The sequence below is a fragment of the Triticum urartu genome, chromosome 3A (assembly GCF_056163025.1).
Source record: "Triticum urartu cultivar PI428250 chromosome 3A, HENAU_Tu73, whole genome shotgun sequence".
In the NCBI taxonomy this organism is placed as follows: Eukaryota; Viridiplantae; Streptophyta; class Magnoliopsida; order Poales; family Poaceae; genus Triticum; species Triticum urartu.
In genome coordinates, this window is record NC_141875.1 from 48542139 (window position 1) to 48614227 (window position 72089).

General features: G+C 44.6%; 3 protein-coding genes and 1 long non-coding RNA gene across 6 annotated transcripts; 2 read left to right on the top strand and 2 right to left on the bottom strand.

The window, feature by feature from the left end:
* Positions 1 to 21641: 21641 nt before the first annotated feature.
* On the bottom strand, positions 21642 to 22528 carry LOC125547877 (uncharacterized). The gene has a single exon (XM_048711620.2). The coding sequence runs from the start codon at positions 22490 to 22492 to the stop codon at positions 22094 to 22096; it is 399 nt and encodes a 132-aa protein (XP_048567577.1). The 5' UTR covers positions 22493 to 22528; the 3' UTR covers positions 21642 to 22093.
* A 2269-nt stretch (positions 22529 to 24797) lies between these two features.
* Positions 24798 to 29441, top strand: LOC125542674 (putative pentatricopeptide repeat-containing protein At3g15200). 3 transcript variants are annotated; one of them, XR_015618085.1, is made up of 5 exons: positions 24798 to 24946; positions 25159 to 26912; positions 27223 to 27326; positions 27998 to 28692; positions 28829 to 29440. XR_015618085.1 is itself a non-coding variant. In XM_048705808.2 (2 exons), exons 1-2 carry the CDS (start codon positions 24883 to 24885, stop codon positions 26709 to 26711), a joined length of 1617 nt encoding a protein of 538 aa, XP_048561765.1. In that variant the 5' UTR covers positions 24798 to 24882; the 3' UTR covers positions 26712 to 26984. The 3 variants fall into 3 exon arrangements, 1 of the variants encoding a protein (XP_048561765.1); XR_015618084.1 differs by having other exon boundaries at positions 27998 to 29441; XM_048705808.2 differs by lacking the exons at positions 27223 to 27326; positions 27998 to 28692; positions 28829 to 29440 and having other exon boundaries at positions 25159 to 26984.
* A 1199-nt stretch (positions 29442 to 30640) lies between these two features.
* On the top strand, positions 30641 to 32035 carry LOC147978408 (uncharacterized). Its single transcript, XR_015618086.1, has 4 exons — positions 30641 to 30937; positions 31180 to 31272; positions 31524 to 31647; positions 31733 to 32035. It is a non-coding gene; the product is annotated as an uncharacterized LOC147978408 (long non-coding RNA).
* LOC147978409 (uncharacterized) lies at positions 31580 to 35666 on the bottom strand. The gene is made up of 7 exons (XM_087546251.1): positions 35226 to 35666; positions 34105 to 34687; positions 33190 to 33378; positions 32861 to 32926; positions 32186 to 32251; positions 32025 to 32087; positions 31580 to 31856 (listed from the first exon to the last, which is right to left on the bottom strand). The coding sequence occupies exons 1-7, from the start codon at positions 35387 to 35389 to the stop codon at positions 31713 to 31715; spliced, it is 1275 nt and encodes a 424-aa protein (XP_087402377.1). The 5' UTR covers positions 35390 to 35666; the 3' UTR covers positions 31580 to 31712.
* Positions 35667 to 72089: the final 36423 nt, after the last annotated feature.

Below are 72089 nucleotides of genomic sequence, written 5' to 3' on the forward strand. Positions count from 1 at the left end.
GTAGTCTGTTTTTATTTATTTATTCCTTTTGAATTCACTTCTCCGAGTTCTGTTTATCTGGCTTCTACTAAATGGATCTAGGTTGCTCTGAGTATTGATCTAAAAAAGAACTAACTTCATGTCAGGATGCAGTTCCTACGAGGAGGGGAGTATGGTCAACCTCGAGATCATGTTTCCAAAATGAGGCTGGATTACACACAAGGTGCCAGTTCCCTAATGATGCTGGATTAGACACAAGGTGCAAATTCCCAGATGATGTTGGATTACACACAAGCCAGGTGGAGTCGTCAACTGTTCATGTCCTTGTGGCATTAGTAAAGGCTGAAAGAAAGCGTGCAGCAGCCCTTGAGAATGTAGCTGAGTTCCTGAAGAAGCGAAAAGAGCAATCAGATGATCTCTTCACCCAAGCCAAAGAAGAGATGGAAGAAGCCAGAAATAAGCTAGCAGAGGCAGAGCAGGCTAGGCATCTCCTGCTATCTAAAACTGTTGTCAATACAAAATTTCCTTCATAATAGCTAGGTTCAAATGTTTATCCAGTCAGCATGCCTGTTGTGATGTCCGTGCATCTACTAATGTGGCACAAAATGTTTTTTGGGTCATGTAATAATAGCAATTACTTTCCAAACAATAACAGACGAAGCATTGGACATGGTATAGTTCACGCGCAAGCCCGACATTCCAAGTTCAACTTCCACATCAAACTCATGTTCATAGATATCTGCACATTCATACATAATGTCCACAACCATGATTCACTTCAAAGCCAAAAAAATGTGAGGAGAGTTATAAATAAAGAAAATCCTCTACTAGTTCTTGCTACCAGTGCGAGCACAACAAGTCAAGACCATGCGTAAATTCATTATATTGTAGTCTTTTTTGTGTTCTAAAATGTCTGTCGGCTCGCGGAAGGACGTGTTGCTGGCACACGTGCGGATTCAATGAAGGCAGGGGGGCAGTCTTAAGCTGGTTGCACGCGGCGAGGAGGCGTGCTCAGCCGGGCCTGCAGCGAGTGCGACCCTCTTGGCCGGCGCGCCGGTTCAATGCCTGCGCTATGAGAGGTCGCGTCCATGTCAGAGCAATCACTCCCTCCAATCCTTTTTTGTTTGGGTATAACAAAATCTCGTTTCCCATTCACATTTTAGTGGTAGGAGTTGTGCGTGTGTGTCTGTGTGAGAGAGAGAGGAGACGATAGTCGGGGTTGTCTGATCGGTAAACAAATGAATAATGTCAGTCTGGGATGGAGAAGAAAAGGATACCGCAACAAATGTTGTGTCTACAGGAGAGATAGAGAGAGTAATTTTAGTGGTATGAGTCATATGTAGAGACATATAGGGTGTGTGAGAGAATCCCATAGAGAGAAAGACAAAGTGAAAGACGAGTGGAGACTGTGTGTTTGGCGGTGAAAAAGAAAGCTTAGGTACCGAGTGATACCAGAGAACAGTAGAGACGTGAGAGATAATGAAAACCGTGTAATTTATAATGATAGGGAGAGTGTGACCCTTCTCAAGGGAGACGTCGAGAGACCATGTTTGCGAGGATAGGAGCAACATGAAGTGAGCGTGCGGGTGAGCTGGAGAAAAGAGAGTGATAGCTACCTGAAGGAGCATGCATGCGAGAGAGATGGGCGTGAAAGGAGTGAACAAAAAAGGGATTCAAATATTTGAATTCGAGATGATGATACATGTAATCCATACTCGAACCAAAATTGATCTATCAAACATGCATACTCATATGAATTCACGCACATCTATGTTATTTAATATGTAGATATTACTGATCCATACATTTTAGTAGAACATAATTTGGTTAAAAAATTCGAATTCAACCTTAAAATTTCGAGATTGTTGTATTTTTAGATCATATTATACATATAAAGGAGCAGAATTCTTTGTTGTGCTTTTGGAAGTATATATATAAAAAATGATGTATATAGAATGTAATTCCAATTGAAAATGGATCCCGCCCGAAAAAATAGAATACAAATGGGATTCAAATTGAGTTGGCACGGTAAACGTGCACTCTGCAAAATTTGAATGAAGCGGGGAAAGTCACAGTAACCACCCAAAACCAAAATCTACGAGATGGAAATCACTACTGCCTATCCCTGCCACGCAAAGCCTATATGCTGGATTTCTATAGGTTTCCATAGGGGTAGGTTTGTAATTTCACCCAAACGTGACGTAACCGCCTCTCACCCGGATTCATACACGGTGGGGGCCAAAACACAGTGTGTCCTCGGCCGAAATCGACTCCCTCCCCGATTCATATTCATACACGGTGGGCGCCAAAAACAAACTCTCGCCGGCAAATATTCGGTGTATGCGAGATTACCGTCCTATCCCCGGCAGACTAGTGTTGTTGTGATGTAGTAGAAATTTGAAACGGGGGCTAAGTTTGTAAATTTCCTCGCATTTGAGACAAGCGCGCCCTGAATACATGGTTCCCCCCTTCCTCTCTATCTCCCTTTTCCCCATCCGTACTTCGTGGGCGCCAAAACACCCTCTCCACCCACCCTCCTCCGTCCGCCGCCGTCCGCCACCCCATCCACCGCCGTCCTCCTCCACCATGCCGGAGCTGATACCCCGACGCCGCCGTCCATTACAAGAGATCGACCTCTCTCATCCACGGCTTCGGACTGGGATCCTTGCATCCTGTCCTCTCGCTTCATCCCTGCCGTCGTCCACCTTGCCGGCGCCACTCCTACGACCGTCTCGTCCACCGCGCCCTGCCGCCATCGTCTACCCTCCTAGATCGGCTTCCACGCTGCCGACAACCATCGCTATTGCAGCACCGTCAAATTCTCAGCAGATGCCTACACGGCGCCGCACCAGAGGCGGTACTCTTTCGTATCTGCTCAACTTATTTATCGCAGCAAGAAAATAGATCGCCACTTCTTTACTTTGATTTCTTGTCTTGGTTGCGAAGTTGCCTTTGTCCGGTTTGCACCTTCAGATCCGCCATGGCACGCTCAACACCATACTTGCAATGCTTATGGTTTTCCCCTTTTATATTCCACACTAGTTAAATTACAGTAGACTAAATTTCAAAATTGGGTCAGTCGATTTTTCAGAGCTCGCCGGAGTTCGCCGGTGCGATCGAAGAGGCTCGGGTGGTTGTGGGGCCTCGCTGAACGAAGAAAACTCGACGCGGGTGGGGGTTGGGGTGGGGTGGGGGTGGCGGAGGAACACAGGCGGTGGGGGCCGGTGGTCCGGTCGGCGACCCGTGTGGTGTTCTGTATGGGAAGAATCAGAGACGAGGAAGAAGAAGGGTTAGGAGACGTAGGATCTTCATCCAACCGCCTGAAATGGTCGAGAGACAGCTAGGAGTTGCATTCTTAATGCTCTCTGGTTCATCATGTGTGGGCACTATGCAACCAACATTTTATTATCCAAAATCTGCTTGCTCTTCTTTACCATGTTCCTCTTCCATTCTTCTTTAATAGGTAATCTCTCCATTCCTAAATACAAGTCTTTGTATAGATTCCACCATGGACTACATATGGGGAAAAATAAGTGAATCTACACTCTAAAATGTACCTGGATACATCTGTATGTGATCCATAGTGGAAATCTCTACCAAGACTTATATTTTGGTACGCAGGGAGTATGATAGTAGTACAGTATGTTCCTTGTACTGAAGATGAGCAGGGACATTTGCAGTGTAGAGGTCTATACGGTCGGTTGTGATGGAAACTTTGAGCCTCTTTGATTCGTAGGATCTTGTAAACATAGGAATAGGATTTGTAGTGGCCTGCCCACTTGAATCCTATAAGAATAGCAAGGAAATGCGGGGAGCTGTGTCGCCTTTGAGAGTTACATTGATATTAACAATACCGCACCTTCACTTGAAGAGAGCTGGTATCTGAAGCCTTTCTAGCCGTACCGGCAATACTAGCACATATATTCTAGCAAGTTCCACTTTGCTGATTTTACTCTAATGCTTAAGGTTTTCCCGTTATATCTACACTATGATCTGTATAGCTGCTTTGTGTCGCACTAGCAGTAGTCCACTCTTGAAGCTAAACACTGCAATGACTTACAAAATTGGCACCAAGGCATTGAGTGCCATTCCGGATGCAATGAAACTCATACGCTCCCCACCTGTTGGTTCTTGTTCAGAATATCATCCTAATGACTATTGTAACCTCGAGGAGTCAAAGGCAGATGGCATGTCCTGTTCACCCATCAAGGTACATGTTCTAATTTGGCAATGTTTTATTGATTGCGGGTATCTTGCATATGTTGTCTTGCATTTCTTCTACTTTGTTGCACCGCCATCTGCTTAGTTTACTCATCATATATGTCGAGATGCCATGCCCATCCATTATCAATACATATTCCATCAGTCATCATACCATGTTTTTCCACTCAAATGCTGTTCTTGTGCATCAAACATCAAAAAGGAAGAGGGTGATTGCCGAACCTGAAGGAGCACCAGCAAAGTCCTTAAAAAACGTGGTGGTGCCAGAGAAATCAGATAGCACCCCACTTATATTGGCTGTACAACCAGTGACACAAAACGTAGGACCGACTCCAGCAGACTGTACCCATACTTCACTGGCCACACCACTAGCCCCACCACACAGGACCTGCACTCCAGCAAAAGGTATACCGATTTCATTTGCCATAGCACCAGCTGTACCATAGAAAAATCCCACTCCAGCAAAAAGTACAGCAAGTCCACCGGCCGAAGACCTATCCCAACTACAGAGACGGCCAATTCCTGCAGATTGTAACCCCATTCCATTTATTCCCAGTTTAAAAGACAATGCTTTCAATATTTTTAGGGACTACGTGCATATATTCCCATCATGGGAAGATTATTGTGAAGACAAACACCATTTTCACATCTTCTTGTCCAACTTACGTGTAAGTGTTATTATTCATGGCTATTATTTTCATGTTTTCTACTGATTGAACACATCAATGATTTACATTACATTGTTGTAACTAGGCGAGAGTCAATCTGGATAGTCATGACGAGCAAAGCTTGCTTGTGCTTTTCAAGGAAGCATTGCAGCAGTATCGGTTTTACCTGAGGAAATCACACTTTCATGGCAAGTCTATAAACGAATTCCTGGTGAAGTCTCATGTGCTAAATTTAGAAGACATTGAATGGAAAAACCTTGTTATGCACTGGTCTCGTTTCCAGGATGAGGTACTGTCTATGAAATCACATGACAATTTGAACTTCTACTTTTCCGCATGTGCCTTACGGATCTTTTTTGCAGGAAAACTGCTCGAAGAAGAATTCCGGTTTGACAAGAACGACAGGATATCTCAAATATGCTGCCCGCTGCTTTGCTCTTGTTAGTACCTGTTGTCCTGTATCACTGTACTTGCATACATACCTGGTTCATTATGTGACAGCAGTATGCATGATAGCTTTCTTATCAATTGTTCGCTCCAAATTATCTGATCTGTATGAATGGTTACATTAGTGTAGAATATATCCAATGCCAATGTTTTTTTAGCTCTGCATTGTTCTTGTAAGTACATGCTGTCCTTTATCAGTGTACTTATAATGACAGGTAGTTTTTCATGTACCATCACTCTACAACTTATTTTTCTTTGCCCTCCATTTTCTACACATCAGGTCTATATTTACTCTTACCATAAGGTTGGTACTGGAGAAGTATAGCTGTGCATTGCTCTTGGCTGTACCTTTTGCCTGTATCGCTGCACTTACATTTATAGCTACTTGGTTATGTAGTATCACTCTTCATCTTATCTTAATATTCTCCATTTTTCGTATATTATCACATCTATATTTACTCTTAACAAAATGTAGAATAAAGGCAATGATTTTGAAGAAGATTCTGTGGTAAACTTCTTGAATTGCCCCCCCCCATCAGTATGGACAAAGCCTTTATAGAGCCTGTCTTCACCAATAATGTAAGTTTGTCCATCTCAAGCCTTCAAACTTTGTTGTATATATTTGGTTAGGCATGACTGCAACAGCTGTTTATTTTTGGTGTTTGCATCAAATTGCTTGTTTAAAGTTTATTATATGTAGTTCATAAACAAAAGTTCGTCCTTTCTCAATTTAAGTTTTCAGTTGTACAACCAAGTTCCTTCTTCATACCATATAAATTAAACTATACAGAGCAAGTGATCTTCTTTTGCACTGCATGTATGCTTCTGTTCTTCATCTGTAATCCAGTGGTGTGGCAAACCTACCCACTACAGCACAATGTCATATTCTGCAATGTCTTAACTATGAAAAATGCCATATCATTCTACTATTATTTAAACCATCTCTTTATTTGCCAATCTGAAATGGTATAAATTGACAGGACACTAACCATTGATACTTATGAGTTCTTGATCTGTAATCCAGTGGTGTCGTGAAGCTGCCAACTCCTTCACAATGTCATTTCCTGCCATGTCTTGACCTGAACAATACCATATTGTGTTAATGCAAATTTAAACTGTGTCACTTTATTCGTCATTAAGAAATGTGATGAATTGTCAGCACTGATACTTTTATGTGCAAAACCTGTCATCTGTCTGCTTGTTTATCTTTCAAAGTGAGGAAGATATAAGTGTTGAACAAGCGTAGTCTCATCATCTTGCTTAGCTGCTTGCGCTGCAGCTCCCCAGCAGGGCTAACCTTTCTTGAACTCTATTGAAGTGCTGTCGGTTTTGTATATTTTTTTGTCAGCGTGTTTATTTGCACTGGTGGCGATCTTTGATGCCTAGTGTATGTAATCTGTTGTCTGCTTGTGCTTTATTATCGTAGTGGCGAACTTTGATGCCTAGTGGATGTAATATGCCGTAATTTCTTTATTGTATAGTATAGGTTTTTTCTTATTCACGATACTGCAGTTATTTTACTGTATATATATCATGTCTTCGCAGTAAACCGGCCAAACCGTAAAATTACGGTACATAATCGGGTCGTCATGCAATCACGATGTAGGTTGGGCCTGAAACGTGCCAATCAGCTCACGGGCCGGCAGCAGCCCAAAATGAACCCCGGCCCATGATTGTGCGAATCAAATCACAGGCTTTTAACAGGACAAAAAATTGTCTCGGTCCTTGTTTGGCCCAATCAGATATCGGCTGCAAGCAGGCCGGATGCAAACCGGGCCATAGTTAGGCCCAACTATAAGACGGGCTTTTAATAGGCTAAAATTAATATAGGGCCGAAATGTTAAACGGGCCCTTAACAGGCCAAAACTAATATCAGGTCGAATTACTAAGTGGGCCTTTAGCAAGTGGGCCCAAAAGTATAGTGTCCAGTTGACGGGCCGAATCTGATATGGGCCATAATTAGGCCCAAAACCTCTTAAAGGGTCGGACCTGATCTGGGCCATAATTTGGCCTAGAACGTGGTAGGCTTTTAATGGGCCGGATCTCATATGGGCCACTATTAGGCCTGGAGCGTGGCAGGCCATTAATAGACCGTATCAAATATGGGTCGACATTTGGCCCAAAACATGGCAGCTAGTTAACGGGCCGACCTACTAGGGTCCTCAAAATCTTGTGGGCCTACAGATGGGCCGGCCCATTAATGTCGGCGAAATCTCGTGGGCCTTTAGCTGGGCCGGCCCATTATGATCCGCAAGAATTTTGTGGGCCTTTACCTGGGCCAGCCTATTATGGCACACAAAAATCTTGTGGGCCTATACCTGGGCCGGCCCATTATGGCCCGCGAAATCTTGTGGGCCTTTAGTTGGGCCAGCCCATTATGGTCCGCAAAATCTCGTGGGCCTTTAGCTGGGCCGGCCCATTATGGTCCGCAAAATCTTGTGGGCCTTTAGTTCGGTCGGCCCATTTAAACTTGTTGGGCCGTGCCACGTGTCGACGTATCATAGGCGCCTTCTGTCCAGTGAGTGGATGACATCTGTCACGATGAGCCGACACGTGTTTCCTCTAGCCAATGATGATTTTACACGTGGAAAATCCCCATTGGTCGGGGCTGTTAACGGGTTATCGGATCCAAAACCCGACCCGATAGCTTAACGGCATTCCGTTACGTTGGATGCCACATGTCGGTCACCCTTGACAAAAGCACTTCTGTGACGCGTGATTTATCGTCATGGAAGTGGACACTTCCGTGATGATAATTTTGGTAATGTCATGGAACACTTCTACGACAGCACAGGTATGACTATCTTGATTCTGTCATAAATTTGTCATGGATGTACATGCATGACAAAAAAAGCGACCTACTGTGACAAACACGTATCATCACGGAAGTGTATTTTTTTGTAGTGCGTGCATGTGGCCATCGTGCCATACCTTTAATGTCCTACTTATGTTTCATGTCTTGCACTACTTATGTTCATGAACTTTCGCCAGTGATGATCTTTAGGTGATGAACTTGAGTATGTTTAAATGATGATGATGAACTTGAGTATGTTTAGATGATGAACTGCCATATTTCTGCATAATTCCATATTTTCTGCTTTGAAATGCTGTCAAATGAATTGAAAAAGAGAAAACAGGGAAAAAAACTATGCCCACGGAAAAGCCGTCGGCATAGATGGCCCAGGACTTCCCAGTGTGTGCCACGTGGCAGGGCTATGCCTACGGCAAAGTCGTCGGCATAGATGAAAATCTATGCCGACGGCTTTGCCGTAGGCATAGCCCTGCCGCCAGGAGGCACCAGGGGGCGACATGTGGCACGACTATGACGGCAAAGCCATCGGCATAGATTTTGTCTATGCCAACGGCTTTGCCGTAGGCATAGCCCTGCCACCACGAGGCACCACAGAAAGCCACGTGGCAGAGGTATGTCGACGGCTTTGTCGTCGGCATATCCCTGCCACATGGCTTCCCGTGATTCGTCAGCGCTTTTCACGGCGTCGTCCGTTGCCTTCAGGTGAAAAACACTACCAATGGCCGAGCGTCAGCCGTCGGCATAGGTGATGTCTACTACACAACCTTCTTCTTGTAGACGTTGTTGGGCCTCCAAGTGTAGAGGTTTGTAGGACAGTAGAAAATTTCCCTCAAGTGGATGACCTAAGGTTTATCAATCCGTAGGAGGCGTAGGATGAAGATGGTCTCTCTCAAGCAACCCTGCAACCAAATAACAAAGAGTCTCTTGTGTCCCCAACACACCCAATACAATGGTAAATTGTATAGGTGCACTAGTTCGGCGAAGAGATGATGATACAAGTGGTATATGGATGGTAGATAATAGTATTTGTAATTTGAAATAATAGAAACATCAAGGTAGCAAGTGATAAAAGTGAGCGTAAACGGTATTGCAATGATGGTAAACAAGGCCTAGGGTTCATACTTTCACTAGTGTAAGTTCCCTCAACAATACTAACATAATTGGATCACATAACTATCCCTCCACATGCAACAAAGAGTCACTCCAAAGTCACTAATAGCGGAGAACGAACAAAGAGATTATGGTAGGGTACGAAACCACCTCAAAGTTATTCTTTCCAATCAATCCGTTGGGCTATTCCTATAAGTGTCACAAACAGCCCTAGAGTTCGTACTAGAATAACACCTTAAGACACAAATCAACCAAAACCCTAATGTCACCTAGATACTCCAATGTCACCTCAAGTATCCGTGGGTATGATTATACGATATGCATCACACAATCTCAGATTCATCTATTCAACCAACACAAAGGACCTCAAAGAGTGCGCCAAAGTTCCTACCGGAGAATCACAACGAAAATGTGTGCCAACCCCTATGCATAGGTTCATGAACCCGCAAGTTGGTCACCTTAACATACATCAAGTGGCACGCGGTATCCCATTGTCACCACATATATCCACGGCAAGACATACATCAAGTGTTCTCAAGTCTTTAAAGACTCAATCCGATAAGATTACTTCAAGAGGAAAACTCAATTCATTACAAGAGAGAAGAGGGGGAGGAGAAACATAAGATCCAACTATAATAGCAAAGCTCGCGATACATCAAGATCGTGCCAAATCAAGAACACTAGAGAGAGAGAGATCAAACACATAGCTACTGGTACATACCCTCAGCCCCGAGGGAGAACTACTCCCTCCTCGTCATGGAGAGCATCGGGATGATGAAGATGGCCACCGGAGAGGGATTGCCCCCTCTGGCAGGGTGCCGGAACGGGTGTAGATTGGTTTTCGGTGGCTACAGAGGCTTCTGGCGGCGGAACTCCCGATCTATTGTGCGTTCTGGAAGTTTTAGGTCACGTGGGTATATATGGGTGCAGGGAGGACGTCAGAGGAGCCACGGGGGTCCCACGAGACAGGGGGACGCGCCCTAGGGGGGGTGCCCCCCACACTCCTGAGCACCTCATGTCTCCCCTGACATGGGATCCAAGTTCATCAGGTGTGTTTCCTTCCAAAAATAACTTCTCCAGTTGATTTCGTTCCGTTTCGACTCCGTCTGATATTCCTTTTTCTTCGAAACACTAAAATAGGCATAAAACAACAAATCTGGGCTGGGCCTCCGGTTAATAGGTTAGTCCCAAAAGTAATATAAAAGTGGATAATAAAGCCTAATGTTGCCCAAAACAGTAGATAATATAGCATGGATCAATCAAAAATTATAGATACGTTGGAGACGTATCAAGCATCCCCAAGCTTAATTCCTGCTCGTCCTCGAGTAGGTAAATGATAAAAAAAGATAATTTTTGATGTGGAATGCTAGTTGGCATAATTTTAGTGTATTTCTTCTTAATTGTGATATGAATATTCAGATTCGAAAGATTCAAGACAAAAGTTTATATTGACATAAAAGTAATAATACTTCAAGCATACTAACTAAGCAATTATGTCTTCTCAAAATAACAGGGCCAAAGAGAGCTATCCCTACAAAATCATATAGTCTGGCTATGCTCCATCTTCCCCACACAAAGTATTTAAATCATGCACAACCCCGATGACAAGCCAAGCAATTGTTTCATACTTTTGATGTTCTCAAACTTTTTCAATCTTCACGCAATACATGAGCGTGAGCCATGGATATAGCACTATAGGTGGAATAGAATGGTGGTTGTGGAGAAGATAGTCTCACATCAACTAGGCGTATCAACGGGCTATGGAGATGCCCATCAATAGATATCAATGTGAGTGAGTAGGGATTGCCATGCAACGGATGCACTAGAGCTATAAGTATATGAAAGCTCAAAAATAAACTAAGTGGGTGTGCATCCAACTTGCTTGCTCATGACGACCTAGGGCATTTTGAGGAAGCCCATCATTGGAATATACAAGCCAAGTTCTATAATGAAAGATTCCCACTAGTATATGAAAGTGACAACATAGGAGACTCTCTATCATGAAGATCATGGTGCTACTTTGAAGCACAATATATGAGACTCGCTATATCATGGTGCTACTTTGAAGCACAAGTGTGGAAAAAAAAGGATAGTAGCATTGCCCCTTTTTATTTATTTTCTTTTTTTGGCCTTTCTTTTTTTTGGCCTTTCTCTTTTTTTTTATTTGGGACAATGCTCTATTGAATGATGATCATCACACTTCTATTTTTTTACAACTCAATGATGACAACTCGATACTAGAACAAAGTATGACTCTATATGAATGCCTCTGGCGGTGTACCCGGATGTGCAATGATGCATGAGTGACATGTATGAAAGAATTATGAATGATGGCTTTGCCACAAATACGATGTCAACTACATGATCATGCAAAGCAATATGACAATGATGGAGCGTGTCATAATAACGGAACGGTGGAAAGTTGCATGGCAATATATCTCGGAATGGCTATGGAAATGCCATAATAGGTAGGTATGGTGGCTGTTTTGAGGAAGGTTTATGGTGGGTTTATGGTACCGGCGAAAGTTGCGCGGTACTAGAGAGGCTAGCAATGGTGGAAGGGTGAGAGTGCGTATAATCCATGGACTCAACATTAGTCATAAAGAACTCGCATACTTATTGCAAAAATCTATTAGTTATCGAAACAAAGTACTACGCGCATGCTCCTAGGGGGATAGATTGGTAGGAAAAGACCATCGCTCGTCCCCGACCGCCACTCATAAGGAAGACAATCAATAAATAAATCATGCTCTGACTTCATCACATAACGGTTCACCATACGTGCATGCTACGGGAATCACAAACTTCAACACAAGTATCTCTCAAATTCACAACTACTCAACTAGCATGACTCAAATATCACCATCTCCATATCTCAAAACAATCATCAAGCATCAAACTTCTCTTAGTATTCAACACACTCATAAGAGAATTTTTATTATTCTTGAATACCTAGCATATTAGGATTTTAAGCAAATTACCATGCTATTTAAGACTCTCAAAATAATCTAAGTGAGGCATGAGAGTTCATCTATTTCTTCAAAATAAAACTACTATCATGCTCTAAAATAATATAAGTGAAGCACTAGAGCAAATGACAAACTACTCCGAAAGATATAAGTGAAGATCAATGAGTAGTCGAATAATTATGCAACTATGTGAAGACTCTCTAACATTTAATAATTTCATATCTTGGTATTCTATTAAAACAGCAAGCAAAACAAAATAAATGACATTCTAAGAATAGCAAACATCATGTGAAGAAGCAAAAACTTAGGATCAATCGATACTAACCGATAATTGTTGAAGAAGAAAGGTGGGATGCCAACCGGGGCATCCCCAAGCTTAGATGCTTGAGACTTCTTGAAATATTATCTTGGGATGCCTTGGGCATCCCCAAGATTTAGCCTTTGTGTCTCCTTAATTCCTCTCATATCAAGGTCTCCCTAAATCTCAAAAGCTTCATCCACACAAAACTCAACAAGGACTCGTGAAATAAGTTAGTATAAACCATTGCCAAAACCTTATCATAATATACTGTAGCAAATCACTAAAATTATTATTCGACATTGCATACTAAATGCCTCTGCATATTTAATAGTCCTATCCTCAAATAGAATCATTAAAGAAGCAAACATATGCAAACAATGCAAACATAACAGCAATCTGCCTAAACAGGATAGTCTGTACAGAATGCTGCAACATCCATACTTCCCTAGCTCCAAAAATTATGAAATAAAATTCCCACTGTATTAAATTTATCAGAGCTTAATATGCAAAAGGTTTCAACATTTTATCGCATTCTGTCTTTTCTAGGGAATTATTGCAACAGAGGTAAACTTTCTGTTTTCAAACAGCAACATGTATACTTGTAACATAGGCATAGTAAAGGCTATCAATGCCACTTTTATTGAAATAAAATATGCAAAACATTGTTCTAAATAAAAGCAATCAAATCCTAACAAAAAAAATTGACGCTCCAAGCAAAACACATATCATGTGGCAAATAAAAATATAGCTCCAAGTAAAGTTACCGATGAACGAAGACGAAAGAGGGGATGCCTTCCGGGGCATCCCCAAGCTTAGGCTCTTGGCTATCCTTGAATATTACCTTGGGGTGACTTGGGCATCCCCAAGCTTAGGATCTTGCCACTCCTTATTCCATAGTCCATGGAATCTTTACCCAAAACTTGAAAACTTCACAACACAAAACTTAACAGAAAACTCGTAAGCTCCGTTAGTATAAGAAAATAAATCACCACTTCAAGGTACTGTAATGAACTCATTATTTATTTATATTGGTGTTAAAGCTACTGTATTTCAACTTATCAATGGTTTATAAACAATTTTACTAGCCATAGATTCATCAAAATAAGTAAACAACACATGAAAAACAGAATCTGTCAAAAACAGAAAAGTCTGTAGTAATCTGGATCAAACTTATACTTCTAGAACTCATAAAATTCTCAAATAAATGTCTGGACCTGAGGAATTTATCTATTAATCATCTTCAAAAATAATTAACTAAATAGCACTCTTCAAATAAAAATGGCAGCAATTCTCGTGAGCGCTAAAGTTTCTGTTTTTTACAGCATGATCGCAAAGACTTTCCCCAAGTCTTCCCAACGGTTCTACTTGGGACAAACACTAATTAAATACATAAAACCACATCTAAACAGAGGCTAGATGGATTATTTATTATTAAACAGGAACAAAAAGCAAGGAGCTAAAATAAAATTGGGTTGCCTCCCAACAAGCGCTATCGTTTAACGCCCCTAGCTAGGCATGATAATTTCAACGATGCTCACATAAAGGATAAGAATTGTAACATAAAGAGAGCATCATGAAGAATATGACTAGCACATTTAAGTCTAACATACTTCCTATGCATAGGGATTTTGTGAGCAAACAACTTGTGGGAACAATAATCAATTAGCATAGGAAGGTAAAACAAGCAAAACTTCAAGACTTTAAGCACATAGAGAGGAAACTTGATATTATTGCAATTCCTACAAGCATATATTCCTCCCTAATAATAATTTTCAGTAGCATCATGAATGAATTCAACAATATAACCAGCACCTAAAGCATTCTTTTCATGATCTACAAGCATAGAAATTTAATTACTCTCCACATAAGCAAATTTCTTATCATGAATAGTAGTGGGAGCAAACTCAATAAAATAACTATCATGGGATTGAAAATTAAGATCAAGATGACAAGTTTCATTGTTATTATTATTCTTTAAAGCATACGTGTCATCACAATAATCATCCTAGATAGGAGGCATGCTTTCATCATAATAAATTTGCTCATCAAAGCTTGGGGGACAACAAATATCATCCTCATCAAACATAGCTTCCCCAAGCTTGTGGCTTTGCATATCATTAGCATCATGGATATTCAAGGAATTCATACTAACAACATTGCAATCATGATCATCATTCAGATATTTAGTGCCAAACATTTTATAGATTTCTTCTTCTAGCACTTGAGCACAATTATCCTTTCCATCATACTCACGAAAGATATTAAAAAGGTGAAGCGTATGAGACAAACTTAATTCCATTTTTTTGTAATTTTCTTTTATAAACTAAACTAGTGATAAAACAAGAAACTAAAAGACTCGATTGCAAGATCTAAAGATATACCTTCAAGCACTCACCTCCCCGGCAACGACGCCAGAAAAGAGCTTGATGTCTACTACACAACATTCTTCTTGTAGATGTTGTTGGGCCTCCAAGTGCAGAGGTTTGTAGGACAGTAGCAAATTTCCCTCAAGTGGATGACCTAAGGTTTATCAATCCGTAGGAGGCATAGGATGAAGATGGTCTCTCTCAAGCAACCCTGCAACCAAATAACAAAGAGTCTCTTGTGTCCCCAACACACCCAATACAATGGTAAATTGTATAGGTGCACTAGTTCGGCGAAGAGATGATGATACAAGTGGTATGTGGATGGCAGATAATAGTATTTGTAATATGAAATAATAAAAATAGCAAGGTAGCAAGTGATAAAAGTGAGCGTAAACGGTATTGCAATGATGGTAAACAAGGCCTAGGGTTCATACTTTCACTAGTGTAAGTTCCCTCAACAATACTAACATAATTGGATCACATAACTATCCCTCAACATGCAACAAAGAGTCACTCCAAAGTCACTAATAGCGGAGAACGAACGAAGAGATTATGGTAGGGTACGAAACCACTTCAAAGTTATTCTTTCCAGTCAATCCGTTGGGCTATTCCTATAAGTGTCACAAACATCCCTAGAGTTCGTACTAGAATAACACCTTAAGACACAAATCAACCAAAACCCTAATGTCACCTAGATACTCCAATGTCACCTCAAGTATCCGTGGGTATGATTATACGATATGCATCACACAATCTTAGATTCATCTATTCAACCAACACAAAGGACCTCAAAGAGTGCGCCAAAGTTCCTACCGGAGAATCACGACGAAAACGTGTGCCAACTCCTATGCATAGGTTCATGAACCTGCAAGTTGGTCACCTTAACATACATCAAGTGGCACGCGGTATCCCATTGTCACCACAGATATCCACGGCAAGACATACATCAAGTGTTCTCAAGTCTTTAAAGACTCAATCTAATAAAGATTACTTCAAGGGGAAAACTCAATTCATTACAAGAGAGAAGAGGGGGAGAAGAAACATAAGATCCAACTATAATAGCAAAGCTCGCGATACATCAAGATCGTGCCAAATCAAGAACACGAGAGAGAGAGAGAGATCAAACACATAGCTACTGGTACATACCCTCATCCCCGATCTATTGTGCGTTCTGGAAGTTTTAGGTCACGTGGGTATATATGGGTGCAGGGAGGATGTCGGAGGAGCCACGGGGGTCCCACGAGACAGGGGGGCGCGCCCTAGGGGGCGCGCCCCCACCCTCGTGAGCACCTCGTGTCTCCCCTGACGTGGGGTCCAAGTTCATCAGGTGTGTTTCCTTCCAAAAATAACTTCTCCAGTTGATTTCGTTCCGTTTCGACTCCGTCTGATATTCCTTTTCTTCGAAACAGTAAAATAGGTATAAAACAGCAAATCTGGGATGAGCCTCCGGTTAATATGTTAGTCCCAAAAGTAATATAAAAGTGGATAATAAAACCTAATATTGCCCAAAACAGTAGATAATATAGCATGGGGCAATCAAAAATTATAGATACGTTGAAGACATATCAATAGGTCCCTATGCCGACAGCTATACTATGCCGACGGTCTGACAAGACTACGCTGACGTGATCTACGTCGACGGGGCTATGCCGACGGCAGTCGTAGGCATAGGTCTATGCCGACGGAAAATGACCTATGCCGACGGCCGTGGAGAAGACAGGAAGCCAAGGGTGCGCTACGATGTGGAAGAAAGAAATCCATGTGCCAATGTGCGGGTGGGTGGGAGCCGCCTACTATGTTGAAGAAGGAAGGAGCAGGGAGGGAAACCATGAGGGGAGGAGGGGTACGACACGGCAATCAGTACAACGGGAAAAGAACGCGCGATTCGTTTCATTGAAAAGAAAAGAATTGTTCAGCTGGCAGATTTGTTGAGGTGGAAGGCAAAGTTTACTGTTTGCTTATGTGAATACTGCATGCCAAGAGAAATCTGGTAACGGAGGTTTCTATTTAGATATGCTAGATCTACGCTTCTCTCCTGTTGAAGACACGAGATGATGGGTAAAAGGGCCAAAGGTTGGGACATGTGTTTTTCTTCTCCCTAATTGATCCGAAATTCTTCTAAAAAAGGTTTATTTGATATTAGAAACTGAAAGATTGTACCCCTCTTTGTTTATTTATGTCTAATTCAAAATTAGGCAAATGAATCATTAGTAATATGTTACCAAGATTACTTCCATGTAAGAAAATTGACCCTGATAAGTGCCACACGAGTGGCACGAACACATGGCAACTTCGAACAACTTTTATGGCAAGATTTGACAACTTTCTTTTGAATGGCAAGTTTTTGTTTTTTTTTCTTTTCAAATGGCAACTAAAGTTGTAAAAAACGTCAGTACCGGAGTGCTTTGTGCCGCACTTGTAGCACTTATCATTTGAAAAAATATATTAATCATCAGTCATAGCGTGTGACTTCTTCATGCTTTAGCAGGTAATTAATTATGAACATCCCCATTCTTTTTTATGAAGCAAGTTTATCTATGCAGAGGCAGTGAATTTCCATGTATATGATCCAATTTCAGGGATATAGGAAAGTTTGGAGTGCTGGTAGCCATTATGGTTTGATTTTTTTGCTCCTCGGGAAACTTCTTTTAAAGCCATATAAGCGAACCTTAATTTGGAACTATCCTTGTAAGAACATGCTTATCAAAGTTTTGAGATGATGTTGTATTTTTATTTGAGCTGCCTCAGAGTTTTGGGTGAGAACTACATATTAAACAAGATCATTTGCATTTGCATGCATATTGAATGGTTTCACCTAAATAAAGCATGTTTCGCATAGCCGGACTAGGTAAATATAAACCCCTATATGTCCCGCTCATCCCTCAAATGTCGGCATCCACGGTGTATGAAAACCCTCAAATCCATATACAATCTCATGCAACCTAGATTAACACACGTACTTCATTTTATTTTATTTTTGCGGAGACACGTACTTCATTGTTCATACAGAACAAAACACATGGTTCATATAGGACATAGCATAGGGGAGTTCATCACACATGCCATCGGACTAGCAAAATTAGAAATGTTTTACTAGTTAAAATAGGCTATATGTATAGTTCATCCATGACCACCCTTGCCCTTGTCCTCTTGGTCACAATGGTATCGTTGAAAGACGACACAGGGTCGAGGCAGATCTGCTCGGCGCCGAAGTTGGAGGTGTCGGATGCGGCACCGGTCTCCTCCTGTTTGGAGGGCGGGCCGGCAAGGGCATGGACATCCTGGATTTACCCCACCGTTAAGGCATGCGCCGCCCGGGCTTGCCGCTTTGCCAGGATCCCGGCACAGGCATCATCCACGGCCTTGTCTGACGGAGCGTGATACCACTTGCCCTCACGACCCGGTGCACCTTCAGCTTCTCACGACGGGTACGCCAGGCCTCAGTCTCGACTTTGCCATGTAGCTAGGGCATCCGAAGCATCTGTGGGCGTGCACATTAGCGGCAATGACCTCTGATTCAGAGCCTAAAGGTGCAGTGATCCGATGTCGCGGTAATGGCCTCATGAGCGCGCCTACACCTCCAACTACCGCTCGCGGGCTCTGGATCTGGAACGGGCACACACCTCGAGCAATCGGCGGATACATTGCCGCCGATCGATTCAATCGACGCGGAGGCACGGGCGAAGGCATGCTTGGCCCTGTAATCATCACACACCTACTGCTCCATTCGCCGCGAGCTTCTAGAAATGGTCAAGCCAAAGCAGCTCCGACGATGGAGCTTGGGTATCCTCCTAGGACTGGCGGAGAACTAGTCAGACGGCTATCTCCTTCTTGTATGAGCAAGGGACAAGGCCCCAGTAGACGGATTCGGAGATATCGAGCTCATATCCACTACCTACCATGTCTGAAATGGACAAAGATCACATGAGAGCAGCTGGGCGATGTGGATTGAAAGCGTAGTAGAGTGGCAATTGGCTGGGTTTTGTCCGAGGTGCGGATAGATACAAGATATTCATGGTGTCGGGGTGAGCCTGTCCGACATGACATAGGCACGTGAGCATGCATGTCCAAGCAGGCCCAAATTCACCCCACATATGGGCTAGGTTTGAGAGGTGACGAATAGCCCGAACGTTCCGACTGGCTTTGGAGGGTCCGATTGAGTGTCATTTTGGGTTCGAGATGTCCGCCTAGAAGTTTAGGGAGGAATGGGGGTCTGATTGTTGATGCTTCCTCGCTTGGACCTCTCGAGATTCATGTTTATCACCTCAAATGTACCTCTTAATCTCCACCCCTATGAAGTTTCTTTCCCTCTCATGAATGTGGTGGCTAGCGCACATGTGTCCTTCATGTTTAGCTGGGGAGCCCGTGGATCCATCAGTCGCTCATGTCGCCGGTGGCGGGAAGGAGGATCCCGGTGCCTCAACTCTAGCTAGTTGATTAGGTTAGGTTTTTTTCTCGCATGAGCGACATTCGGTCGGATGGTGGGGCTTCATCTTCGAGTTGGTCTTCCACTAGTTCGTCGATCGGGACAGAGCTTCAACGTAGTTTCATGTCACCCTTCGAGACAATGAGGTTAGGGTTTTTCATCATGTATGATGATGAGATTTGGTGTTAGGCGCTTCAAAACACGGTGAAAGTTCAGTGACAACGATTGCGGATCTGGGGCGATGGTCCTTAGGGACATGTGAACGAAGACTTCCTACCTACCATAGATGAAGGCAAACACTTCGAATCGATTCAAGGGTTTCGGTAGGAGAGCAATGAAAGCAGTCGGCAGTTTGTTCTAGCGGCGGTAGTGGTATACAGTTCGGTTCTCTAGGAAGCTCGATGAAAATTTTATTTTATTTTAAGTGCTTTGTACTTCAGGTGAACTTTTAGATAGGTATGAATCTTTTATGCAAAAAAAAACACTTTCGTTATATGTAAGTTGCCTATTCTTAAAATTCGGATAAGTCGATTTTCTGACCGTTGATTCTTTTGTAAGAGTCATTCTACTTTTTCCCCTTGTGTTGTTTCATGGGTTCTTGGGCTGAATTTCAGACCTGCCCCTATTTGGGCCTTGAAGCGTGTTACTATTTTTTTCCCAGTTTTTTTTCATTTTGTTCTTTCATTTTTCTTTTTAGTTGATTTTCTCTTTACGGTATTTTTGGGATGTTGGGTGAGTGTAAATGTATACCCACAGTTACAATACAATATTTATGTCAATTATGCTAGAGTGCAAAAATTACATTATTATATGCTTATTCTTTACATATTACGAAAGTGCAATTTCAGTGTAAAGATGTGTGCAATTATTTTATTTTATTTTTCATTTTCTATTTTAAAGAGTAATACGAATATCACTAATTAATTCTTTCTAAAAAAATCAATTTTGATATTGTTTTAGTTTTCTATTTTATTTTGTTTTTGCTTTAAGGGTAATAATAGTGTCACTAATTCATTCTTTCTTAGTTTGTTTTTTTGCAAAAAGTCCACTATATGCTTGTGCTTGCATAATTACAAAAAATACAATTTATGTATTTTTTTTACAATTTGTGTTTTATTTTCTTTCTTCTTAAAGGGTAATACCGATGCCACTAATTTCTTCTTTCTTAGAAGACGTCGCTTTTTCGTTTTTATTTTGTGTAAATATATACGCAAGTACTATAGAATGTTCGTGTAAATTATAAATTACACTATTATATGCTTATTCTTTATATATTACAAAATACATAATTTCAATGCAAAGTGGTGTGCAATTGTTTTTTTTATTTTCATTCTTTTTTAAGGGTAATAACAATGGCACTAATTCTTTCTTTCTTATAAAAAATTATTATTTTAATCTTAACTTTTTTCGTTCTTCTTTAAGGTGATGTCATTCCCTGATCCATGCTTACATAGAAAAAAGCATTCTTTTTTGTCTTACGTATTTCTTATCTGAGATAAAATGACTTGTACAATTATTTCTTCTGTAAAAAAAGAGATGTGCTCTTCTTTTTTCTATTTTTCTTATTTCTTCTTTGAATTACCATGTGGTCATCTCCGCTGCGGAAACGACCAAATATATTTTGTGTATACCTATAATCCAAGTGATCTTTGTATCATTTTGTTGTCGAGTAACAAAAACTACTATGCGTACTATGTTTTATGCGTGAAAAAAAGATGGAGATTTCTGTAAACCAGGAGTCAAGATTTGTAATTTCCAGCTGCTGATTTTGCCTACCAAGCACGTGCCCCTTATCTTATCTTGCAACAGCAGCAGTGTTGCAAACCACGACAGCGACAACTTAAACAAGCTTTTGCAACGTCATCTCTCTTAGAAAAGAATCTGCAACAAGATCTATGTTGCAAAAAAGTTCTGCAACAAGAACTTTGTGGCAAAAAAATCTCGCAACATAATCTATGTTGTAAAAAAATCCGCAGCACAATCTCTGTTACAAATGTTTCTGCAATAAGGTGTCTGTTGCAAAGTAGAGGAAAATGTTCAACGCTAGATTAGGTCTAATCCAACGACTCGTGAGCCGGCGGATCTTTTATAAAAATGAATAGAGAAAGTATGTTTTATGCCCGGAAAAAAGGATGCAGATTTCTGTAAACCACAAGTCAAGATTTGTAATTTCCAGTTGCTGATTCATTATTAGTGCACGATCAGAAAAAAAGGATGGAGATCACTGGAGTTGTTGAAATATGGACACCGTATACTGCTATTTTAGTGGATATTTTTCAGAAAGCTTTCAGAATTGGTCAGGTCTCTTTTGGTCATTGTCCTCTGAATGCAAACAGAGCGGCACACAATTTAGCTAAGTTAACGTATGAATCAAAAGTAGCAATGTACTGGGACGATGATCCCCCTACTATTTTACTTCCAGACTTTGTCAACGATGTGACAGTCATGTGATGAAAGAAAGTGAGCCGAATGGCATTCCCTCAAAAAAAGAAAAGTAAAACCCAGCCACGTACAGACCCCTACACCGATTTGACCAGAGTCGCCGTATCTCCCTCGTATGCATCCTGATTAGCTGGATCAAGCATGATTGAATTATTGATTGAAGCTCTATAATCATCATGCTTTCAGAGATTTTTGTTGCCTGAAACTTCTTCAGTGTCACATATTCGCTACAGAGACAGTTGCCGGAAAGTTCAGAAAGACTTCGTCTCTGCTTTGTTGCCGCTGACAAATTTCAGAAACTGGAGAGTAGTACATCTCGAGTGATCTAGCGTCATACTAGATTACTAGTCTACTACACCTGTCCTACCTCGGTGATCTCGATGTCGTCCTCATCGTCCTCCCACACGCCGACGGCGGCGGTGAAGGCGGTGGCGCCGGCGACAACCACGACGGCGAAAACAAGCGGGACGACCACGTCGGGCACGGTCCGGCCGAAGAGGCCGGCGGGCACGCAGACGGCGTCCCACGGCGGGCCGTCGAGCGGCAGCCCGATGCTGCCGCCAGCGAAGCTGCCATCGGGGCATGCCCTGGTGAGTGGCGCTCCCGGCGCGACGCCCCAGACGTAGGCGAGCTCGGGCGCGAGAGCCGCCACGGCCACGGACATGGCGGCGACGGCGGACCACGTGGCCGCGTAGAGGAGCAGCGGGCGTGGGGCGAGGAGGCCGGCGAGTGAGGGGAAGTTGGACGCCATTGCTGGAACGTTGGTACTCTGTAGTCTGTCACAGAGGTTTCTTCGTCGTGGGGAGGGCCGCGCGAGCGAGATGTATATACATAGCAGAGCGGAGCAGGTGGCACTCTCCAATTGTCTGGGGTTTGTGTGTTTTGGGTGAAGGGGATTTGGCGGGAGCAGAGCAAGTTCGATATCTACTCCGCTCCCCACTTCAGCTGCTCCTATGGAGTTTCATGTTTACAGATGGAGGAACTGGAATGCATGCACAAGGATTACATTCTGCCTATGGATGCTCTTGCTTTTGCATGCCATGAGGCAGTTCTAACTTCCAACTCTAAAATTTTACTACTTATTAGACACTAGATTATATATTTTTTTGATTGAGAAAGTAAAGACAAAACTTCATTGAATTTTTAAAAGTTAATCGACATTTTTAAAAAAGAGCTCATCTATTTTGAAAAAAATGCTCATGAATTTCTAAAAAAGGTTCATCAATTTTCAAGAAAAAGTTCATAAATTTTAAAAGAATCCGTGCATTTAATAACAAAGAAAAGAAAAAAATGAATAGAAATGTCCAGAAAAAAACCCGGGAGTTTCATGTTTACAGATAGAGGAACTGGAATGCATGCACAAGGATTACATTCTGCCTATGGATGCTCTTGCTTTTGCATGCCCATGAGGCAGTTCTCACATTGACCTCTAAAATTGTACTTTTGTTTTTTGAGGGAATCTAAAATTTTACTGCTCTAGTTCTTAATTTTTTTACTACTCCGTACTTATTAGACAGTAGATTATAATTTTTTTGATTGAGAAAGTAAAGACAGTAGGTTTGCTGCCAAACAAAACCAGCACACACGAACATGCCAGATCCGGGCCTAGCAGCCCCGCATCTATGGCCAGCCCACCTCCACGGCCCTAGCCACACTGCACCTATATCGAATTTGTAAAAAGTTCATTAAATTTGTAAAAACAATTCATCAAATTTGGAAAAAGTTCAATGAAAAATTAAAAAACTTAATCAATTAAAAAAACTTCATTGAATTTTTAAATGTTAATCAATATTTTTTAAAAAGTTCACATATTTGAAAAAAGCTCATCTATTTTGAAAAAAATGTTCATGAATTTCTAAAAGAAAGGTTCATCAATTTTTAAGAAAAATTTCATAAATCTTAAAGAATCCATGCATTTAAGAAAAAAGAAAAAGGAAAAAGAAAAGAAAAAAAATGAATAGAAACGTCCAGAAAGAAAACCCAGGACTGAAGAAAGAAAAGAAGGGAAAAAAAAGAAGTGTTCCCCAACGATTGAGATAGCCTAGTGGTTAGTGCGCTTCCCTTCGAACGAGATGTTGCGAATTAGAAGCCGGTTGCTTGCAAAATTAATCGTCAGTTACTCGAGGTGTATCCACAATCGACCTTGATTGTGTTTGGTCAATTAGTAGTATGTGCAAATTTATGAATTCAAATTTAAAATTTGAGGAAAATGCTAGATGCTAAAAAATTTAAGTTCCCAAAATTAGAGGAGTAAAATTGGGGGAGGTTGAGATGCCTCTAATACCTTACGTTTCACACTTATGGTCTTTTTTTAAGAGAAACTTATTATAGCCGAGGACGGTGTTTTAGTGCAAGGGAGATGCTCTCTAGAATGAACATTTTTCTTTAAAAAACACACAAAAAAAATCAAAACCAAAGATGCACAAGTTTTCTAGGTGCTTACAAAAGTTCGTTGCGATTTGGCATATGAGGAGCTCTCGACAAAAAAATAGCGTTTTGAGAAAGGTTCAAAATCTTCGGTTTTGGAGCAACGATTTTGTTTTTTTATATCCCGACTCGTTCGATATGAAATCGCCATGAAATTTTGTATGTCCTTAGAAAACTTGTTCATATATGTATTTGATATGCAAAAGTTGAGATTTTTATTTTATTTTTACCTTTTTTATTGTACTGTTCATTGGAAGCGTATGTGCTCGTGATCAACTATGGACCGATTATAGTCTGGCTTCTGTATTTCCTTTTTTTTCGAGACAAAACCATCTGATCTTTATTACGTAATAAGAGTGCTTACATAATCAGAGGGTTCGAGAAGCCAAACATGCCTTACGTAGTGCTAAGAAAAGAGAATTTTGTGCGATACAATGAGCATCCACATTGCTCTCTCGCCTCTCATGACGAAATTCCACATGTCAGCTAAAGTCAGCCCACTTAAGTAACTCGAAATAATATGGCTTCTTAAGTAACTCGAAATAATATGGCTTTTGTATTTTCGTGGATCCTTCTCTTGGTCATAAAGTCAGCCCACTTACCTCACTCCCCGACTTGTAACTGTTCAGAGGCCCAGCCCAGATCCCCGACTGGCTGCCTGTCAGCTTCGTGCACGCGCTCAGGCCGCTCTCCCTCGTGCGCACCTCCGGCGCGATGCCGCCGGCGCCGGCGTACGCCGTCCTCGCTGCAGCATTCAGGACCAGAAACCCCATCTGTGGTACGAATATTATCCACCCCTCCTTTGCGCCCCTCGTTGCTCTGATTATTACCCCGCTCGTTCATCCCGCGAACGCGTCCGTCAATCCCATCTCGGCATCTCGCACACCCCAGATCCAACTTTGCCTGATTTCCAGACATAGCATTAGGAAAACAAAGCGACACGCTATGGAAACTCGAGAGAGATGCTAACTCAAACATTTCTGTGCGCAGTTCGGAGGTGGCTCGCTGTTCTTGGTTCGCGCACGCCGACTGTTCGACAGAATGCGTTGGAGGTGCTTCCTGATGCAGCCTTGCCTCCACGCTTCTACTCAAGCATTGTTCCACGAGGATTTGTTATCGGGTCACCAAGGCTTTGCCATAGCAGCGCTTCAGAGGAGGACTCCCCAGATGTCCGCGTCGGTGAAGTTCTGAGAGTTCTCAAGTCCTGTGCTGCCGATGCTGACCTCGGGAAAGACCTTTGTCAGTTTGCCGATGAGATGGACGAGGACGTTGTTCTGAAAGTCCTCCAGAAGCAGAGGTCCAATTGGCAGGTCGCGCTGTTGTTCTTCGATTGGGCAGCCGGGCTGCCTTCGCATGGGCACGGCCCAAGGACCTACACTGAGATGCTTGACATCCTTGGGCGGATGAAGAAGGTCAGGCTTATGAGGCAGCTCTTCGATGAGATTCCTGAACAACGCCGCGGGTTGGTCGTAACGAATAGGATGTTTGCTGTCCTGTTGAACCGGTATGCAGGGGCGCACAAGGTGCAAGAAGCGATCGAGATATTCTACAAGAGGAAGGATTATGGGTTTGAGGTCGACTTGGTTGGATTCCAGATACTTCTGATGTCGCTCTGTCGGTACAAGCATGTTGAGGAGGCTGAGGCCCTCTTTCTCCAGAAGAAAGATGAGTTCCCTCCTGTCATAAAGAGCTGGAACATCATTCTTAATGGTTGGTGTGTCAAGGGAAGCCTGGCTGATGCTAAAAGGGTTTGGAACGAGATCATTGTATCTAAGATTAAGCCGGACCTGTTCACATATGGTACGTTCATAAATGCACTAACCAAAGCTGGCAAACTTAGTACGGCTGTGAAACTATTCACAAGCATGTGGGAGAAGGGAATCAATCCCGACGTGGCAATTTGCAACTGTATCATTGACCAATTGTGTTTCAAGAAAAAGATTCCAGAAGCACTTAAGATTTTTGGTGAGATGAATGACCGTGGTTGTCAAGCAGATGTGGCTACCTATAACACTTTGATCAAACACTTCTGTAAGATAAGGCGGACAGAAAAAGTTTATGAGCTTTTGGATGATATGGAGAAGAAGGGATGCTCTCCAAACAATATGACATACACCTACATTCTGAAGACAACTGAGAAACCGAGAGATGTTATGAATTTGATCCAGAGGATGGAGGAATCAGGTTGTAGGTTGGACTCTGACACGTATAACTTGATATTGAACCTCTATGTCAGTATGAAATATGAGAAGGGGGTACAACAAGTATGGGAGGAGATGGAGAGGAATGGATCAGGTCCAGATCAGCGATCATTTACTATTATGGTTCATGGACTTCACTCCCAGGGACAGCTGGACCAGGCTCTGCAATATTACACGACAATGAAGTCGAGAGGGATGACTCCAGAGCCAAGAACCAGGATATTGGTGAAAGCAATACATATGAAGAAGGATGGGCCTGAGACTGAAGATCGATCCCCAAGTATGACTGGGAAAAATCTAAAATTGGATCGTCGATCAGGACTTTTCCATGTTCGTAAATAGTCACCAGAAGACTCTGCTTAATTATCCTAGCAGAAGATGCTGAGCATCTGGGCTTATGGAACATAATCCAGTGACTTACAACCTTGGGCTAAAAGAAATCCACAAGAGAAGAGTCATTGACAATACGATGCCCCAAAATTTATGCTGTTTGAAATGTCACAGCAGGATATGTTTAGGATGTATTGGGCAATTCAATTGCAGGTACTTGCTTAGATGCTTGTATTCTGGAGATGTATGTGTAATACTTACATATATTTGTTTCTTCATGCATTATATATGTCGTTCGTAGTTGTTTCTGACAAATGAAGACATAAAACAGGGATAAAAATATGTCCAAATATCTTGTAAAATTGAAAAGGTCTGCTAAGTGGTGAACTGGTGATACTGCTGGTTCTGTAGGGCGAATAATTACCAGTTGAGCTAATGGTACTAACTACAGAATTTTTAGTCCTGTCCAATTCACATTTGTGTGCTAAAGTTGTACCACCTTTTGTTTCTGTTGAATTTATAGATCTATCAATGAATGGCTACACAGTACACATGACTAATCATATCTAGTTGAGAACCACAGTTCCATCAGCCATTTTCACACAGCCAATGGGCAGAAGTTACTAGGTAAGCAATTGACCTGTCACTAATTGCTGCCATCGAACCACCCGCCGCTTATTTTCCCTGTTTTCTTTGTACTTTTCTATCTTATGCTCAAGATAAGGGAATGAGTGATTTATTTTTGTTAACAAAATTATACATATCAATTTTGCTTTTTGAGGAAGGAGCCACTGTCTGTAATTCTGTGATCTTTTCGTAGGCGGTTTAGGTTCCCAAAGTACTAGAGCTATTTATATATTGTGTTTTGGCGAAGATTAATTTTGTGGAGAAAAGTTAATATCATGATGCCAACTTCTGCATGTTTAGCAGGCTGACTAAATTGTGACAAATTAATTCAAGTTTTTAGGAATGGAAATAGCATGTTTGCTGATTGCTGAATTCAGGGAACCAAAAGCAATAGATAACCTTAGCATTGTGCTTTTTATTTGCTAAAATATATGCTCCATCATTTTGGCTCCTAAGTTCCTAACTGAGGCAAATGATTTCACTAACCTTTTTCATTGAACAATTAACTGGAGTTTTTCTTTACCTATATAACATTGTGAAGTCAACCTCGAACTGTTGAGCAGGGGTGGGTTATTTATGAATATCTGAATCAATATTTTGTCTCGAGGCAGAAAGATACCATGTTTACCAAATGCTTATTGCTTAATCCCTGTAACCCATGACCATTGTAGGAGTAAGCTTGTTGGTAAGCTTTTCTAATACAGTTTGGGCGCAAGCAAAGTCACTGTCGCTAAGCCAACACTCAAAAGATAATAACAACCATAAGGATGTGTCATGCGTGAATACATTGAAAAGTGATGTCAAAAGGCAGCTGGGATTCTCACAAGCTGTCAATGTAGTACATGCCAGCTTTGACCAGGGAAGGCCTATAAGAAGGCCATGTCAGCAAGCTTTGTTGGTAGGTAGCAGGTACACATAAGCTTTTGCTGTCTTTCGCCCTTTCCATCATGACTGTACTAATGGCCTCCTGGAGAGCAACTCAGCAATGAGGCTGGCACACTGCTCGCGTTCAGGGCGGACTCAGCAGCCATGGCTCTGACCTGCTCATCTCCTGGAACGGTAGCATTAGCTTCTGCAGCTGGAGGGCATGGCATGTAGCCGTGGACAGCGGGTGGCGACGCTGAGTTGGCGAATACTTACCAATCTGGCGTGATTCCAGAGAGCATTGGTAAGCTGGTGAAGTTGGTTAAGCCTATATACAGCATTCGTTTGTCAGGCTTCATACCTTCATCACTTGGAAATCTTAGACAGGTTAGTAGTAGGTTTTATGCATACTATGGCAACTTGGAGGGACCAATTCCAGCAAGCCTGGGGAAGTTGAAGACTCTGTTTGTCCTTGACCTGTCAGCGAATCCTATATATCTAAGTAAGTTAGAGATTTTAAAGCTTCCTTCACTTTCCTTTTACTTGGACTTATCATACACTATCTGGACCGCTTCCTACTGAAGTTGCTAGCTTGGGATACCTTAATCAACTGACTCTATCAGGAAACCAATTGTCAGGTAGCATACCTGATGCCACTGGAAATTGCATGGTATTGGAACGACTGTTGCTGGATCTGAACTTGTTTGACGGAAGCATACCTCAATCTCTGAAGAATATAGAAGCTCTCACTTTTCTGAATCTCTGAATTTGCTGTCTGGTTGTATTCCTGATACAGTCTGGATCTACCAGAAATTTCATGGTTGAATGCGAAGCTCTGAGAAGAGCGCATCATTGCTGCCTCATTAAGATCATCACCTGTTGCTTCAGCATTAACCTTTGAGGTTAAGAATTCAAGGCTCTGGTTTTTTAGCTCATGCCCAATGGCAATTTGGGAGGTTGGTTTCCTCCAAAATCTAAGTTGCCCACTCTGAGCCACGCTCAGCCTAGTCCTGAGACTAGATATTGATGTTGATATCATCAATACTTAGAACTATCTTCACAATCATTGCCAGCCACCAAGAATTCATTCCGAACTCAAGCCAAGCAACAGACCTTGATGAAGAAACCGAACTTTGTTAAATTCAATTAGCTTTGCTGGAATAAGGGGTTCCATTGGTTGCAGTTCGTCGGCTAACACACATTTCTTCTCATTATTTTCGCTTGTGAGTCTTGACTTCCAGCCTTTCATATCTTGCATATATTTAAATGATTGATTTGTAATAATCAAGTAAAACTAAAATTTAAATAATTGAATAGTATTGCCAAGGGTTTTGTCTTTTCTGATTTCTCACCTCCTTGGGATGTTTACATTATTAGCATACCAGTGCTTGTGACATCTTTTACTTGCATATATTTTCATGAATACTTCATAGTGATCAATATGTTAATACTCCCTCCGTCCCGAATTACTTGTTGCAGAAATGGATAAAAATGGATGTATCTAGAACTAAAATACGTCTAAATACATCCATTTCTACGACAAGGAATTCCGGACGGAGGGAGTACTTGAATAATTGTAGAGTATGGTGAAGGTTATATTGTTTCAACTCTTGGGCATTTTTCCAGTCTCAGTATACTATTGCTTGAGATGTTTACCAGAAGGAGATCTACTGATGACATGCTCAAATTGAACCTGCATAAATTTTATGTAGCTGCTCTTCCCAGCAGAGCCATGGAGATGACCCAACAGTTTGGCTGGATGAAGAAGCGAAAGACTTGGGTGCTGCCGATGTAAACAATATGGTAAGAACCAGAAGAGAGGAACATTTGGTTTCACTGATTGCGTTTGGTGTATCCTGCTCAGAGCGGAACCCATGAGTGAACACTGATGAGAGATGCTTCTGCGGAGAGACGATCTACTTACTTCGTTCCCTAATTTCTTTCAAGAGATCATAAGAAAAAGAATTGGGTTTCCGCCGAGCTGAAACAATATGTGGATGGTTCTAGTAAACCAAAACTATTGTTACCTCAGGATTTCCAGATCTCTAGTTGGGAATACGGAAGTCAAAAATTAAGCCACCACTCCCAGTGTTTTGGAACAATAATTGAGGGTCATTTTCTTTCACTCTGGAGATATTTAGCACAGAATATTTACCATACGCGTGAACTGTTATTGAAATGACCGTCACTAACAGTGATCCGAATGACCAAAATTCTGGATGAAATAATAAGTATATACTGTATTGGAATGCTAAACATAATTTGGGGAATAAATACACCACAGCCTTACCTCTTCGTAATAAATAATTGATAAAGAGAGGTGCTTACTATTGTAGTTAAGGATTGCTGTATTTTTATCTGATAATAGGAGAGAAGAGAAGTCCCAACGCACCCCCCCCCCCCCCCCCCCTCCCTCGCTGTGTTCCTCTTGGAATACAATGCATCTGAAGGCCTCAATGGAGCTGCATGATGTTTGAACGACTAATTTTGTAGGACCATTGTGTTGATAAGCGGCATGCGGTTGCTGCAATACAGCTGCAGAGCAGGAAATGGGTTGCATAGCACCAAAATAATACACTATTTAGTTATTCAGGACACTGATCCATCAACAAAGAGAACTCCTGCATCTGAATATTCTTCAAAAGTTCTTGTTGTATTCGCAATGTGAGATCAAGTGTACATGTATTGAAAGGAAGAATCTGAAGCTCGGTGGGTGCATTCTCAGTGTTCTGCTGTTTGAACTTCAGGTAGTGATTTGCGCACTTTATTCTGAAAAAAGAGTATTTGTTGTGTATTGCTGTCACCAATACATGAGCAACTTAATGATATATTGAGTTTGACATGGCAAAAAATTACCAACTGACCTACAACTGGCTTTCTTCTTTTTTGCTGAAATACTATTGGCTGTTTGGCCCTGTCTACTCTGAACATTATTCATCTTTCTGTTCAAAGTTATTTATCATGTACATATTTCCTGTTGGATTTGCAGATCAATCAACGAGTGGCTACATATGTGCGAGCTCATCATTTCTTAGTCAGAGCCAGAGTGGTGGATGTCCACTTCCACACTGCTAATGCTCAGGTAAGCTATAGCCCTACAGCTGACACTTAACTGCTCACCCCTGCTTTTCTGTTTTCCTGCCTAGTCTTTAAATTCATGATAGGTGAACAGTGCTTCAGAACAAACAACTAATTTTATGGGTTGACACTTTCCTAAACAAAATAAGTTACAAATTCATAGTAACCAGCAGCATGACATCTCCATGACACAATGGCATGCTTCCATGATCTGCAATTGCATAGTTTCACATGACTAGTTCTTTTTTTTTCCAGATGATTCACTTGGCTATAGAGATTTGATCGAAATGGTGAAAGCAAAGGAGATATGTACATCCCGTTCCGGTGCCCAGGAGAGAGAAAGAGAACATATTTTTCTCAGGAGATCTGGAATTAATCAGTTAATGTTTTCTTTCAGAGTACACCTGTGTGCTTGATCGATCTATTAATTGCAGCTAACACTGATTAGTTTCCCCTAAAATTAGGTGGGGCCCAGATGCCATTCTCGTTGGTGACGTAGGATGTGCACGCGAGAGGCACCAAGCACAGCCCTCTACTACGAAGATCAACCTTTGCTTCCTCCTTCTGATCTCCGGTGTCTGACGGCCCCTGTCGACATAAACCAACATGAATGTGTAAGCATCATCAGGCAAGTAGTATTTCTTAGATTGGACATCAGGCAAATATAACAGTTTAAGTCTACCCATTGCTTATTAACAGGTTTTCATTTTTTTTCCAAATAGATTTAAAGTTCATAAAGTATAAATAGTTATGTACCCGCTGTTGTGTTGTCCTGGCTTTCTTATGTTTGGCTGATCTCATGTACGGCCCGCTCAAAGTCTGCATGAATTAAATGAGCGATGATGGTCAGGATGCAGTGCTATATGGCACATAGAGGCATTAATTATTTAGACCTGACTAAGAATTAATTGAATTACCTCGACCTGGTCTTGAAGAAACTTGATGTACCCAATGGCCTCCATCAGCACTGATGCTGTGTCAGTCTGCACACAGCCAGGAAGATATACATGTGAGGGATTCTCCTTTTCATGAAGATTACTGTTTTTTTGCAAGATATCAACTACATGTAGAAGCATCTAAGAGGTAAATTATGCGTCGAAATATTATTTATTTGCCAAATTTATCTTTTGCCCAACTGTACTCTGTACCCCAAAGAGTAAATTCAGCACAAGAGGGTCTGTGCATACATAAATAGGACAAGTTGACCTTAAATACCGTTTCAGTCTGAAAACATTGTTCTTTGGGCTATACAGGTTCATATGCTTGGTAGCATTGTCATTATTGACAAATTTAAGTACGAAAAGGGCTAAACCATGCTGGTCATGTACTTTCGTGAGAGTACAATTACCATAAGGCCATGTATTGTCTTGTGATAATATATTTCATTTACCCAACTAGTTTTTGTCTACTTTCTTGTTGATAAATTAACCAGTTTTTTCTCTATTCTTGTGACCATGAATTTTCCAATTATAAAATAAGTCCAGTACAACACAATTCACAGTTTGAACACTGAACCAAATTACATGTTAATTTTTTGGTGGTAAATGGTAATTTGCTAAGCTAGCTAGCTTGTTGACAGTAGCAGTACGTACCTTGCCGAAGGGTGAGACCAGCTGTTGAAGAGCAGCAATCCTATCCCCTAGCTTCTCTTTCCTTACCTAATAAAAAGGACAAGACATGCATGTAGTGCAGGTACTCACTCATTAATTAACAAGCAATGCAGGTAAACTCATGCTCAGTAACACATGAGCAGTAGTGAATTTGTGATCAGTACAACACATACACACACACTACCCAACATAACACAGCACAACACACACACACATGAGGAGAATAGACTTGACAAGACAAAACAAGACATTCTCTTGGGAGTAGAGTAGATAGAGAAAATGTTGGAGATGTAGTCAGGAGTAGTACATACCTTGAAAGAAGGGAGGATATTGTTGTTGGTGGCGGGGCGCGAGTGGAGCAGCCGAGGCTTCTTCTTCGACGATACTTCTAACATTTGCAATTGCTGCTCGTCGTGCAGGCCTCCCCCTCCTGATGATCTCCCCGTGGCTGCTTGCAGCGCGCTTCCGTTTCCACTCAATAAAGCAGCAGGCACACCCATCTGCACACGTCGTACCAAATTATGCATCCGGACAGTAAGCATGCACAATTGGCTAGTCTTGTACACACATTTGCATATTTTCAAGATATAGAAATGAAAATGAGTGGATACTGGCTACATTGTAATAATTGCATTGATCGCCGAACTGGATCGGTCTGGACGACATGTATGCAATTGCTCAACAGTGGTTAGTTGCAGCCTTGCAGATCATCACTAACTAATTAGTAAGCACCAGTTAATATGGATGGATGGAACTGCAAGAAGGTCATATGCTATAGTAGTACTTTTGGGCTGGCGAGAGAAAAGATGACCCATCCATGCCATCGATCCATCCATCCATCCTAAAGCTGCTTGCTTGCTTGCTGCATCACACGCACCAGACCAAAAGGCTGCATGCATATGTACTGTACCATCTAGCTACCTCTTGCAAACGGGTCAGCAAAATTAAGCTTTTTTTCCTTTCAGCTAAGCTAGCTAGATCGGCCAGTTTGCAGTAAATGGTCAAAAGGCCTTTTTTCCTTTCAGCCACCTAGCAGAGTTTAGATCCCTGGGTCAGTATTAATTTCTATGTACTTATACAACTGTTGTGCCAGCAAATTCACAATTCAGTCGTACTGCCCTACAGTTCTCTACCTCGTTAATTGTACATTTTCCATCATGGCTCTCAATTAAATCCCCATCTCTTTAATTAAGTCAAGGAGGACGGTACACAGTAGTAGCACTGACCTTGTTGTAGGTGTGGAGAATGGAGGATGGCCCTTGCAGACGATGAACAGGAGGAGGAGGGCCATATGCCACATGATGCCCTCCCATCCCCAGCAATGGCGCCGTCCCACCGCCGTTATGGAGCAGCACCGTCGAAGAAGCTTGGCTGCAGCCCAGCAGGCTCTTGCAGAATTTGGCCGAAGCTAGCATCTCGAGGGTCGCCTCCGCGCGGCCGCCAAAAGGCCCCGCCGCGACTGGGCATGGAATCTTCTGCAGCCGCGAGACGTTGACGCTCGGGAGCACGTCGACGGCCATGTCGTCATTGTAAGCGATGCTCGACGACGATGACGGTCTTGGAAGCACAAGGGGCCCCGGTAGCTCGGCGTCCTCTTTGACCGCATCTTGCGCTGTCTCGTTCGAGTCTCCATCGGCGGCGCCGCAGCTGCTACTCCATTGGAACCCTAGCTCTTGCATCATCAGCAGTGAGCTCAGCTGATGATGAGGGTTTGTTGTCAATGGAGCAGCAAGCAACTGGCTATGGCTATGATGCTGGTGGACTTGTGCTGACAGGAGTGCCTCAAGCTCGTCTGAACTCAACTGCTCACTGCAAAGAGTTCAATTATATATGCGTGTAGATAGATGTGGTCTGCTTAATGATTCATCCAGCATAATAAATAAATTACTAACTAACATGAGATTGACGATGACAAGAGGAAGCATACACACACCACGCCTCTTGTAGGAAACCAACAAAATAGTAAGATCTACTAGTTGCTTGCCACGCACATTAAATTTGTTTCTTCCCTTCTTTTATTCTCTCTCTGAACTTGTCATTTTGCTGCGCCACAATTCCCAATGCACCGGGACAACCAGAACCAGGTGCTACTCTAGCAAACAAGCAACCCAGAAGAAAACTCCAAATCCTAGGAATCATTCATATATGCATCTGAGAGAGGGATACAAACTCAAACACCATGACTGTGAGCACACCTTCCTCGCTTAATTTTCTACTTTCAACAATTAGGAAGTTTCTATCCTCTCTTTCAACAATTTCTCAACAAAAAAAGAAAAGAAAAGAAAAAGAGGGGTGAAGATGAAAACTGCTGAACACATATATAGGCAAAATTGAAGAAGGTGCTTACAGCATTAGGGGCTGGCTCCATTGGTGGTGGTTGCCTCCGACAGCATGATGAAGAGCTGGAGCAAGCGGGGGCGGCATGGAAGAAGGAGAAGGCCATGGGAGGTCATCTTGCAAGAGCCGGTGATCCGCACTGAGGTCGGAGGAGGAAGACGAAGAGGCCATCATGGTGCTACACTACACTAGCTATACTAATTAAAAGCTAGGAGATCTTGGTGTGCTACTTCCAAGAGGGGAAGGAAGCTTAGAAAATGCCAGTCCAGCTAGCTCTCTCCAAGCTTTCTCAAGAACACAACCTCCAATGGGAAACTATAGTACTGCTACTGTTGAGTTTGAAAAATGGAGATGCCCATGAGCCTTTCTCTTTCTCATAAGGCTTTCACCCTTTTATCTTGGGTAACTTTTTCTCTCTCTTACCCCTTTCAAGGCATCAGCTAAGAAAGGTGACTCTCTCTCTCCTCTCTCATCTCTCCTCTCTCTCTTGCACATACACTCTCTCTCTCCTCTGCCAATTACAGGTGAATCATTATAACATTTTCTGCTAGGATCATAGGATCTCTGCCTTTAGATCCCGGAGCATAGGCTCCAACACAAAGAGACAGTCTTTCTCTCCCTCCCTGGGGTTGTATTATTACCCATAAGCTGTACGTGTCAGCCTCTAGTACAGACATGGTACAACATTGTTCTCCAGAAAAGAAAACGGGTCAAGCAAACTGCCAAGGTATGTCAATTATCTGTCTTGGAACATCTATATAGCTTGTATTTGTCCACATATATGCATGAATGACAGGTTGATAGATGTATGTACATATCAAATCATGTTGCGACCGGGTGAAAGTAGAAAAGGTCCTTAATTGAAAACCAACCATATATGTGAGCTGTGACAGTAAGTTATAATTAACATAGCTAATTAGTACGCCAACTGTTGTGGAGTAGCTATACATATGTCCTAAAACAAGTAGAAACTAAACTACTTAGAAATTGCATTGCAGAACAAAACTAGCTAGAAGTTATGCAGTTAAACTGTTAAAGGTCCTCCCGGCCGGAATACAAGGCCCCACACTATTCGAGTCTAACTTTGATCAACGATTTAAGGAAGAAAATATGAGTTATATTCTGCAAAAGGTTTATTTTTAAAACATCTTTGAAATGCAAATCCAATGGTATAACTTTGTGGTATATAACTCGTATTGTCTTAGTTAAACCGGGTATCAAAATTAGACTTAAATTACAATGGCACCTTGTGTACTGATCCGCATGGAGTTTTTTTTAGAACTGTATATACAACAAGTGTAAAGCTGGGTTGTGAATCTTTTCTTGAATATATTTGCGGCACGCCAACTTTACTTCTTTTCAGTAAATTAAGGGACCAGGAGGAGGTAGATCCCTTTCTTCAGGAAGAAAGAAAGAAACTTTGGGGCGGCCTCGGTAATTGTGGTGCATGATTCCATGGCAGCAAAGGGGTGCAAAAAAGTTGGTGTCTGCTGGGGCTTTGTCCAGTAGCTAGTACACCTTCTCTTTCCTCCAAGAACAAAATTGGAGAATGCCCAACTTGATCCAGAACTGCCTGTCCTCGAACCCCAGAAAATGGAGAAGAAAAATAGGAGAGGACCGCGCGCAGGTCCATCGGATGATGAGAGAGCTAGCCCCACGGCCATTCATGTCATGTCAGATGAGAAGCTAAAGGGAGATGTTCTGTTACTACTGAGGCATGAGGGATCAGCAGGCGCAGAGTATGGGCAAACGCTGTTGCCTTTTTCTTCTTACAATCTCCTTTTCAATGTATATACACTAGCTACTTAGCTAGGGCCTCTACTTTCCACGTGATGCATGTGCAAGTATGGTATCCAAATTAGGGCTCTTTCCTACATACACCCTCCCTCCCTTTACATGAAAGACGCCATTTTGAACAAAGTAGCTAGTGTGGTATGAAGAAGAATGATCGTTTTTACCCCCCCCCCCCCCCCCCCCAAATTACCATTGTTCGGATAATCTCTATGTAAATGCGGTTCATAATTTGACTCACTTTAGGTATAAAAAATGTAAGTAACCCCTGGCACATGATCCGGTTTCATTGAATGGTTCGGGTTATGTCCATGGAGGGGAGAAAGCGAGGTGACAAACATAGATGGCATGTCGCATGAGGTGTTAGTTACTCCCTCCATTTTTAAATATTTGTCTTTCTAGAAATTTCTACAAGTGACTACACGTGAAGCAAAATGCGTGAATCTACATTCTAAAATATGTCTATATACATCCGTACATGGTAGTTCATTTGAAATCTCTAAAAAGATAAATATTTAGAAACGGAGGGAGTACATGTCAAAAAACTAGGGAACGTGGCGCGGAGGGTAACACGGTGAAAACCATCAAACATGATCTGCCGTCAGCGGAGCCAGCTGTCTGAAAGTTGGTTGAGGAGCAAAGTAAATGACATAAATACTTGATGGAATTAAGATTACCATTTTTTCGGGAATGTTATCAGGCTGACGTTCCCTGGGAGGGATTTGCCAGCGAACTACCCGACAACTGTCGGATGAAAAACATGAATCTTAAAGCGCTCTAGGTTGCCACGTCAGGGATTCCAACTCATTCGCTGGGAAGGTGTCCACCGCGAACGCGCACACGCCTATTCCCTTTACCCACCGATGCCCATTCGCGTTGCTCCATTTCACTCAGGGCTGACCACAGAAAGTGAAGAGGAGAGAGGAGAGCAGAGAGAGACCCACTATTCCGGCGAACGCGCACTATTCCGGCGAACGCGACCAAACCCGGCGCTCGAACTGGCAGACGATGTGCGCCTCCCTGTGAGTGCATCTCTCCAAGCGCCGGAGGATGGTGCTTGCTGACGACTTGCGACCGGCGTTGCGGCTGTCCTTTGCGGAGGAGAAGGCTGCTGCTGGCCTGGAGGGAGGAGGCGAGGTGGTCCGGGCGGGGGGGGGGGGGGGGGCACTGGGGAGGCGGCGGTTGACTTGGACAATATCGAGGCAAGCAGAAGGTTGCGTTCGGGCCATCGCCATGTTCACATATTGACACATGTCTGAAGATTTGCCATGTTCATATTGACACATGTCCGAAGAATTCTTTGGGTCTGAATGTAGGCATTTTGTGTTCATATTGCCTGGCAATTTTTGTAGTCACTATCCTCAAACTTCATGGAAAAATTGCCAAGCCATCATGCAGGAGAGGCACAACAACCTTTTTATGAAAGCAACTCAAATATAGAAACTCTATGGTTAGTTCTAGGGCACATGGCAATTATGGCTAGATCAATGTAAAGCATATGGCAAAATATGAACCATATCTACCTATATGCCAAGGTTCACCAATCCATATTTTTTTTCATTTTATTTCAAAACATCTTGGCGTTTACCATATATTTTTAGTTATGGACCATACTCCTGACCCCCGTGTCGCTCATAGTGCCGGCACAGGGGAACCCTAGTCCCGCAGGCTTCCGCCCCCCCCTCCATCCCCTCTCCCTCGCCGCCGCCGAGGGTCTCTGCCGGGTGAAGCCCGGGCAGTGCCGCCGGTGGTGGGGCCTTCTGTTGGGGAACGTTGCAGAAAACAAAAATTTTCCTACGGCTTCACCAAGATCCATCTATGAGTTCATCTAGCAACGAGTGATCGGATGCATCTACATACCTTTGTAGATCGCGAGCGGAAGCGTTCAAAGAACGGGGATGAGGTAGTCGAACACGACGTGATCCAAATCACCGGAGATCCTAGCACCGAACGGATGGCACCTCCGCGTTCAACACACGTACGGTCAGCGTAACATCTCCTTCTTCTTGATCCAGCAAGGGGGAAGGAGAGATTGAGGAAGATGGCTCCAGCAGCAGCACGATGGCGTGGTGGTGATGGAGCTGCAGTACTCCGTCAGGGCTTCGCCAAGCGCTATGGAGGAGGAGGAGGTGTTGGAGAGGGAGAAGGAGGCAACCAAAGGCATGGATCAAAAAGCCCTCCTTCCCCCACTATATATAGGAGGGCCTAGGGGGGGGGGGGCGCCGGCCCTAGGAGATCCAATCTCCTAGGGGGGCGGCGGCCAAGGGAGGTTTCCCTCCCCCCCAAGGCACCTAGGGGTGCCTTCCACTTGTGGGACTCTTCCCCTTTGGAAACCCTAGGCGCATGGGCCCCTTGGGGCTGGTGCCCTTGGCCCATATAGGCCAAGGCGCACCCCCTACAGCCCATGTGGCCCCCCAGGGCAGGTGGCCCCACCCGGTGGACCCCCGGGACCCTTTCGGTGGTCCCGGTACAATACCGGTGACCCCGAAACTTGTCCCGATGCCCGAAATAGCACTTCCTATATATAATTCTTTACCTCCGGACCATTCCAGGACTCCTCGTGACGTCCGGGATCTCATCCGGGACTCCGAACAACATTCGGGTTACTGCATATACATATCCCTACAACCCTAGCGTCACCGAACCTTAAGTGTGTAGACCCTACGGGTTCGGGAGATATGTAGACATGACCGAGACGACTCTCCGGTCAATAACCAACAGCGGGATATGGATACCCATGTTGGCTCCCACATACTCCACGATGATCTCATCGGATGAACCACGATGTCGAGGATTCAAGCAACCCCGTATACAATTCCCTTTGTCAATCGATATGTTACTTGCCCGAGATTCGATCGTCGGTATCCCAATACCTCGTTCAATCTCGTTACCGGCAAGTCACTTTACTCGTACCATAATGCTTGATCCCGTGACCAGACACTTGGTCACTTTGAGCTCATTATGATGATGCATTACCGAGTGGGCCCAGTGATACCTCTCCGTCATACGGAGTGACAAATCCCAGTCTTGATCCATGTCAACCCAACAGACACTTTCGGAGATACCCGTAGTATACCTTTATAGTCACCCAGTTACGTTGTGACGTTTGGTATACCCAAAGCACTCCTACAGTATCCGGGAGTTACACGATCTCATGGTCTAAGGAAAAGATACTTGACATTGGAAAAACTCTAGCAAACGAACTATACGATCTTTAAGCTATGTTTAGGATTGGGTCTTGTCCATCACATCATTCTCCTAATGATGTGATCTCGTTATCAATGACATCCAATGTCCATAGTCAGGAAACCATGACTATCTGGTGATCAACGAGCTAGTCAACTAGAGGCTTACTAGGGACATGTTGGTGTCTGTTATTCACACATGTATTACGATTTCCGGATAACACAATTATAGCATGAATAAAGACAATTATCATGAACAAGGAAATATAATAATAATGCTTTTATTATTGCCTCTAGGGAATATTTCCAACACCTTCCATGTGCGCGGCTCCTATTCCTCCCTGGCAGCGGCATGGCTCCGATTTGGTGGTGACGAGGCTCTGATCTGGCGGTGGCGCTGTGATACGTCTCCATCGTATCTATAACTTTTGATTGTTCCATGCCAATATTATACAACTTTCATATACTTTTGACAACTTTTGTACTATTTTTTGGGACTAACATATTGATCCAGTGCCCAGTGCCAGTTCCTGTTTGTTGCATGTTTTTTGTTTCGCGGTAAATCCATATCAAACGGAGTCCAAACGGGATAAAAACTGACGGAGATTTTTTTGGAATATATGTGATTTTTTGGAAGAGGAATCAACATGAGACGATGCCCGAGGGGGCCACGAGGCAGGGGGCGCGCCCCAGGGGGTCAGGCGTGCCCTGGGCCCTCGTGGCCACCCCGTAAGGCGGTTGATGCCCTTCTTTTGCCGCGAGAAAGCTAATATCCGGAAAGAGATCGTGTTAAAATTTTAGCCCAATCGGAGTTACGGATCTCCGGAAATATAAGAAACGGTTAAAGGGTAGAATGTGAGAACACAGAAACAGAGAGAGAGACAGAGAGACAGATCCAATCTCGGAGGGGCTCTCGCCCCTCCCACGCTGTCGGTGTCAAAACCGGCGGATCTCGGGTAGGGGGTCCCGAACTGTGCGTCTAGGTCGGATGGTAACAGGAGGCAGGGGACACGATGTTTTACCCAGGTTCGGGCCCTCTTGATGGAGGTAAAACCCCAGGAGGCAGGGGACACGACGTCCTGCTTGATTAATATTGATGATATGGGTAGTACAAGAGTAGATCTACCACGAGATCAGAGAGGCTAAACCCTAGAAGCTAGCCTATGGTATGATTGTTGTTCGTGCTATGGACTAAAACTCTCCGGTTTATATAGACACCGGAGAGGGCTAGGGTTACACAGAGTCGGTTACAATGGTAGGAGATCTACATATCCGTATCACCAAGCTTGCCTTCCACGCTAAGGAAAGTCCCTTCCGGACACGGGATGAAGTATTCAATCTTGTATCTTCATAGTCCAGGAGTCCGGCCGAAGGTATAGTCCGGCTATCTGGACACCCCCTAATCCAGGACTCCCTCAGTAGCCCCTGAACTAGGCTTCAATGACGATGAGTCCGGCGCGCAAATTGTCTTCGGCATTGCAAGGCGGGTTCTTCTCCAAATTCCGTGTACCTGCTGAATAGTGTTCGGTTCCTTGTAAATGTAGTGCTCCTCGGCTTCTACGTCCAATAATGGTCGTTTTGCACGTGTCAAACGCATACGAAAAGTCAGGGTGTTTTTTATATTTACACCCCTAGCCGCGCGAATGAGCCGCCTATTTAAGGGGACGAGGATTTAGATCCAACCCACACCTTCTCCCTTCCGCGAGTATTCATCAGAGCGCATCCCACAGAGGTCCATTCTATCATGGCCGGCCACCGCAGCTCCTCCTCTCGCCCCTCCAACCCTCAGCCTGGAGATTGGAAGAGGTGCTCCATCCCGCACAGCGAGCTAGTGAAGCTCCAAACCAAGGGATTTCTCCCCCCGGCCTATATGGTCCCGGTTCGAGCCGGACTTGCCACCTATAATGGCGGAGAGCAAGCGGAGAGCGCCCCCAATCCCTCCAAAGGAGAGCGGGTATGCCTTGCCCCTTACTTAATAAGAGGGCTCGGATTTCCAATTCACCCGTTTCTCCAGGGGCTTCTGGAGTTCTATGGCCTCCAGCTGCACAACCTCACGCCTGCCTCCATATTGCATATCGCGGGCTTCGTAGCCCTTTGCGAGCTGTTTTTGGGCTACGAGGCTCACTTCGCGCTGTGGAAAAGGTTATTCTGCCTTGTGCCCCGCTCTAAGGAGGGGTCGATATATCAAGTGGGCGGAGCCGAAGTGTGGCGCATCGCCGGGACCGGATATCTATCCGGAACCCCAAAGAAGGCGTCCGAGGACTGGCCTTCGGAATGGTTTTATATAGAGGACATCCCGCTGCCAGATCCTGTCCGGATCAGCCTCCCTGAGTTCGGCAGTGCTCCCCTAAAGGAGCGCCTAAGCTGGCGTCCAAGGAGCTCTCAGAGGGAAAGTGATAGGGACGTTATTTACCTGATGGGCCGGATAAGATTGTTAGCTCATTCTGGACTGACCATGATCGGGGTCATGGCCGCATGCATCATGCGAGGGGTGCAGCTGCTTCAGTATAGAGGCCGCCCCATGTGGGACTTCAACGGGGAGGACGACGCCACCCGCTACGGCCGTAAGGGGCCGGATTCGGCAACCGCTCTAATAAAGACCTTGTCCGCTTTGTACAAGGGAGAAGAGGAGGAATTTCTCCGCGTCAACCCACGGGGTGGATTTTCTATGTACAATCCCCCAAGTTGGATAAGTGGACACTTTTACTTGCCCATTCGTTTTATATTCCCATTGTTAAATTTTCAGTCTAATGACTTCAACGCAGGAACTGCGCCTGGCTGTTAAAGAAATAAACAACCCTCCTCCACAACCCGAGGATCCGGGATGGTCCCTCGACCCGGCCTCTCAAGAGGATCCGGACTTATCTGTGGAGCTGATTGATGGAGTGTTTCATCAATTGAGCAAGGACAATGCCTTGGTGGCCATTACGGCCGATTATCCAGGGCTACTCCCAGCCTCACAGGTAACTGAGACCGGGGTCCTAGCACTTTGAAAAGGGATCTGTCCTCGCGTGTTTTCGATTGCCGTATGACAACCATGTTTTGCAGGGGAGGCCCTTGAGACGGGAGGCCGAGTCTGCAGTGACTAGCCAACGAGGGGCAGCAAGGCCCCGCGAGCTGAAAAGAAGTGCGATCCGGACTGAGGCACCGGTGCAAAGGTATAGCGCGCCACCTTATTCCCAGGTGTTATTCCTTCGAGGCATATTAATGCCCGTGCTCTCTTCAGGACGAAGAGACCTCACCGGACTATATCCGGAGAGGCTGCCAATCGCGCCTCCACCAGCCAGGCTCCAAAGCCTGGTCCGGAAGCGGAGGCGAACACGAGGCGCGCACCGGACGCTCCTCCGATGGAGGATGCGGACAGGCTGTCTGCCATCAATTCCGAGGTGGAGAGCGCCATGAACCACAGGCGTCGCCATACAGTTCTTCGCGATGCTTGTTTCTCCCGAGAGGCATTGGATGCCTTCAATTCGGGAGACGCGTACCTCCGTGCCGCTCAAAATGGTCTAGCCAGAGCCACAGAGCAGTATGTGGAAGACATACGGGTAAGAAAATTTTGGTAATTATATATATATATACCAGTAGCCCCCGAGACTTGAAACAGTTAGAATAACGGATTTAAGGATCATCTGTTATGCAGGTTCTTACAGAAAATAATACCCTCCTGTCCCAGGAGCTGGGAGAGTGCAAAGCCCAACTTGAGGCCGCACTAGCCGCGGCAGGGGAGCCCAAGGAGACCCCCTCTGGTAATATACGCTTCGAAAGATCAGTATTTTGCGAAGTGCGGCGTGGGTGCAAATCTGACAAATGAAATTGCAGATGGCGCCAGATTAAATCCGGAAGTGCAACAACTCCGACGCCAACTGAAGGCTGGTGAGAGCGTGCTGACAAAGGTGAGGCGGGAGAAGAACGATGTCCAAGATGCCAACACCAAGCTGGGCGTTGAACTGAAGGACATTCGTGCCCAGCTATCGGACTCCGTGAAGGAGAATCAGCGGCTTCGACGCGGCATATATAGTAAGTGCTTAAACGAACTTTCAAAAAAAGAGTTCGGCGAGGAAGTCGACTAATAGAGTAATGTCTGTAGGTATGCTAACAGGTCGTCCTGCAGAGGAAATGCCCGGTTCTACGTGTGAACTTCTTCCCGAGCTCTCACAACTGCACGAACGAGTTCGGCAGGTGATGCAAGGCATCGCCCAGGCTTTGTGGCCATCCGTCTCCATGCCCGAAGGCCTTGGGGAGCTTGTAGAGAAGCTGAAGGGAGCGCGGCGGCGCTTTCGATTGTGGAAGATGTCGGCTTGCCGTCAAGGCGCCAGGGAGGCCTGGGCCATGGTGAAGACGCGGTACACGAAGGCTGATCCAAACCACATGGCCGAGGTCGGACCCGTAGGGCCCGATGGGAAGGAGATCCCTGTGAGCTTAGTATACGGCCAAGTAGAGTTGGCCGCAAAGTATTCCCAACAGGACTGTAAACTAGACAGCCTGTTAGATGGTATTGAAGAGGAATACAATCAGTCAGATTGACTATGTAATTTTAATTGACATGTGTAATGCCTTCTAGCCGGATTGTAGATCATTTGTCATGGCCGACCTTTTCGCTTCAACCTCGGGACCTGACGGTCCGGAGTGTGTCCGAATACCCTCGCGGTTATATAAGAACCGGGGTATGCATGGAGACCAGGCGTAGGGGTCATTAGTGCTTGAGCAGACAAGTGCCCAACTAGTTATGTTATATTACATGGTTAGTAAGAAACATCTTCCAGGGAGAATAGTTCCATTAGGGGTTCCTTTCACTGGGAGGCATGCCCTAAAGTGCATGTCCATTCTGCGAAAAGAGGCGCAGGAAAAACATCTGGGGGCGTATAGATAAAAAAAATAAGAAAAGATCATCTTTAGTTCACCGACCGAATATTCCCTTAAGAACGCTAGCTTTCGGCTTCACCCAGTCTGAGGTACACATCCGGCTGACACGGCAGTAACAATCGCAGAGGTGCTCCCTTTACCACCTAGCAAAACAATCGGGAACATAGGGGTAAGCACAGGAGCCAGGCAACCCAGCTTGGCAAAAAGTTAAGTCATATCGATGCATATCATGACGAATAAAAGGTACATGCAGAAGTGTGACACATGTGTTGGGCATGAAGCCTGTATAAATAAGCTTCTGTTTAAAGAAGCCCCCAGGTTTAATGAGCGCGGATAGCGCGTCATTTTATGAGCCTTTAAAGGCTATGAGAGAGAGAGAGAGGAGAAGGAGAGAAATGTAAGACAGAAAGTATGTAAAAAATGGACAGAGGAAGGAGACGAACACAGAGTCCGGCGCTAGGCATAGAATCTTCGGAGACGAGCTGCATTCCATGGGTTCGGCTCGAGTCGGTTATCCGATGCATCTCGCAGGCGGTACGCTCCACCAGTCAGGACTTGGTCAATTATGAAGGGACCTTCCCACTTGGGCTTGAGTTTGTCCTTTTTCTTGTCCGGCAGGCGTAGAACTAATTCACCAACGTTGTAGTTTTTGGCCCATACTTCTCTGCTTTGGTATGTTCGAGTCTGCTGTTGATAGAATGCGGAACGGGCTTTTGCCACATCTCGCTCTTCCTCCAAGGCGTCCAAACTGTCCTGCCGATCGAGCTCGGCTTCTCTTTCTTCGTACATGCGCACTCGAGGTAAGTCATGAAATATGTCGCAGGGTAGAACTGCCTCTGCGCCGTACACCATGAAGAATGGTGTGTATCCGGTGGTGTGATTCGGCGTGGTCCGCAGCCCCCAGAGTACGGAGTCGAGCTCCTCTACCCAGTGCGTATTAGATTCCTTAAGGGATCGCACTAATCTGGGTTTGATGCCGCTCATGATAAGACCATTTGCATGTTCGACCTGGCCGTTGGTTTGTGGGTGATAGACGGAAGCATAATCAAGCTTGATGCCCATGTTTTTGCACCAGAGTTTTACCTCATCGGCCGTAAAGTTCGTGCTGTTATCAGTGATGATGCTGTGGGGGGATGCCGTAATGGTGTACAACCCCGGATATAAAGTCTATCACCAGTCCGGATTCGGCCGTCTTAACAGGCTTGGCTTCTATCCATTTGGTGAACTTATCCACCATGAGCAGTAAGTATTTTTTCTTGTGGGTTCCGCCTTTAAGGGGTCCAACCATGTCAAGCCCCCAGACCGCGAAGGGCCAAGTGATGGGGATAGTTTGGAGGGCGGTGGGTGGCATATGGCTTTGGTTTGCAAAAAGCTGGCAACCGACGCATCGTTGGACTAAGTCCTGGGCGTTTGCCCGGGCCGTCGGCCAATAAAAGCCTGTACGGAAGGCCTTGCTTACAAGGGACCGAGCTGCAGCGTGATGTCCGCCGAGTCCGGCATGAATTTCAGCCAGGAGGTTCCGCCCTTCCTCTTCGGAGATGCACCTTTGAAGGACTCCGTAGTGCTTTTCTTATAAAGCTCTCCCTCATGGACTTTATAGGCTTTAGATCGCCGCACTATGCAGCGTGCCTCATTTTGGTCCTCAGGGAGTTCCTGCCTGGTAAGGTAGGCGAGGAATGGTTCTGTCCATGGGGCGATGACGGCCATTATTACTTGGGCTGAAGGTGTTATTGCATTAGCAGAGCCTCCAATTATGTCAGAGTGTTCGGTGTCGGGCAGTGCGGTTGGATCCGGGCTGTTATTGCTAGGTTCCCCTTCCCATACTACGGACGGCGTGAACAGCCTTTCCAAGAAGATGTTGGGGGGAGAGAACATCGCGTTTTGCGCCGATGCATGCCAGGACATCTGCCGCCTGATTATTTTCCCGGGCTATATGGTGAAATTCGAGCCCTTCGAACCGAGCTGACATTTTTAGGACGGCGTTGCGATAAGCTGCCATTTTTGGATCCTTGGCATCAAAGTCTCCATTTATTTGGGATATTGCGAGGTTCGAGTCCCCGCGCACCTCTAGGCATTGAATGCCCATGGATACTGCCATCTGGAGACCATGTAAAAGGGCCTCATATTCGGCTGCGTTGTTGGAGTCTGTGTACATTATCTGGAGGACATATTGAACTGTGTCTCCTGTGGGGGACGTCAAAACGACGCCAGCCCCTAGACCGACCAACATTTTGGAGCCGTCGAAGTGCATCACCCAGTTTGAATATGTGCCATACTCTTTAGGGAGTTCGGCCTCCGTCCATTTTGCGACGAAGTCGGCCAAAACTTGCGACTTGATAGCTCGCCATGGCTTGTAAGTTATGTCAAACGGGAGGAGCTCAATGGCCCATTTTGCAATCCAGCCCGTCGCGTCGCGGTTATTTATAATATTGTTAAGTGGCACTTCCGAGGCTTCTGTTATTGAACACTCTTGAAAGTAGTGTCGCAGCTTCCGGGATGCCATAAATACCGCGTACGCAATCTTTTGATAATGCGGGTACCGTGACTTGAACGGAGTAAGGATAGTGGACACGTAATAGACCGGCTTTTGAAGGGGGAATTTGTGTCCGTCCGTTTCTCGTTCGATGACGAGCACTGCGCTTATGACCTGATTGGTTTCTGCAATGTATAATAGCATTGGTTCGCCAATGTTTGGCGCGGCCAGGACTGGGTTTGTTGCCAAGATGGCTTTTATTTCGTTGAGTCCGGCCGTGGCTGCATCCGTCCACTCGAAGTGTTCAGTGTGCCGAAGGAGGCGGTAAAGGGGTAAGGCCTTTTCTCCTAGGCGGGAGATAAAGCGGCTTAGAGCTGCCACGCATCCGGTTAATTTTTGTATTTTTTTGAGGTCCTTCGGGATATCCAATTGTGACAGATCTCGGATCTTGGATGGATTTGCTTCAATTCCTCTAGCGGATACAATGAAGCCCAAGAGCTTTCCGGCTGGAACGCCGAAAACACATTTTTCCGGGTTGAGCTTGATGTCGTATGTTCAGAGGTTATCGAATGTTAGCCTCAAGTCGTCTACTAGAGATTCGACATGTCTTGTTTTAACGACCACATCATCTACACATGCCTCCACTGCTTTGCCGATCTGGTTTGCCAGACATGTCTGAATCATGCGCTGATATGTTGCGCCGGCGTTTTTGAGCCCGAAGGGCATTGTGTTGAAGCAGAATGGGCCGTATGGTGTGATGAATGCCGTTGCGGCTTGATCTGACTCTGCCATCTTTATTTGATGGTAGCCGGAGTATGCGTCGAGGAGGCACAATGAATCGTGTCCTGCGGTAGCGTCGATAATTTGATCGATGCGGGGGAGAGGGAAGGGATCCTTTGGGCAAGCCTTGTTAAGGTCTTTGAAATCAACGCACAGGCACCAGGATTTGTCCTTCTTTGGTACCATCACCAGGTTTGCTAGCCAGTCCGGATGTTTTATGTCTTTGATGAATCTAGCCTCCAATAGCTTGGCTAGTTCCTCTCCCATGGCCTGTCTCTTAGGTTCGGAAAAACGCCGAAGAGCCTGTTTGACTAGCTTGAATCCTTTTAGGATATTTAAGCTGTGTTCGGCCAGCCTGCGTGGGATTCCTGGCATGTCTGAAGGGTGCCAGGCGAAAATGTCCCACTTCTCTCGTAGGAACTCTCGCAGTGCGGCGTCTACATCAGGGTTTAAATGTGCCCCGATGGAAGCTGTTTTATTGGGGTCCGATGGATGGACCTGGAATTTGACTATTTCATCCGCCGGTTTAAAGGAGGTGGACTTGGATCTTTTATCGAGTATCACATCGTCCCTATTTACCGTGGAGCACAGCGCAGTCAGTTCCTCAGCTGCTAGGGCTTCGGATAGCGCCTCGAGGGCCAGCGCGGCTGTCTTGTTTTCGGCGCGGAGTGCTATGTCCGGATCACTAACGAGAGTGATGATTCCTTTAGGCCCGGACATCTTGAGCTTCATGTACCCGTAATGGGGTATTGCTTGGAAGACTGTAAACGCTTCCCGCCCTAGTAGAGCGTGATATCCGCTACTGAACGGGGCCACCTGGAACGTGACTTCTTCGGACCTATAATTATCCGGCGTGCCGAACACCACATCTAGTGTGATTTTTCCTGTACAGCGCGCTTCCCGACTGGGGATTATTCCTCTAAAGGTTGTGCTGCTTCGCTCAATGCGGTTCCAGTCTATTTCCATTTTTTGAAGGGTTTCCTCATAAATGAGGTTCAATCCGCTGCCGCCATCCATGAGTACCTTGGTAAGACAAAAGCCGTCCACTATTGGACTGAGGACCAATGCGGCTGGTGCTCGGGCTGTTCGGAATTTAGGTTCATCACTGGCGTTAAAAGTAATAGCCGTGTCACTCCATGGGTTTATTGTTGCTACTTGGTAGACTTCGGCAAGGCCGCGGAGTGTTCTTTTTCGCATATTATTTGATGCGAAAGTCTCGAAGACTGTTAATACCGTACTGGTTTCTCTGTGGTGGCTTTCTGTGGCTTCTGGGATTAGAAGATCTTCGCCATTTTTTGCCACCTGCCGGAGTATCCAACATGCTCTAAGGCTGTGAGTTGGTGTGGCGCCCTCTGCACTGTGGATTTCACAGGGTCCATTAAGCCATCCTTCCAGTATGGTTCTGTGCCCGATAGAGGGCTTTTGCTTTTTGGTATTAAACCCGGGTGTCTGGCGATGATGCACCCTTTTGTTTCGGACTGGGTTTGTATTCAGGGCCGGATTGTCCCAAAATTTTGTTTCGGTTTTCCAGGCGCTTTCCATCGCACAGTACTTTCGTACTATGGACGCCAAGTCAGCGAAGCGTGTAATATCACGGTGACTTATGGCATTGAGGATTCCCTTGTCCATGCAATTATTGCAGAAGAATAAAATTGCGTCTTCCTTGCGGCAGTCCTTTATCCTGTTCATAACCAGGAGGAATCTGACCCAGTAATGATGTACCGTTTCTTCAGGCTCTTGCCTAATTTGGGATAGATCGCTTATGTACGGGTGGGTGGGCAGAATCAAATCCGAACCTCACCCAATCTGAGACCCAGGGGCCAAGGAGTTTCCGAACTCGGAAGTTTGGATTCTTGGATGCTGTCCAATGAATCTAGCCCGTCACCTGACTTTAAGTTCAGGTCTTGAGTGATGTCCTCCCCTCCGCAGGTATCCGACTTGGAGGGATCGGGAATCCGGACATATCTAGTCCTTAAGATAGATGAAGGGTCGCCGCACTGTCCCTCAACCACAGTAATGTGATGGGTGACCTGGGGGGAGTTAATCTCTCTCAGATCGGGTTTAGACCCAATCTGGTCGTAATCCGTAGCGATTCCCAGGGCGGCGAAGAGATCCAAGAGCTCGTTTAGGGAAGAGAGCTCCATTAGATCTAGCTGCTCGGCAAATTCCGAGCTGACATGAAGATTGCTTTTGATGACCCGAGAGGTCATCATCGGCGCAGCAGCCGAACAGGTGGTCATAAGGAAACCGCCTAGCCGGAGAGTTTGGCCGACAGCCAAAGCTCCCTTAGCAACAGTGCCGTCTTTATAGACGGGATGAGGCATCCTTCCTGATGGCGATGACAAAGAGGAACTCTCAATGAAAGCACCAATGTCGGTGTCAAAACCGGCGGATCTCGGGTAGGGGGTCCCGAACTGTGCGTCTAGGTCGGATGGTAACAGGAGGCAGGGGACACGATGTTTTACCCAGGTTCGGGCCCTCTTGATGGAGGTAAAACCCTACGTCCTGCTTGATTAATATTGATGATATGGGTAGTACAAGAGTAGATCTACCACGAGATCAGAGAGGCTAAACCGTAGAAGCTAGCCTACGGTATGATTGTTGTTCGTGCTACGGACTAAAACTCTCCGGTTTATATAGACACCAGAGAGGGCTAGGGTTACACAGAGTCGGTTACAATGGTAGGAGATCTACATATCCGTATCTCCAAGCTTGCCTTCCACGCTAAGGAAAGTCCCTTCCGGACATGGGACGAAGTCTTCAATCTTGTATCTTCATAGTCCAGGAGTCCGGCCGAAGGTATAGTCTGGCTATCCGGACACCCCCTAATCCAGGACTCCCTTAGACGCCATGGAGACCATGGACCAGAGGGGAAACCCTTCTCCCATCTAGGGATAAGGTCAAGGAAGAAGAAGAAGGAGGAGGGGGGCTCTCTCCCCCTCGCTTCCGGTGGCGCCGGAACGCCGCCGAGGGCCATCATCATCACCACAATCTACACCAACACCTCTGCCATCTTCACCAACATCTCTATCACCTTCCCCCCTCTATCTATAGCGGTCCACTCTCCTGCAACCCGCTGTACCCTCTACTTGAACATGGTGCTTTATGCTTCATATTATTATCCAATGATGTGTTGCCATCCTATGATGTCTAAGTAGATTTTCGTTGTCCTATCGGTAATTGGTGAATTGCTATGATTGGTTTAATTTTATTGTGGTTATGTTGCTGTCCTTTGGTGCCCATTATATGAGCGCGTGCATGGATCACAACATAGGGTTAGTTGTATGTTGATAGGACTATGTATTGGAGGCAAGAGTGATAGAAGCTTCAACCTAGCATAGAAATTGATGCATACGGGATTGAAGGGGGACCAATATATCTTAATGCTATGGTTGGGTTTTACCTTAATGAACGTTAGTAGTTGCGGATGCTTGCTAATAGTTCCAATTACAAGTGCATAGAATTCCAAGTCAGGGATGACATGCTAGCAGTGGCCTCTCCCACATAAAACTTGCTATCGGTCTAGTAAAGTATAGTCAATTGCTTAGGGAAAATTTCGCAACTCCTACCACCACTTTTCCACACTCGCTATACAAACTTTATTGCTTCTTTACCTAAAACAGCCCCTAGTTTTTATTTACGTGCTCTTTATATTCTTGCAAACCTATCCCATTACACCTACAAAGTACTTCTAGTTTTATACTTGTTCTAGGTAAAGCGAACGCTAAGCGTGCGTAGAGTTGTATCGGTGGTCGATATAACTTGAGGGAATATTTGTTCTACCTTTAGCTCCTTGTTGGGTTCGACACTCTTATCAAAAGAGGCTACAATTGATCCCTATACTTGTGGGTTATCATGTTGCTCGGTGATAGGTGTGGTGGAGTGCTCCGCTCGGTGTATGCCCTGGCTTGCATCAATGGCTTGGGCTCCCGATCCTTCCGGTTTGATCTGGGTGGTTTGGTGGAGCTCGGCCCAAAGCCGCTATCAGCCGCGTGCCTCATCGGCTGATGCGGCTTGGGGCTCTGGTCAGCAGGCTTCAAGCCACGGATGTTGGCAGGCAGGCCGTGGCGAGTTGGATCGGGGCAACGTGGGGGCCTGCTGCCATGAAAATAATGGTGGTTGTCCTCGTGCTCTTTCGCATCATGGCAACGTCCTACATGATCGGTCCTCCTCTATTTGGTCATCGATGTGTTTCAGAAGTGTTGCCGGAGATCCTGCCCAAGTTATCCAGATAAGATAGAATTCGGTTGTGCATGCCATATCAGCCTACGAGGTTCCATGATGGTGTGGTGCAAAGCTCTCTATTGTTTGTTGTAACCATGGGATATGCCGGCTTCTTGATTTCTATGGTGTAGACAGCTGTGGAAAAGGTCATGGTGGCTGAGATCGTAGGATCAGTTAGATGGACGTAGTCTTCAAGGCAATGGAGTTAGCTAGGTGTTTGGTAACTCTCAGGACCAGCAGTGTCAAGTGGGAGCGACAACACTAGAGGAATTCATTTTTGGTGGTGCTCCTCGGGTGTCGAGTCATGAATTTCATGGTGAAAACGTAAGGACTGACCTTCTTTGGTTGTGCCTGGCAATTGCCTTGCTGAAGGAATTGGTTTGAGAGCTCGGACTTCTCCAGGGTGAAAACGTAAGATCTTGGATCGGCAGCAATGGTGCTTGTGCATTGTTTCCTTCTTTGAGGTGTTGCTTTTGGAGACCTTTTATGTTTTCCAGGTATTGTATTTGGTGGTTGTTTGTGTGCGGATGTTGAGAGAAGTCGATCTTTGTGGCGGGACCTTTGTTTTTTACTTTCCTTTCTATTTTTTTCTTTGGATGTGTGCATCCTAGATGTTGTTGTGACATCTTGTAGGTGTAAAGGCTGGGTATAATTGATATCTGCACGATATTAATATATTTCATTTTCAAAAGAAAAATATTTGTTCATTTTAACATGTCCCATGGCATTTTAACATGTGTCCCATGGCATCTTAACAATGTGTCCCATGGTAGTTTGTTCTGTTTTTTAACGTGTCCCATGGCAGTTTGTTCTGTTTTTTAACGTGTCCCATGGCATTGTAACATGTATCCCCATGGCAAAAATATATATGTAGGAACATTTTTTGCAGAGAACATGACAATTGTATTGTATATACCACGGCATTTTCCTTTTCTATGGAGAACATGTGCCCATAGAAAATTTTGTTGGGGGACGTTGTCGGGGAACATAGTAATTTCAAAAAATTTCCTACGCACATGCAAGATCATGGTGATGCATAGCAATGAGAGGGAAGAGTGTTGTCTACGTACCCTCGTAGACCGTAAGCGGAAGCGTTATGACAACGCGGTTGATGTAGTCGTACGTCTTCACGATCGATCGATCTTAGTACCGAAAGTACGGCACCTCCGCGATCTGCACACGTTCAGCTCGGTGACGTCCCACGAACCCACGATCTAGTAGATTGTCGAGGGAGAGCTTCGTCAGCACGACGGCGTGATGACGATGATGATGATGCTACCGGAACAGGGCTTCACCTAAGCACTGCTACGATATGACCGAGGTGGATTATGGTGGAGGGGGGCACCGCACACGGCTGGAAACAATCAACTTGTGTGTCCTAGGGTGCCCCCTGCCCCCGTATATAAAGGAGCAAGGGGGGATGCCAGCCGGCCCTTGGGGTGCACCAGGAGAGGAGGAGTTCTCCTCCTAGTAGGAGTAGGACTCCCCTTTCCTACTCCTACTAGGAGGGGGAAAGGAAGGAGGAGAGGGAGAAGGAAAGGGGAGCACCGCCCCCTTCCCTAGTCCAATTCGGACCAGAGGGGGAGGGGGCGCGTGGCCTCCTGGCCGGCCCTCTGTCTCTCCACTAAGGCCCATGTGGCCCATTAGTTCTCCCCTAGGGTTCTGGTAACCCAACGACACTTCAGTTTTCTCGGAAATCACCCAGAACACTTCCGGTGTACGAATATAGCCGTTCAATATATCAATCTTTATGTCTCGACCATTTCGAGACTCCTCGTCATGTCCGTGATCACATCCGGGACTCCGAACTATCTTCGGTACATCAAAACACATAAACTCATAATACCGATCGTCACCGAACATTAAGCGTGCGGACCCTACGGGTTTGAGAACTACGTAGACATGACCGAGACGTGTCTCTGGTCAATAACCAATAGCGGAAGCTGGATGTTCATATTGGTTCCCACATATTCTACGAAGATATTTATCGGTCAAATTGCATAACAACATACGTTGTTCCTTTTGTTATCGGTATGTTACTTGCCCGAGATTCGATTGCCGGTATCTCAATACATAGTTCAATCTCGTTACCGGTAAGTCTCTTTACTTGTTCTGTAATGCATCATCCTGCAACTAACTCATTAGTCACATTGCTTGCAAGGCTTATAGTGATGTGCATTACCGAGAGGGCCCAGAGATACCTCTCCGGCAATCGGAGTGACTAATCCTAATCTCGATCTATGCCAACTCAACAAACACCATCGGAGACACTTATAGAGCACCTTTATAATCACCCAGTTACGTTGTGACATTTGGTAGCACACAGAGTGTTCCTCCGGTATTCGGGAGTTGCATGATCTCATAGTCATAGGAACATGTATAAGTTATGGAGAAAGCAATAGCAACAAACTAAATGATCATCGTGTGCTAAGCTAACGAATGGGTCAAGTCAATCACATCATTCTCTAATGATGTGATCTCGTTAATCAAATGACAACTCATATCTATGGTTAGGAAACATAACCATCATTGATTCAATGAGCTAGTCAAGTAGAGGCATACTAGTGACATTCTTTTTGTCTATGCATTTAGACATGTACTAAGTTTCCGGTTAATACAATTCTAGCATGAATAATAAACATTTATCATGATATAAGGAAATATAAATAACAACTTTATTATTGCCTATAGGGCATATTTCCTTCAAAAGTTGCATACACGAAAATTTTCCTACGAACAGCCAAGATCCAATCTAGGAGATGACCATCTACAAGAGAGATTGGATCTACATACCCTTGTAGATTGCTAAGCGAAAGCGTTAAGAAACGTGGTTCATGTAGTCGAACGTCTTCGCGATCCAATCACAATCCGTCTCACAAATGTCTTCGTGATCCAATCATGATCCGTCCCGCGAACTCCCGATCCAAGTGCCGAACGAATGGCACCTCCACGTTCAACACACGTACGGCTTGATGACGCCTTCACCTCCTCGATCTAGTGAGCGATGGTGAAGTAGTAGCTCGAGTCCTCCGGCAGCACGACGGCGTGGTGGTGGTGGTGGTAGCGGAATATCAGTAGAGCTTCGCTAAGCACTACAAAGAGGAAGAGGAATGCATGGGAGAGGAGAGGCAGCGCCGTGGCGTAGAGATATGCTCAAGGGTGCGGCTTCCCTCTCTCTACCTCTCTCTATATAGGGGAAGGGAGGAGGGGTGGCGCCACTAGGGTTTCCCCTAGGGGGAGTCGGCGCACTGGGCAGATGGGATCTCCCCTAGGGTGACTTGCCCCCAAGCCGGGAGGTGGGAAGCCCTAGGGCCCCCCGACCCTCCTGGTTACGTGAGATGGGGTGAGGGGGCACTCAGCCCCTTAGTGGGTTGGTTTGCCCCCTCCCCTTGGCCCATGGGGCCCCCAATACTTGCCCCCCCCAAAACCCCTTTTGGTGACGCTGGTCATCATCTGGTACCCCCGGAACAATTCTGGACTTCAATACCCTTCGTCCAATATATCAATCTTCACCTCTGGACCCTTTCGGAGTTCCTCATCATGTCCGGGATCTCATCCGAGACTCCGAACAACCTTCGGTAACCACCATAATGACTCAACTGTACTTATATCATCACCAAACGTTAAGTGTGTAGACCCTGCGGGTTCGAGAACTATGCAGACATGAACGAGACACCTCTACGGTCAATAACCAATAGCGGGACCTGGATGCCCATATTGGTTCCCACATATTCTATGAAGATTTTATCGGTCGAACCTCGATGTCAAGGATTCAGCTAATCCCGTATGTAGTTCCCTTTGTCTATCGGTATGTTACTTGCCTGGGATTCGATCATCGGTATCTCCATACCTAGTTCAATCTCATTACCGGCAAGTCTCTTTACTCGTTCCATAATACAAGATCTCGTGACTAACCCATTGGTCACATTGCTTGCAAGCTCATTGTGATACTGTATTACCGAGTGGGCCCTGAGATACCTCTTCGTCATACGGAGCGACAAATCCCAGTCTTGATCCATGCCAACTCAACAGACACCCTCGAAGATACCTGTAGAGCACCTTTATAGTCACCCAGTTACGTTGCAACGTTTGGTACACACAAGGTACTCCTCCGGTGCCAGTGAGTTGCATGATCTCATGGTAATAGGAACATATACTTGACATGCGTAAAACGATAGCAATAAACTTGATGCGATCATATGCTATGTTTATAGTTTGGGTCTTGTCCATCACATCATTCTCCTAATGATGTGATCCCTTATGAAATGACAACTCATGTCCATGGCTAGGAAACCATAGCCATCTTTGATCAATGAGCTAGTCCAGTAGAGACTTACTAGGGACATGTTGTCTATGTATCCACACATGTATCTGAGTTTCCCTTCAATACAATTCTAGCATGGATAATAAACGATTATCATGAACGGGGAAATATGATAATAACCAATTTATTATTACCTCTAGGGCATATTTCCAACAGTCTCCCACTTGCACTAGAGTCAATAATCTAGTTCACATCGTCATGTGATTAACACTCATAGTTCACATCGCCATGTGACTAACACCCAAAGAGTTTACTAGAGTCAATAATGTAGTTCACATCACCACGTGATTAACACTCAATGAGTTCTGGGGTTTGATCATGTTATGCTTGTGAGAGAGGTTTTAGTCAACGAGTCTGTAACATTCAGATCCGCATGTACTTCGCAAATCTCTATGTCATATTGTAGATGCTGCTACCATTCTCCACTTGGAGCTATTCCATATGGTTGCTCCACTATATGTATCCAGTTTGCTACTCAGAGTCATCCAGATAGGTGTTAAAGCTTGCATCGACGTAACTCTTTACGCCGAACTCTTTATCACCTCCATAACCGAGAAACATTTCCTTATCCCTCCAAGGATAATTTTGACCGCTGTCCAGTGATCTACTCCTGGATCACTCTTGTACCCCCTTGCCAGACACGTGGCAAGGCACACATCAGGTGAGGTACATAGCATGGCATACCGTATAGAGCCTATGGCTAAGGCATAGGGGACGACCCTCGTCCTTTCTCTTCTTCTGCCGTGGTCGAGCTTTGAGTCTCACTCAACTTCACACCTTACAACTCAGGCAAGAACTCCTTCTTTGACTGATCCATTTTGAACTCCTTCAAAATCATGTCAAGGTATGTGCTCTGTGAAAGTCTTACCATGCATCTTGATCTATCTTTATAGATCTTGTTGCCCAGTATGTAAACATCTTTACCCAGGTCATCCTTTGAAAAACTCCTTTCAAACAACCCTTTATGCTTTCCAGAAATTCTACATCATTTCTGATCAACAATATGTCATCCACATATACTTATCAGAAATGCTATAGTGCTCCCACTCACTTTCTTGCAAATACAAGTTTCTTGCAAACTTTGTATAAACCCAAAAGCTTTGATCACCTCATCAAAGCGTATATTCCAACTCCGAGACGCTTGCTCTAGTCCATAGAAGGATCGCTGGAGCTTGCATACCTTTTAGCATCCTTAGGATCGACAAAACTTTCTGGTTGTACCACATACAACCTTCCCTCACAGAAACCATTAAGGAAACTCTATTTTGACATCCATCTGCCAGATTTAGTAATCAAAAAATGCAGCAACTGCTAACATAATCCCAACAGACTTTAGCATCATTACGAGTGAGAAAGTCTCGTCATAGTCAACTCCTTGAACTTGTCGAAAACTTCTTTGCGACAAGTCGAGCATCATAAATGGTGACATTACCATCAACGTCCATCTTCTTCTTAAAGATCCATTTATTCCGAATGGTCTTTGTCCCTTCAGGTAATACTTCCAAAGTCCATACTTTGGTTTCATACATGGATCCCATCTCGGATTTCTTGGCCTCTAACCATTTGTCAGAATCCAGGCCCACCATCGCTTCTCCATAGCTCGTAGGTTCACCATTGTCCAACAACATGACCTCTAAGACAGGGTTATCATACCACTTAGGAACTGTACGTACCCTTGTCGACCTACGAGGTTCAATAGTAACTTGATCCGAAGCTTCATGATCATCATCATTAGCCTCTTCTTTAACTTACGTAGGTGCCATAGAAACATCTTTCTGTGTTGCGCTACTCTCTGGTTAAAGTAAAGGTTCAACAACCTCATCAAGTTCTATCTTCCTCCCACTCAATTCTTTCGAGAGAAACTCTTTCTCGAGAAAGGACCCGTTCTTCGCGACAATCACTTTGCCTTCGAATTTGAGATAGAAGGTATACCCAACCGTTTCCTTAGGGTATCCTATGAAGACGTCAAGACGCACTTGTCCGCTTTGGGTTCAAGCTTTTCTAGCTGAAGCCTTTTGACATAAGCATCACAGCCCCAAACCTTAAGAAACGACAACTTAGGTTTCTTGCCAAACCACAGTCCATACGGTGTCATCTCCACGGACTTAGATGGTACCCTATTTAAAGTGAATGTAGTTGGCTCTTATGCATAACCCCAAAACGATAGTGGTAGATCGGCAAGAGACATCATAGAACAAACCATATCCAATAAGGTACGATTACGACGTTCAAACACACCATTACGCTGTGGTGTTCCAGGTGGCGTCAACTGTGAAACAATTCCACATTGTCTTAAGTGATTGCCAAACTCATAACTTATATATTCTCCCCTTCGATCGGATCATAGGAATTTAATCTTCTTGTTACGATGATTCTCAACTTCACTCTGAAATTGCTTGAACTTTTCAAACATTTCAGACTTATGCTTCATTGAGTAAACATACCCATATCTACTCGAATCATCACTGAAGGTGAGGAAATAACGATATTCACTGCGTGCATCAACACTCATCGGACCACACACATCAGCATGTATGATTTCCAACAAGTCACTTGCCTGTTCCATTGTTTCGGAAAATGGGGTTTTAGTCATCTCACCCATGAGGCATGGTTCGCATGTGTCAAGTGATGCAAAATCAAGTGACTCCAAAAGTCCATCATCATGGAGTTTCTTCATGCGCTTTACACCAATATGACCTAAGCGCCAGTGCCACAAGAAAGTGGTACTATCATTACCAACTCTACATAATTTGGCATTAATGTTATGAATATGTGTATCACTACGATCGAGATTCAATAAACCATTCACATTGGGTGCATGACCATAGAAGGTATTATTCATGTAAACAGAATAACCATTATTCTTCGACTTAAATGAACAACTGTATTGTAATAAACATGATCTAATCATGTTCATGCTCAACGCAGACACCAAATAACATTTATCTAGGTTCAACACTAATCTTGAAGGTATAGAGAGCATGCGATGGTGATCACATCAACCTCAGAAACACTTCCAACACACATCATCACCTCGCCCTTAGCTAGTCTCCGTTTATTCTGCAGCTTTTGTTTCGAGTTACCAATATTAGCAACTTGAACCGGTATCTAATTAATACCCAGGTGCTACTAGGAGTACTAGTAAGGTACACATCAATAACACGTATATCAAATATACTTTTGTTGAAGTTGCCAGCCTTCTTATCTATAGAGTATTTGGGGCAGTTCTGCTACCAGTGATCGTTCCCCTTACAATAGAAGCACTTAGTCAAATGTGGTTCATGTGCAAAACTGGCTTGCACCCGTTGTATGTGAACGTAGAGTCTATCACACCCGATCATCACGTGGTGCTTCGAAATGACGAACTTTCACAACGGTGCACACTCAGGGAGAACACAATTTTATCTTGAAATTTTAGTGAGGGATCACCTTATAATGCTACAATTGTCCTAAGCAAAATAAGATGCATAAAAGGATTAACATCACATGACAACCATAAGTGACATGATATGGCCATCAACTTGTGCTTTTGATCTCCATCTCCAAAGCACCGACATGATCTCCATCGTCACCGAAATGACACCATGATCTCCATCATCGTGCCACCATCGGGGTTCTCATGCCAACCATGCTTCTACTACTATTGCTACCGCTTAGCGATAAAGTAAAGCATCACATAGTGCTTAATGATTGGCATGCAGGTCATACAATAATTAAAGACAACCCTATGGCTCCTGCCAGTTGCCGTATGCATCGACATGCAAGTCGATATAACTATTACAAAGATGATCATCTCATACATCAAATATATTTCATCATGTCTTTGGACATATCGTATCACAACATACCCTGCGAAAACAAGTTAGACGTCCTCTAATTGTTGTTGCATGTTTTAAGTTGCTGCTATGGGTATCTAGCAAGAACGATTCTTACCTACACAAACCCACAACGGTGATATGCAAGTTGTTATTTAACCTTCTACAAGGACCGCCTTTGTCGAATCCGATTCAACTAAGGTGGGAGAGACAGACACCCGCCAGCCATCTTTATGCAACAAAGTCACATGTCTGTCGATGGAACCGCTCTCATGTACGTGGACATGTAAAGTTGGTACGGGCTGCTTCATCCAACAATACCGTCGAATCAAGAAAAGACCAAGGACGGAAGCAATCTGAATATCAATGCCCACACACTCCTTTGTGTTCTACTCGTGATGTCATCTACGCATAGACCTAGCTCTGATACAACTATTGGGGAACGTTGCATGGGAAACAAAAAAAATTCTACGAACACCCAAGATCCAATCTAGGAGATGACCATCTACGAGAGGAGAGATTGGATCTACATACCCTTGTAGATTGCTAAGTGGAAGCGTTAAGAAACGCGGTTGATGTAGTTGAACATCTTCACAATCCAATCACGATCCATCCCGCGAACGTCTTCGCGATCAAACCACGATCCATCCCGCGAACTCCCGATCCAATTGCCGAACGGACGACACCTCCGCGCTCAACACACGTATGAATTGAAGACGCATTCACCTCCTCGATCCAGTGAGCGATGGTGAAGTAGTAGCTCGAGTCCTCCGGTAGCACAACGACGTGGTGGCGGTGGCGGTAGAGGAATCTCAGCAGAGCTTCGCTAAGCACTATGGAGAGTGAAAGTGCAACTATCCCTAGGTGGTTTTGGTAATTCATAACAACATATAGCTCATTGAGCTAATGCTATTCCAAGATGATTATTTCAGGAAAGCTCAATGATTGGCATGGCATGGATGTGAAAGTGGAACCCTCAAAATGCTAAGGACAAAGGATTGGCTCAAGCTCAAAAGCTCAAGACTCTACATTTTATATTTTAGTGATCCAAGATCACATTGAGTCTTTAGGAAAAGCCAATACTATCAAGGAGGGATGAGGTGTTGCTTAATCAGCCTCTTGCTTCATGTGCTTAGTGATATGCTCCAAAACCCTCAACTACTTTCCCATATCCACATATGACCTAAACCTTAAGCCAAACTCGGTCCTACCGATTCTTTCTATCCGGCGCCACCGAGTTTCATTTGTCATAAGCCACTGCCAAACCCTAGAAATTCGGTTCTACCGATAGGGATCTCGGTCTCACCGAGATGGGATTGCAAACTCTCTGTTTCCCTTTCGTAACTTTTCGTCTCACCGAAAGAGCGAATCGGTCCCACCGAGATTGCAATGTAAATTCAGTGTTTCCTTTTTGCAACTTTTCGGTCTCACTGAAAGAGAAAATCGGTCCCACCGAGTTTGCCTGACCAACTCTCTGGTTAGCTTATTACCAAAATCGGTCCCACCGAGTTTGTGTAATCGGTCTCACCGAGATTACGTTATGCCCAAACCCTAACCATATCGGTCCTACCGAGTTGCATGTCAGTCCCACCGAAAATCTCTAACGGTCACTAGGTTTATCTTTTCGGTCCCACCGAGTTTGTTGATTCGGTCCCACCGAGATTGGAAAACTGTGTGTAATGGTTGGATCTTGTGTGGAGGCTATATATACCCCTCCACCTCCTCTTCATTCGGTGAGAGAGCCATCAGAACACATACACAATTCCAACTCATATGTTCTAAGAGAGAACCACCTACTCATGTGTTGAGACCAAGATATTCCATTCCTACCATATGAATCTTGATCTCTAGCCTTCCCCAAGTTGCTTTCCACTCAAATCTTCATTCCACAAAATCCAAATCCTATGAGAGAGAGTTGAGTGTTGGGGAGACTATCATTTGAAGCACAAGAGCAAGGAGTTCATTACCTACACACCATTTGTTACTTCTTGGAGAGTGGTGTCTCCTAGATTGGCTAGGTGTTACTTGGGAGCCTCCGAAAAGATTGTGGATTTGAACCAAGGAGTTTGTAAGGGCAAGGAGATCGCCTACTTTGTGAAGATCTACCGCTAGTGAGGCAAGTCCTTTGTGGGCGATGGCCATGGTGGGATAGACAAGGTTGCCTCTTCGTGGACCCTTTGTGGGTGGTTGCTTCTTCGTGGACCCTTCGTGGGTGGAGCCCTCCGTGGACTCGCGCAACCGTTACCCTTTGTGGGTGGATCCCTTCGTGGACTCGCGCAACCGTTACCCTTTGTGGGTTGAAGTCTCCATCAACGTGGATGTTGGATAGCACCACCTATCCGAACCACGGGAAAAACATCCGCATCTCCAATTGCGTTTGAATTCTCCAAACCCTTCCCTTTACATTCTTGCAAGTTGCATGCTTTACTTTCCGCTGCCAATATACTCTTTGCATGCTTGCTTGAATTGTGTGATGATTGCTTGACTTGTCCTACAATAGCTAAAATCTGCCAAGAACTAAAATTGGGAAAAGGTTAAGTTTTTATTTGGTCAAGTAGTCTAATCACCCCCCCTCTAGACATACTTTCGATCCTACAGAGAGGAAGAGGGATGCGGGGGAGAGGAGAGGCAACGTTTTGGCGTAGAGATATGCTCAAGGGTGCGGCTGCCCTACCTCTACCTCTCTATATATAGGGGAAGGGAGGAGGGGGTGGCGCCCCTCGGGTTTCCCCTGGGGGGGGGGGCGGCCGGGCAGATGGGATCTCCCCTAGGGTGACTTGCCCCCAAGCCGGGAGGTGGGAAGCCCTCGGGGGGCGCCCCAGCCCTCCTCGTTATGTGAGATGGGGTGAGGGGGGCGCTCAGCCCCTTAGTGGGCTGGTTTGACCCCTCCCCTTGGCCCATGGGGCCCGCAACACTTGCTGCCCCTCCCCCTGAAACCCCTTTTCGGTGACGCTGGTCATCACCCGGTACCCCCAGAACAATTCTGGACTCCAATACCCTTCATCCAATATATCAATCTTCATCTCCGGACCCTTCCGGAGTTCATCGTCATGTACAGGATCTCATCTGGGACTCCGGACAACCATCGGTAACCACCATAATGACTCAACTATACTTATATCATCACCAAACGTTAAGTGTGTAGACCCCGCGGGTTCAAGAACTATGCAAAGATGACCGAGACACCTCTACGGTCAATAACCAATAACGGGACCTGGTTGCCCATATTGGTTCCCACATATTCTACGAAGATCTTATTGGTCGAACCTCGATGTAAAGGATTCAGCTAATCCCGTATGTAGTTCCCTTTGTCTATCGGTATGTTAGTTGCCAGAGATTCGATCGTCGATATCTCCATACCTAATTCAATCTCATTACCGACAAGTCTCTTTACTCGTTCCGTAATACAAGATCCCGTGACTAACCCATTGGTCACATTGCTTGCAAGCTCGTTGTGATAGTGTATTACCGAGTGGGCCCTGAGATACCTCTCTGTCATACGGAGTGACAAATCCCAGTCTTGAGCCATGCCAACTCAACAGACACCCTCGGAGATACCTGTAGAGGACCTTTATAGTCACCCAGTTACGTTGCGACGTTTGGTACACACAAGGTACTCCTCCGGTGTCAGTGAGTTGCATGGTCTCATGGTCATAGGAACGTATACTTGAAGGAAATATACCCTAGAGGCAATAATAAAGTTGTTATTTATATTTCCTTATATCATGATAAACGTTTATTATTCATGCTATAATTGTAATAACTGAAAACTTAGTACATGTGTGAATACATAGACAAACAGAGTGTCCCTAGTATGCCTCTACTTGACTAGCTCGTTAATCAAAGATGGTTAAGTTTCCTAGCCATAGACATGTGTTGTCATTTGATGAAGGGGATCACATCATTAGAGAATGATGTGATGGACTAGACCCATCCGTTAGCTTAGCACTATGATCGTTTAGTTTATTGCTATTGCTTTCTTCATGACCTATACATGTTCCTATGACTATGAGATTATGCAACTCCCAAATATCGGAGGAACACTTAGTGTGCTATCAAACATCACAATGTAACTGGTGACTATAAAGATGCTCTACAGGTGTCTCCAATGGTGTTTGTTGAGTTGGCATAGATCGAGATTAGGATTTGTCACTCCATGTATCGGAGAGGTATCTCTAGGCCCTCTCGGTAATGCACATCACTATAAGCCTTGCAAGCAATGTGACTAATGAGTTTGTTATGGGATGTTGCATTACAGAACGAGTAAAGAGACTTTCTGGTAATGAGATTGAAATAGGTTTTGAGATACCGACGATCAAATCTCGGGCAAGTAACATACCGGTGACAAAGGGAACAACGTATGTTGTTATGCGGTTTGACCGATAAAGATCTTCGTAAAATATGTAGGAACCAATATGAGCATCCATGTTCCGCTATTGGTTATTGACCGGAGATGAGTCTCGGTCATGTCTACATAGTTCTCGAACCCGTAGGGTCCGCATGCTTAACGTTTGGTGACGATCGGTATCATGACTTTATGGTTTTTGATGTATCGAAGGTAGTTTGGAGTCCCGGATATGATCACTGACATGATGAGGAGTCTCGGAATGGTCGAGACATAAAGATTGATATATTGGAAGGCTATGTTTGGACATCGGAATGGTACCAGGTGAGTTTGGGCATTTACAGGAGTACCGGGGGGTTACCGGAACCCACTGGGAGGTATATGGGCCTTAATGGGCCTTAGTGGGAGAGAAGATAAGGCAGCCTAGGAGGGGGCGCGCCCCCCAAGCCCAATCCGAATTGGGTGAGGGGGCCGGCCCCCCTTTCGTTTCTCCTTCTACCTCTTCCTTCTATTCCTGGTGGGACTAGGAAAAGGGGGAGTCCTACTCCTACTAGGAAGAGGACTCCTCCCCCCTTGGCACGCCTACAGAGGGATGGCCGGCCTACCCCTCCCTCCATTATATACGTGGTCAGGGGGCACCCTAGAACACACAAGTTGATTGTTTAGCCGTGTGTGGTGCCCCCCTCCACAGATTTCCACCTCGGTCATATCGTTGTAGTGCTTAGGCGAAGCCCTGCGTCGGTAACTTCATCATCACCATCATCACGCCGTCGTGCTCACGAAGCTCTCCCTCGGCACTCAGCTGGATCTAGAGTTCGTGGGATGTCACCGAGTTGAACGTGTGTAGATGGCGGAGGTGCCATATTTTCGGTGCTAGGATCAGTTGGATCGTGAAGACGTACGACTACATCAACCGCATTGTCATAACGCTTCCGCTTACGGTCTATGAGGGTACGTAGACAACACTCTCCCCTCTCGTTGCTATGCATCTCCTAGAAAGATCTTGCATGTGCATTGGATTTTTTTTTGAAATTACTGCGTTCCCCAACAGTGGTATCAGAGCCAGGTCTATGTGTAGATGTTATATGCACGAGTAGAACACAAAGGAGTTGTGGGCCTGGGTATATACATATTGCTTGCCGTCACTAGTTGATTCTTGATTCAACAGTATTGTTGGATGAAGCGGCTCTAACCGACATTACGCGTACGCTTACGCGAGACTGGTTCTATCGACGTGCTTCGCAAACAGGTGGCTAGTGGGTGTCTGTTTCTCCAACTTTAGTTGAATCGCATTTGATGAATAGGGTTCTTTCTGAAGATCAAAAAGCAATCACTATACTGCGTTGTGGTTTTTGATGCGTAGGTAAGAACGGTTCTTGCTCAGCCCGTAGCAGCCACGTAAAACTTGCAACAACAAGTAGAGGACGTCTAACTTGTTTTTGCAGGGCATGTTGTGATGTGATATGGTCAACACATGATGCTAAATTTTATTGTATGAGATGATCATGTTTTGAAACAGAGTTATCGGCAACTGGAAGGAACCATATGGTTGTCGCTTTATTGTATGAAATGCAATCACCTTGTAATTGCTTTACTTTATCACTACGCGGTAGCGATAGTCGTAGAAGCAATAGTTGGCGAGACGACAACGATGCTTCGATGGAGATCAAGGTGTCAAGCCGGTGACGATTGTGATCATGACGGTGCTTTGGAGATGGAGATCAAAGGCACAAGATGATGATGGCCATATCATATCACTTATATTGATTGCATGTGATGGTTAGCTTATTACCAAAATCGGTCCCACTGAGTTTGTGTAATCGGTCTCACCGAGATTACGTTATGCCCAAACCCTAACCATATCGGTCCTACCGAGTTGCATGTCAGTCCCACCAAAAATCTCTAACGGTCACTAGGTTTATCTTTTCGGTCCGACCGAGTTTGTTGATTCGGTCCCACCGAGATTGGAAAACTGTGTGTAACGGTTGGATCTTGTGTGGAGGCTATATATACCCCTCCACCTCCTCTTCATTCCGTGAGAGAGCCATCAGAACACATACACAATTCCAACTCATATGTTCTGAGAGAGAACCACCTACTCATGTGCTGAGACCAAGATATTCCATTCCTACCATATGAATCTTGATCTCTAGCCTTCCCCAAGTTGCTTTCCACTCAAATCTTCTTTCCACAAACAAATCCTATGAGAGAGAGTTGAGTGTTGGGGAGACTATCATTTGAAGCACAAGAGCAAGGAGTTCATTACCTACACACCATTTGTTACTTCTTGGAGAGTGGTGTCTCCTAGATTGGCTAGGTGTTACTTGGGAGCCTCCGACAAGATTGTGGAGTTGAACCAAGGAGTTTGTAAGGGCAAGGAGATCGCCTACTTCGTGAAGATCTACCGCTAGTGAGGCAAGTCCTTCGTGGGCGATGGCCATGGTGGGATAGACAAGGTTGCTTCTTCGTGGACCCTTTGTGGGTGGTTGCTTCTTCGTGGACCCTTCGTGGGTGGATCCCTCCGTGGACTCGCGCAACCGTTACCCTTTGTGGGTGGAGCCCTTCATGGACTCGCGCAACCGTTACCCTTTGTGGGTTGAAGTCTCCATCAACGTGGATGTAGGATAGCACCACCTATCCGAACCACGGGAAAAACATCCGTGTCTCCAATTGCGTTTGAATTCTCCAAACCCTTCCCTTTACATTCTTGCAAGTTGCATGCTTTACTTTCCACTGCCAATATACTCTTTGCATGCTTGCTTGAATTGTGTGATGATTTCTTGACTTGTCCTACAATAGCTAAATCTGCCAAGAACTAAAATTGGGAAAAGGTTAAGTTTTTATTTGGTCAAGTAGTCTAATCACCCCCCTCTAGACATACTTTCGATCCTACAAGTGGTATCAGAGCTTTGGTCTCCATTTGCTTTAATCTCCATAGCTTTTGGTGGTCATAGCCTTGGTTTCACAACCTAGGAGAGTATGGCGTCTAAATGATGCCCAATTACAAAGATCTCAAGCCAACGGAGGTGATTGGAAGAATTGTTGCTCATGAGATGTCACTTAAGGATAAAGAGGAACTTCACAACAAATCAAGTGGTGCCTACAAAGCCTCATGTGAAGCCCCTACATCATCAAGTGAGAAACAAAACTTCAATGAAGAATTGAGCTTAATGGTGAAGAACTTCAACAAGTTCTACAAGAGTAGAAGCAAAGATAGAAGCTTCAAGTCAGGGTCCTACAATGACAAAAGATCTTCTAGTCGAGAGCGAAACTGCTACAGTTGTGGAAGACCCGGACACTATTCCAATGAGTGTACGGCTCCCCACAAGAGAAGAGAAGATTCTCCAAAAAGAAGAAGCAAAGAATCACCACCAAGAGAGAGAAGGAGTAGAGATGATCGTTATGAACGAAGATACTCACGGAGAAGCAAGGATTCGGAAAGGAAGGAAAAATCATCAAGGAGCTACACAAAACGAAGACATCAAGCTCATGTTGGTGAATGGGTATCCGGCTCTGACTCCGACAGCCACTCCGAGAGAAGTCATCACTCCGACTCCGAAGATACTCAAGATGAAGGTGTTGCCGGTCTAGCACTTGTGTCAACCAACTCCTATGACATATTTGACTCACCAAATGAAGGAATTGGAAGATGCTTCATGGCCAAAGGTCCTAAGGTAACACACCCCGAGTATGTTGATTTCAATAGTGATGAAGATGACTTGTTAGGTGATGATTTGCTTGTTGACAACTCTAGTGATGAATACTATGATCATGCTAATCAAGATAAAATGTATGACAATGATAAGGAGAAGATTGAGGCTCTAACTAAAGAACTAAACACTCTTAAGTTAGCTCATGAAACTATCTTTGAAGATCATCGAGAACTTTTAAGAGCTCATGAAAAATTACGGTTTGAAAAGATCAATCATGAGCAAGAGCATGAGTTCTTAAAAGCAATCAATGATGATCTCCGCAAGAAAAGTTCTTCTCACATTGCCAAGCGTTTACTCTTATCCACTTACATGCCTCAAGTCAAGTCTAGTAACAAGAACAAGAAAGATTCTTCCTCTAGTAGTAACACTGATCATGCTAAATCCAATATTGTTGCTTCTAGTAGTTCTCTTGATTCCACTAATGATTCTCTTAGCCAAGTTACACTTGAGCAAGAAAATAGCTTATTGAAGGGAATTATAGAGAAAGGAGTGTACAAAAGCCTTGCCGGGAGTAAGCAATTCAAGGAAATTGTGCGCAAGCAAGGAATGCACCGGAAGAATCAAGGTGTTGGTTTTGAACGAAAGTTCAATGCCAATGGAGTTGAGTGGGAAGAAGATCAATACCACAAGACAAAGTTTGTTCCTCAACAAGAGAAGTATGATACTTCTTTCAAGGGGACACAAGCTCAAGATGATCTTCCACCACAAGACTACAAGCAAAAAGGCAAGGACAAGCTTCAAGAGGAAATTGATGCATTTGAAGAAGCTCCTAAGACCTTAGTCAAGTGGATTCCCAAGACTACTTCAAGTTCCACGTCATCAAGTACGACTACAACTCCAAGGATTCCCATCAAGATGGTGTGGATCCAAAAGAAGAAGAACTAAAGAGTTCTTGAGGGTGACTCCGCCAACATACTTCACTCTTATCATTTTGGCAAGAACAAGTGCAATCAACTTCCACATCTTGCACTAGTTCAAGGAGTCACAAACCTTCTTGTTGGTAAGACAAGGGACAAGGTAACCTAAAAGTTTTCATGGACATCATCTTGTGTGTGCATCACTCTATGTCTATGGATATCCTTGTTTGTTCCTTGTGGGACTAACCCATGTAGGTATTGAAAGTGCAATTCACTCAAATGGATAGCTCCAAGTGATCTACATCAACATTGAGCATCCATATCTTCAACATCTACATGAAGTCATCATCGACAAAACCCGAGGTTAGTTCATCCCTCTAAGGGGGGATATCACATCTAGGGGGAGCTTTACTCTAAGACTTGAGCTAAAGCAACTCTAAAGATGTGAACACAACAATGCTTTATGTAAAAGTGGTAACCCCACTTGAGCTTAAACGATGAGTATGACCTATGATCAAGTGTTCTCACTTGACTCCTAAGTCAATATACTCATATATAGATGACCTTGTCATCGCAAATTGCTTGATAGATGCTAGAATTGGTTGTGCATGCCTTGTCACATATTTCATTTGCCATCTTATTGTATGAGCATGCTGGTTGCATATTTTACTCATTCGAGGACATCCACTTGTTGTTTTGATTGTTTGGTTTTATTTCCTTTTGCCAAGTGGATGGACAAGAATGCCTAAGAACCTCCTCTAGCTATCTATGCTTTTCTCGTCTCAAACTCTATTCATGCTACATCACAAAATTTGATCAAGTCAGATTCGAACCACTCTGTGTGAGGAGCGCTCGGAGTCCCCGATTCGTCATAGGCTTAAACTTCCAAAACCTCTTTATGATTCTCGGTCTAACCGATACCCCACTTTCGGTCCTACCGAGATCATTAAGTTGATCTAGGTTTTCGATCTCGGTGCAACCGATTTGAACCTTTCGGTCACACCGAGTTTTAGTAACTGCTTGCAGTTATGAATCTCGGTGCCACCGAGTTGTTCCACTCGGTCACACCGATGGGGTCGGGCTATATATATTCACGGGCAAAAATTTGGAAATTTCTCCGAACCCCTTCACCCGCGCGATAGCCTGCTCTGCCAACATGGTCTCCAGATCGTCTCCTCGCTGCTAGCCGCCTCCAGTCGCTGGTCTCCATCGCCGTCAACGGAATTGAACCCCGCCGTTGCCGCCGTAGCGAGTGTCCGCCGAACTAGGGTATGGACTCGATCTTTGTGCTATTCCCCAATCTGATTCTTAGCACATTGTGATCATCATGATTCTTGCCACGATTGAAACACTCCTGTCCAGTCAATGCGTTCGTAGATTAGTTTTGATTCGAAAATTTTAGGGTTAGGTTTCCGCCGAAACCATCTCGGACCCACCGAGTTGAAAAACTCGGTCCCACTGATTTGGCTTATGCCATTGCACAAGTGAGACTCGGTCTGACCGAGAATTACTTATCGGTGTGACCGATTTTGGAACTCTGTGAAACCCTAGCATTCTCGGTGCCACCGAACTGTGACTCGGTCTGACCGAGTTCACTAGTTTAGGTTCCAAAACTGCTTCGGTATCACCGAGTTTAAAAATTGGTAGATCTGAGATGATTTCAGTGGGAAACTAAAACTAAGTTTTTGGATCATTCTTTTGCAAAAATCTCTGCATTTTGTGATGCTCATCTATTCTACCTCATCTATAAACTATTCACAGGGTCAGCAGACAGCTTGTTCATCATGTCAGATCAGAGTGACAGCCAGAATGTGTCAGAACAGCAAGTGCACATGAGTGAGGGCACTAGTCCCTCCAGTTCTTCTGCTGAAGGCAGCAGGAGCACCCCTAGCAATCTGCCAAAAGCTGCCACAAGACAGAGGAAGAAGAGAACTTCAGATTCTGAGGATGAAGACTATGTGGTAGAAGAGGAAGCAACTTCAAAGAGAGTTGAGCCAGCACAGGGCACAAAGCCAGGGTTAAAGATCAAAAGGCCAGCAGGCAGGCAGCCTATGTCAAAGGCCAGAGCTTCAACTGAGAAGCCCACTCCCAAAGAGCCAGTTGCTGCTGAAGGCAAGAAAAGGAAGGAAAGGGTCAAGAAGACCGTAGCCAGAGTGCTTGGAAAGGCTTCCATCATGGAAGAGGAAGAACAAGAAGAGGTAGCTGCACCAGCACCAAAGGCACCCAAGCTAATGGGTGATGCCATAAGATCAGGGGTAGCTGCTCCCAAGGCCAAGCCAGCTCCAAAGCCAAAACCAAAGAGGAATACAAGAAGCATCCCAGCTGCTGAGGAGAACAAGGCCCCAGTGCCTGAAGCGGCAGAAGAAGATGATGAAGAGCAAGTACTCAGAAAACTCAAGCCCAAGATCCCAGACCACAATGATGCTCATCCTGTGGCTGAGGATATGAAGCTCAGGAGAGATTCAGGGCTGAGGAAGTGGAGAGAAGCAGATCCGTATGCTTCA

What these genes read in the sequence shown, in the direction of transcription:
- LOC125547877 (XM_048711620.2), bottom strand. Translation starts at nt 22,492, where the DNA reads ATGGCGTCCAACTTCCCCTCACTCGCCGGCCTCCTCGCCCCACGCCCG.
- LOC125542674 (XM_048705808.2), top strand. Translation starts at nt 24,883, where the DNA reads ATGCCGCCGGCGCCGGCGTACGCCGTCCTCGCTGCAGCATTCAGGACC. An exon ending in GACCAGAAACCCCATCTGTG is followed by an intron (nt 24,947 to 25,158) that starts GTACGAATATTA and finishes TTCTGTGCGCAG; the next exon opens with TTCGGAGGTGGCTCGCTGTT.
- LOC147978409 (XM_087546251.1), bottom strand. Translation starts at nt 35,389, where the DNA reads ATGATGGCCTCTTCGTCTTCCTCCTCCGACCTCAGTGCGGATCACCGG. An exon ending in TGGTCTCACCCTTCGGCAAG is followed by an intron (nt 32,252 to 32,860) that starts GTACGTACTGCT and finishes GGCTGTGTGCAG; the next exon opens with ACTGACACAGCATCAGTGCT. An exon ending in TTCTTCAAGACCAGGTCGAG is followed by an intron (nt 32,088 to 32,185) that starts GTAATTCAATTA and finishes TAATTCATGCAG; the next exon opens with ACTTTGAGCGGGCCGTACAT.